The sequence below is a fragment of the Rattus rattus genome, chromosome 6 (assembly GCF_011064425.1).
Source record: "Rattus rattus isolate New Zealand chromosome 6, Rrattus_CSIRO_v1, whole genome shotgun sequence".
In the NCBI taxonomy this organism is placed as follows: Eukaryota; Metazoa; Chordata; class Mammalia; order Rodentia; family Muridae; genus Rattus; species Rattus rattus.
In genome coordinates, this window is record NC_046159.1 from 72,909,156 (window position 1) to 72,981,244 (window position 72,089).

At 40.6% G+C, this 72,089-nt stretch overlaps 1 protein-coding gene across 1 annotated transcript; it reads right to left on the minus strand.

Moving 5' to 3' along the window:
* Nucleotides 1-37,219: 37,219 nt before the first annotated feature.
* On the minus strand, nucleotides 37,220-39,001 carry LOC116902770 (polypyrimidine tract-binding protein 1-like). The gene is given in 2 exon segments (XM_032905112.1): nucleotides 37,220-38,533; nucleotides 38,536-39,001. Coding segments are annotated over 2 exon segments (1,671 nt in total). The 3' UTR covers nucleotides 37,220-37,328.
* Nucleotides 39,002-72,089: the final 33,088 nt, after the last annotated feature.

A 72,089-nucleotide genomic window follows, 5' to 3' on the forward strand; every position in this document is an offset into this window, starting at 1 on the left:
TGTATTTAAGGGTCATGTTCAGAATTAAAGGTGTGCAGGAATTATTCCACTGTCTGGGAGCTTTTGTCCTAAGAGCTGTAACACCAACGCTTGGGGAAGAAATTGGTTCTCCCCGAAATCACTGCCACAAGTCCCCCTGCACCCTTCACCAGCTAGTCAGTCTCCTGCTGGCTCAGCCCAGTAGGTTGATTGGCAGTGGCAGAAAGGAGGAGGACTGGTAGGCAGAGGTGGGGAAAGCTGTTCCCCTTCCCTGCCTGAGTTCTCTCCCCCTCACTGAACCCACACTCCTAGCCCAGCAAGAGATTGTTGTGAAGAACACCCCGGAGAGCCCTATACCACACCTTCTGCTGGAGGCCTATAGAAGGACTTTGGAAAAAAGACTCACTCTTCTTCACCTGATGCACTTAACTTGCCAGCACGTCTGTGGGAGCCTACTCCTTTATGATTCCAGCTTACCCAGAAGACCAGGTGAAACAACTAGCCTAGAGGTACGGAGAAACTACTAGATTCTTGGACTTCCCATTCACAGCCGCACATTGGGTTAGTTGGACCACAGACAATAAATTACGATCCTTACAATAAATTCCATTAATATATAGAGAGACATCCCATAAATTTTGTTACTCTAGAGAACCCTGAATAATACAAATGTTGAAGAGAATTTGGTGAGATGAAGAGGGGTATCCATTTTGATGATGTAGAAGATATAAGTGGTTGTTAATTATTACAGAAAAAAAATCTCTCACAGAATCAAAAAAAAAAAAACTAGTATGGATAATCTACTAAATCAGGCATCTTAACCCTTAACACAAAGACTAATTCTTTTGGTCATGGAACAATAGCAACTCAGGATCTAATAAAGATATCTGAAGTTTCATAGTACAATAGAGTGCAATAGATGATGAATCTACACATTGGAATTACAGGCTCCAGTTCTAACACTGTATCCAGTTAATAGGCTCACTAACAGTTCCCAGCACTTAATACCAGTTCATACCCTGTACCAAAAGTGATAGTTAAGACACAGGGCATCCCAAAGATGGGGCATTTCATACCCATGCTTCCTGAGGAAGAAAGATATCCTGCTTTAACAATTCAATTAATTTTTGTTTGCCGACATTAATATTCAGAATAGAAGCAGAGAGCACTAGCACTGGGCAGAAAAGAAAATATAGCAATTTCGATGTTTTGAAAAAGAGATGTCCCCCATAGGCTCATATATTTGAACACTTGATCTCTGGTGGGTGCTTCGGTTTTGGAAGGTTATTGAACCTTTGGGAAGATGACCTTTTGGTATTTATAGCCTCTCCCTGTTCTACTTTGCCTTCTCTGTTGACTATACAGAACTCTGAAATCTCTTCATCTCTTTCCTTAGTATCTTTGTGACAAGCTGACTCATAGTGCACTGTTTTTCTAGGTCTACAAAGACCCTCATATAATTTATATTGCATCTTTATATTTTGCATAGATGAGAAATTATGTATTTCGAACTCATGTTTCCAGTACTCTTTCCCACAGCCTTAAGGGCTATCCTGAAGGTCACAGTGTCCTAATATTTTGCTGAAATATTAGACTAACCCTCCCCTCTTGGACTCATGCTGTCTCTGATTATCATGGAGTTATTAACTTTAGCAGAGAGGACATTCCTCAAAGGAAGAATGTGAAAATATGTACATTATTGTACAAGTAAGTTTTATGCCCACAGCAACCATCAGTACTCATGGTCTATTCCTACTGGTATGTTCCAGGGGCAGGAACCATGCCATTCCTTCCCTACCATGGCCAGGCTGGAGACAAAAATGGGAGAGGAGGCAAGAGAGATAGTAAAGAAGAATTTAGGAGTATCAAACTCATGAGATAAAGACATGCAGAAGAGAGGAATAAATCTTTATACAAGTTTAATTAAACTGAGTTTATTTTGATGACTAGGGGAACAAATTTCTTGTCCTTGTATTTTATCACTCACATACAGAACTATTTTAATTTCCCTAAGCAGACTGTACATATTTTAAAAATTCGGAGTATGTGTTCATCTAGGGAGATAAACAGAAGAAATAAAATACCTGTTATTTTAATGTTAAAAAACCTTCAAAGGTACAAGTTATTACTCGTGGTTTCAAGCTTGGTGATGTGGAGGAGGTACTCTCGAGCCCTTGGAACCTCGCCCATTTCCATTCTTCTTTTGCATTCTAGTTTTTAGGAAAACAGTTTATCACATGATGCAGCGCAACTCATAAAATCAGTAATGAACCTGGCCAATCACAGACTGGAGCTGCCTCTATGAGACAAAGAAAACTTCTCTTTATAAATTGCCTCAGCTACCTCTGGGAGTTTAAGAAAATAAAAAATTCTAGCTGTTAAACCTTTCATAGGCAGGTTTCAATCCATGTAACCACAGAGGTTAGGTATAGGTATCTCTAGGAAAGGAAAATTTAGTTCTCTCCAACTGAGTCCCATTGGATATACAAATCATACTTACAGGCAGTTATGAACTATTGGTAATGGGTACAGGGACTGGAATGGGAGGATCAAATGGAGAGTGGAAATGAAAAGAGAGCTAAAGGAAAGAAATGTGGGGAGGGACAGCTAAAACTAAGGACCAGGTAAAGGGTTATACAGAAATCGATGACTATAGAAGCTTTTCCAAAATATATACATGTATAAAAATAGTAAAAATATATACATGTATAAAAATGAAAACACCAAACAATGGGAGAGATAAAGCCTCAAATAGACATCCCTTGACACCAAATCAAACTTGCAATGTAACTACTCAAATTTTTGGCCAAAGGGGCCCAATGGAAACACCCAAACAGTCCAAGATTTTGAGAAGGCTATTTGCTGCTCTCCAAAAACTGATGGGAAGGTTCTGTTGCTGACAATACCTACATAATTCACTGAGCTGGTGCCTACTTACAGCCTTCACTCCAGTACTTCACATGTTACTAGATAAGAAAGGTAACCACAAACTCAGCTACAATTCCTGTGATCCAAAGTGATGACCTGCCTGTGAGATACATTAGGGAAAGAGTGGCCTGAAAGTTGTGGGAGTAGCCAACCACTATATGATTAAAAGCATTATGATTATACCTGAATCTCATGGATGGAACCTAGTCCCAACATTGATAAGGTGGGCTAAAAATCTGGAACTAGATAGGCCATGGACCTTTGGAAACACCAAATACTATTGTTATGCTAAAGTAATGTAGCAATAAAATGACTCCTAAAAAGATTCAGATATAATCATAGTATCTTGTTTAGCCATCATCAAAGAAGCTTCCTCTTATAGTTGATGGTAACAAATACAGAGACCCACAACTGTAAAATGTACAAAGAATGAGAGATCCTGAAACACTCAATCATCAGTGAAATGTCTCCATTAAATACCTCCCCTTAGAGGTCAGGGGACCCTATGAAAGAGGAGATGAAGAGACTGTAAGATCCAGTGGGGATGAAGGACACCAAGGAAATAAAGCCTTCTAGAAACAATAGGACTAATGAACATACGAACTCAGAAAGACTAGCACTATGCACAAGGCCTGCACAGGTCTTAGCCAGATGAGCTTCAAGTGCAGAGAAGGGAAGTTGACATAAGCCAATATGCCTAATCCAGAAGCTCTCTCAAACTGATAACCACTCAAAAAGGAAAAAAGCATCTCTCTGATGGAGTTTCATTGAGTATACAAATCACACTTAAAGCTAGGCTCCATGCCCACAGTATATGGCCACAAAGCAAATTCAGTGGTATTTTTGGAGGGTTTTGTTTGTTTTATTTTGTTTTGTTTTTTAACCTAACAAATCTTTGCTTATGTATTACTTTATGGTTTCTTTTCTTTTTACAGGTTTTCTTAATGTGTGAACTTGTATGTCTCCAAATCTGTTTGTATTTCTTGTGCTTTTTCTTTGACTCTTTTTTTCTGTTTGTTTGTTTGTCCTATTTTGTTTGTTTGTTTTTATCTATTTTATTTTATTTTTTCTTTTATATGTATGTTTTATAAAGAAAAAGAAAGAGAAAGAAAGGTTATGGATTTTGGTGGGTGAAGATGGGAAAGTTGGGGAAGGGAAATCATAAACATTATATAAAACATATAAAATCTATTTTCAATTTCATAAATAAATATATAAATAAAATAAAAATAATTTTAAAACTTTATTTTAGAATAATTTTTTAAAATATTTTAGAATGGAAGCAAGAGGAGCTCCAAAGACTACATCCTGGCTCAGATGCTAATGGCAGCTGATGGCTGCTGAGGGAAGGAAGTCATCTTTCTTGAGAAGGAGAAGAAGACATTGATAAATTGCCAGAGGATGATGCCTACACGTGTATATATGAGCATCACTAATTGAACTTACTGGATTGCTAAACAAAAAGACACGGAAATATAGAAAATGCTAGTAGTGATCAGGAGAGCTGGAAGGATAGAGTGAAGAAAGAATATGACCCAATGTATGCATGACATTTTCAATAAATTAAAGAGAATCAATTTTAGCGACTTCCTAACTATTAATTAACTATTGATACTGAAACATGTATTAATGAAAAATGGTCTCAACTGTATTTTATTGTAACAGAAAACTAACAAACTCGTAAGTATGATTATTAAGGTAAGATGCCATTGACTGGCATACCTTTGTCATTGTAGGAAAGGATAATGCAGAACTGACTGGAGCCTTTTTTATATAATTATCTAAGACACGAGGGCCTACAACAGTAAATTAGGACTCTCACAAGAGCCCTCTCTGTTCAGTGAGATGCACTTGTTTTCTTCTATTTATCTCATTAAGAAGCAGTAAACTCCTAGGTACAGTCGAAGGTCGAGCTGGGCACACACCCCCTGACACTTGGCAAATAAGACAGCAGATTATTAGCTACACATGTGGGCAGCCTTGGAAAAGACTACACTTATATCATAGAGAGCCACAGAAGAACTCACAGCTCCCACAAGTAATCAAAACCTGCAGTTCCCACAAGAAGGCATCCGGCTAGTCTGAGATAGAGGCAACTCACTGTGGTGCTACAAGCAGGGTGTGGCTTGAAAAGATCTAATTGCTATGAATTAAGTGATAAAGGAAACGTGGAGCTGAGCCATTTGAAGCACTCCTGTCAAGCTATAATACAGGGTCATAATTTTAGGCATTATCTTACAGTCAAGGAACCACTGTACTAACAAGAAACAAAAAAACAAATCCAAATCGCAGCAGAGTAAGGACCGAATTCTGTTAAAAAGAGAAAGAACATAGCAAGCACAGAAGGGCTGCTTGAGACATTCAGTACTTACAGGAAGCAAATCCTGGGAAAGTTAGTCGGCCCCTCCCCCAGTTCATTGTCCTCTCTATGCTGGGAAGTCTGAGATGCACCTTGAGCTGCTGTGTTTCAATTACCTATAAAACGGTGAGGTGAGCAGTGTTTACACAAGGAAATAAACTCTCGGGGAAGATTTTTATTTGATATTAAGAGACACAGACTCCAAGAGAGACATTTACATTTAGTAATTACATTGTAGACTCATTGATGATGGCATAGGCTAGGAACACGTACATTACAATGAATAGAGTCCCAACAAAGACCTCAGATAAACACATAGGAAGGAAGCTAAGGGCTGGAATGGCCCTGGTGCAAAGCTTTGTAGTCCTACATCAACTAATCATTACAGACAAGCTGTCAGCATGGAGGAAATGCGACCTTGAGTAAAGGCAGCTCCCTTAAGCTGAGGCAATTCTCAGGGGAGGGACTCAAATCTGTCAGGCACAGAGGAACTCATTTACTGAAAGATTAGACATTGACATCCCAAAGGGAACGGTTGGAGTGAGACACAACAGAATCCATTGCAAAGGCTTTAACAACCTGTCTATGTTCACATAGTCATTACTCTTCGGTGCCACAACTTAAACCCAAGTCTATCTGTTCCAAACCCATGTTCATCTTAGTAGGATCCAGTTAAGTCTACTGCAGTGCAAGAGAGGGATGAGAACGCCCTCCTACAACACAGTCGCCTAGTTAAATCCAAGCAAAGGCCCACAAAGATATGATGTCCTCTTCTTGAGCTTCTTTTTAGTATTCTCTTCTCCCATGAGAGACCCCACATTCCAGTGACTTTCACCAAGCTTTATTCATACACTGATCTCAACCATCAACTCCCTAAAATAGTTTATGATGTATTCCTTTGCCTCGAATCACTGCACAACTTATTTAATATGCATGTGACTCACATATCATATACATGTAGCATGTTTTATATATGGAGTATATAAATGGATATATCAGCAAAATTTCTGTGTTAAATATATTTTACCTCAGCACTTTTGTAAACACCATCCACGGAAGGGACTCAAGGCAGTAGCCAGGAAGCAGGAACAGAAGCTAAGAGTATAAGGGACTGCTGCCTACTGGATTGCTAGCCATGGCTTGCTCAGCTACCTTTCTTATACAACTCAAGCCCACCTGCTCGGGAGTGGTACCACCCACAAGTGGCTGGACCTTCATCAATTATTAATGAAGAACATGCCCCCAAAACATACCCATAGGCCAATCTGATGGGAACAACTCCTCAATTGAGGTCTCCTCTTTCCATATAATTCTAGTTTCTATCATATTGATAAAAATTAAATAAATAAAACCATCATATACGTTCTCTCTCTCTCTCTCTCTCTCTCTCTCTCTCTTTGTGTATGTGTGTGTGTCTATCTGTCTCTATCTCTCTGTCTCTGTCTGTCTCTCTCTATGTGTATATGTGTATGTCTGTCTCTGTCTCTCTGTCTCTCTATCTCTGTGTGTGTATGTGTGTGTGTCTGTGTCTGTCTCTGTCTCTCTCTATCTCCTGTCTCTGTCTCTCTGTCTCTCTATCTCTGTGTGTGTGTATGTGTGTGTGTCTGTCTCTGTCTCTCTGTCTCTCTGTCTCTGTGTGTGTATGTGTGTGTGTCTGTGTCTGTCTCTGTCTCTCTCTGTCCTCTGTCTCTCTCTATCTCCTGTCTCTGTCTCTCTGTCTCCGTCTGTCTCTCTCTCTGTGTATATGTGTGTGTCTGTCTCTGTCTCTCTGTCTCTGTGTGTGTGTATGTGTGTGTGTGTCTGCCTCTGTCTCTCTCTGTCTCTCTCTATCTCCTGTCTCTGTCTCTCTGTCTCTGTCTGTCTCTCTCTCTCTGTGTATATGTGTGTGTCTGTATCTATCTCTCTATCTCTCTGTCTCTCTGTCTCTGTCTGTCTGTCTGTCTCTCTCTCTCTCTTTCTCTCTCCCTGTGTGTGTGTGTGTGTGTGTGTGTGTGTGTGTGTGTGTGTGTGTGTGTGTTGTGTATAGTCTATAGTCTATGGAAGCTACCATGTGCGGTTGCACCAGCTCATGCACATATGGAGAGCAGAGGAAGATATTGGGTATCTTCCTGTAAAAGTCTTCATCTTAAATGTTGTAGGAGGGGAGGAAAGATTTATTTGTTGTTGTTCTTTAATGTGTGTGTTTTATGTCTGTGTGACCACTATGTGTTTGTGGGTAGCAGACGGTGTACCCAATCTAGCAGAGCTGGTCTGACAGACGGTTGTGGGCAGCTCAACATGGATACTGGGAACCAAAGTCAGGTTCTCTAGAAGAGAAGTAAGCACTCTTCTTCTCTCCAGCCATCTCTCCAGCCCCTCATCTTGTTTACTGAGAAAGAATCTCTGATTAAATATGAAGCTTACCACTTCGGGTAGAATAGCTGATAGGCCATCTCTCAGAATCTGCCTGAAGTTAAAGGCATGTGTAGTCATAGGTGCCTTTTATGTGTGCACTGAAGATTTGAATACAGTTCTCACATGTACAGAAAGTACTGCCACCAATGGGCCATCTCCCAGCCATGAAGAAAGAATCTCTGATTAAATATGAAGCTTACCACTTCGGGTAGAATAGCTGATAGGCCATCTCTCAGAATCTGCCTGAAGTTAAATGCATGTGTAGTCATAGGTGCCTTTTATGTGTGCACTGAAGATTTGAATACAGTTCTCACATGTACAGAAAGTACTGCCACCAATGGGCCATCTCCCAGCCATGAAAAGCCTATCTATATGGGTCACATTTTGTTCATTAGGACATAAAATATAGTGATGAGAAAATATAAAGGACTAAACATAGATACTGTTGGATGAGTGTGTTTTTCTCTCACTCAAAATGAGAGGGAAAATTCAGTTTTAGCCCTTGATCCTTGGGTAGCACAGGAAGTTAGGAAACCTTGAGCATGTAATTAGGTCCAGTCCACATAAGGTTGATGGAAAAGTGTTCAGTCGGCCATTTTTATTGATTAAAATGGAAAATAATTGTTCTGGACAGTTATATAATGGATGGAAAGGTGTGTGTGTGTGAATGTGGTGTGCGTGTGTGTGTGTGTGTGTGTGTGTGTGTGTGTGTGTGTGTGTGTAAGAGAAAGAGAGAAATACATAGTGTTATAATTAGTGTTCTCGCATCGCCTGCCTGTGAGGTAGTCATATACCACTCATGTGAGTAATACGTGCAGTTTAGGAGGCAGGAGAGCCCAGTCTACTATTCAGCCCTACCTCCCCTTCAGTGCCAGCCTAGCAGGAAGAAACTCCAATTCAACTTCCCTACCTTAAAAAACGACACGGAAAGTTTTTTTTCTTTCTCAGAAGTTCAGATGATAACTAGAAAATCCAAAAAAAAAAAAAAAAAAAAAGTCTTAGGAACTGGAGTATGAAAATACTTGAACTTGTTAGAGCAACACTTTCTCCCGTGGCTCATTAACTTAGCACCTTGACCTCACAGGCACAGCTGCACCTTCAGTGCTCACCCAAAGTCCACTTGCGCAGATTATGAAACAAAGAGCCAAAAAAAAGTCAGTTTACTTTTCAAGATCAGACAAGCAGATCAAGGGGTTGTATACACATCTGTCACGTTTCCAGGAGCACAGCTCCACTGCGAGTCAGCCTATGCTGAAAATATTCTGTTTACATTCAGAGGCTGCGGGAAGGCCTCCCTCGCATAAAACAACTTTTACAAGATTGCCATAATGCCTTTGTTTATTAGTTTCTCTGTGAATTCATTATAGTAGCCACTTAATTTATATTAGTCTCTTGACTCTGGTTGCTGGGCTGTTAGTTACTTTTCTCATTGCTAGGAGAAAACACACAAATAAAGCAACCAGGATGGTACCTTTTTTGGCTCGTTGTTTCCGAGTACAGCCCACTGAGGTAGGTGTGGCAAAGTAACAGTTGTGTGAGGCAGCTGGTCCTGTTGTAGCTACAGTCAGAGAGAAGTGAGCACTGTGGTCAGTTCACTCTCTCCATTTCATCCATAATGGGAGACTGGCCCCCAGAACTGTTTCCTATGTTCAGGGTAGTTCCTCCCTTCTTAATTAACCCAATGTAGGAACTCCCTCACAAACCTATGAGACACCCTATGTCTACTTCCTAGATGAGTCTAGGAGCATTACAGATAGTCAGGCAGTGTTACACCCATCATCCTTATCTTCAAAACACAAAAGGACATAGCAAACCTTGACCCTTGTGAAATGACCACAATAAATCCTGTGCTGGAAGGTTCTTTGTGAACTAGCATTCTGGAAACATCCCTTGTACTTACAAAACTGTCCAAAGTTACTAATTACCAGGACATTTAGTCACAAGTCTACAGTTAAATGTACTCTATGGTGGTAAAATGTTGGATGATAAATTCTTAAATCTGACTGAGAATAGCCTAATTCCAATTAAATACCTAGAGGGTACAGCACTAACCTGACTAAAACCATTGAACTGATCATTACCTTAGTTCAGATTAATTGAAATCCTGATTTGACTGAAGGTTTGATACCACTTATCTACAGTTTCCCCTTTCACAAATTCAGTTATCTCTGGCCAATTACAGTCAGAAAATACCAAAAGGAAAATTATAGAAAGCAACAACTTGCAAATTTCAAATTGCACAGCAATTGTGAAGAATATAAAGAAATCTGATGCCAGTAAACTCCATACCACCCAGAACAAGAAACGTCTCTTTATGCGCTGCCTTAGTTACGGATTCTATTGCCGTGAAGAGACGCCATGACCATAGCAACTTTTATAAAGGAAAACTTGCTTATAGCTTCAGAGTTATCATCATGTGGAGAAGCATGGTGGTGTTCAGGCAAATACGGTGCTGGAGAAGGAGCTGAGAGTTCTATAGCTAGAACTGCAGTCAGCAGAAGGGGATTGACTCACTAGGGCTGGCCTGAGTATCTATGAGACATCAAAGCCTTCCTCCACAGTGACGCAGTTCCTCCAACAAGGCTACAACTGCTCCAGCAAGGCCACACCTCCTGATAGTGCCGTTATGGGCTAAGCACTCAAATGTATAGGAATATGGGTGGTAACATTCCTATTCAAACCACCACACACTGTACCCAACTCTGTGTATTGTCATGGCTAGTCAGTCACCAGCCATCCATTCTATAAGATTGATGGCAGAGTTTATAGTCAAGTGACCCTTGTTATACTTAATAACTCTCCAAAGAAGCTGACAATTCAAATATGTCAAAGAAAAACTGCAAAATGCTAACTTTAAATGGAATGATTCAAATTCTATACTTATGAAGGAAAGAAAACAATCCTGTGGTAAGGTCTTGATAGCTACGGTGGGAACAAATCTTCTGTCAATGAGATTGTGAAGAAGGTAAAGAAACTTGTGAAATGTTGTTGTCATGCATCAAGTTGTCAACGTTGTAGCTGCAGAGCCTGACAAATGCTCAGCAGAGATGGAAAATGCACTAACTGTGTGAGTAGAAGACACATGCAGAAAACATGGTCTGATCACTGACATGTTGCACCAGAGGAGCCTAAGCTATGAGAAGAACTCAGCCATAGATCCAGAAATAAATGATGCCAGGCCATTCATCGCAAGCAAGGAATGGTTCAAAATACTCTGGATAGATTTCACAAAAAGCATAAAAGTCACTCTAGAGCATGTGTCTGTCAACAGTTAGTAACAGAATAGAAGAATTCGATTGGAGAGAAAGAATATCACAGAAAACAAGTCTTCGGTTATACTCAAACTGGGTTCTTCTGGATGGATCTATATATACCATGGGCCCAGGAGATTCCAAGGCATAAAACATGGAAGGACAAGTTAATCCTGGTGGCATCATGATCAGAGGCTTTATCTGTGAATGTTTGTGGAGGGAGGCGATCCCATATCACTGTGGGATATGAAGTAATTCCAGGTAAGTGATAAAGGTCAAAGAACCCACACACTCTGGAAAAATAAAACAAAATTAAAATACCATGTTCTGGCAGCACAGAGACACAGTAACATCTTATTTATATAATGGTTCTACGAGACATGAAAAGTATAGTTACAAGAGAGGTAGATACTAGATGCTGCCTCTGGCTATCCTGAAGTGTTTGTACTATGAAAATACCAAAGTCGTTTATTTACATCAAAATCCAACCTCTTTACTTCAGCCCTTTGACTGTGGCATTGTTTAGTTTACCAAGGTAGCATAAATCCACCCGTCATGTAGTATTACAATGAGGACTCAGAAGACCATGTTGAGTCATTTACCAAGAAAAAGGACCACGTTGAAGAAGAAGGTGAGGCAGGTATATCAGCATGGGCACTTCTGAACTCTGCAAAAATACTTCAAATCACAAAGACAAGGCTCTGGACGGTAATTCTCAGTTGAAACACAGTAATAAGGTGATCAAACAGTCTATGTAGAATTTAAGATTGTGCAACAAGTTTTGATGAGTTAGAGACAAACGTCAAGTGGGGGAAACTACGATCAGTGTTCTCTCACACTGTTAAAAATATGAAAAGTATCAATGGAAAGGGAGCCTCTTGGTCCTGTAAAGACTCGATGACCCAGCATGGGGAATGCTGGAGGACTGAGGCAGGAATGAGTAAGCACCCTCATGGAAGCATGGGGAACAGGGGAAAGGATAGGGAGTTTGTGAAGGGGAAACTGGAAAGAGGGATAACATTTGAAATGTAAATAAAATAACCAATAGAAAATACAAAAGGTATCTTTTAACTATCAAAGATCGCCAACCGATAACCTCAAATGTTCCTACAATCCAACCATGGTCACTGATCCACAGTTACTTAAATCCAACAACACTCCCCCACCCACCCTCCAATTCATCAGAGTAGCATAATGCCAAGTCACAATGCCTGTGTAACTGAGCTCAATTTATCTTACCTGGTAGATATTTCATTATCCCAAATCACAGAGAGAAGTATAAACATAGTACAAAAATATATTTCTGAGAGAAGGATGTATTAGTTAAGGAAGTCTTAGTTAAGGCTTTCATTCCTATAAAAGGACACCATGACCACAGCAATTCTTATAAAAGAAAGCATTTAATTAGAGCTGGCTTACCAGTTCAGATGTTTAGTCCATTATCATCATGGCAGGAAACATGGCAACATGCAGACAGACATGGTGCTGGAGAAGGAGCCAAGAGTTCTACATCTGGATCTGCAGGCAGCAGGAAAAGAGAGTGACCCAATGGCCCTAGCTTGAGACACCTCAAAGCCCACCTCCAATGATACACTTCCTCCAACAAGGCTGCACCTCCTAATAGGGCCACTTCCTATGGGACTATAGGGGTCATTTTCATTCAAATCACCACATAGTACATTATTAGACTCGTTCTGCTTTATCATTAGTTTTTTGCTAATTTATTACTGGGCATAATTTACATATTTTCTTGGTGTAATCATGAGGAAAATCACGGTATATTGGGTGAGTACTAGCTGCAGCTGCAGGCATCCACTAGAGGCCCTAATATATGTCAAGCACCCAAGTGAGTCTACTATAATCCCAACTTGGTGTTCGAAGGTTGTAATAATAATAGGTAACAGAGCCTAATTCAGTGGCAGGAAGTCTCCATTGTAACCAACAATCTCGTTCTCGCTGAACGCCCTGAAACCTTTCATGGGTCTTGAAATCTGACTGATGCACAGGCAGAAAGTTTCCACCAACTGTACATCTTCTCCAGTGCACACCCAAAGGTAGACGAATCCTGGCCATTTATCTACTTCCTAGATCTCAGCTAGCATCCTCCTCTCTCTTCACTGTTTGTTTTTATCTTCCAAGTTCCTCAGTTAAATAATGCCCCTTCTCCTCAAGGCAACAGCTAGACAATTCTATTTTGAGAAACTCAACGTCTTACAGAAAAGATTGGGAGTCACCCTGAATTCTAAGAACTTGCTTCAGTATTTTCTGTAAAAAATCTCAGTAACAGGGCAGGGAGATTCTGGCTAGGCAATGTGCTTTTGCCTAGGCTGCTTTGTTACATGGCAAGCCCTTCAATGGCTTCCAGCAACATTCCTGACGTGGTTCATCTAATGATGCCCGATTGTGACGTATGCCTGCCCTTACTGGCTTCAGGTATATCCTCTTGCCTTTTGGATAATAGCTTTAGTTTTAGAATAAATCTTGTGAAGTGGTCTGTTTCTCCTGGGCCAAAATTGGAGACACTCTTGCACAGAGGAGACATGTGATGGCCAGGACTTCCTGGGTAGTTGAAAGTCTTTTTTATATCCCTTTTGGAAAAGACTGGAAGAGCAGGATAGAGCTGGACTTTTCATCAGGTGAAGAGAAAAAGATTTCAGCCACTAAGAGGATGAAGGGCATAGCTTTTCAAGGGCAAACAAAAGCTTGGAAACAGCAGTCTACTATTGCAGCCGAGTGATTCCAACTTTGTGCATATCCCTACGCAGAATGGCCTGAGGACACAGATCATAGTTTGAATAAAATATAGTTTATTCATTTATTCATTGCTTTCTTATTCATTCAAAGTGGTGGTCAAAAAATCTCCAGGAAAAAAATCTCCAGGAGTTCCTTAAAATAAATCAAGAGGCATTAGCCTTGCCATAGGATACAAAAGATGGCCTCTAGCTGTAGGCTTGTATGTCCCCAGTACCTGTGTTAAGCAGCCATGACTTTACCAGACCTCTCTGTCAGGTAGTGGATGGAATAGTAGATAGTATTTTTAGCTTACCGACATGTTATCCGATCCAAAGGAGATCCAAGACTTGTTTCTTATGCCAGAGTTCTGAAAGACAAGCACATTCAAAATAGTCCATCTCAGCATCACACACAGTGATCATCATGGATAACTGAGGGGCCCGAGACACAGCAGCAGCTGTGGTCCTTGTAGGATGAGAATGAAGCCCAGGTGCTGTATGGGATAAAGAAGCCCTCTGTCTTCTTCCCAGTGAAATGGTGGAAAAAATCTTGGTGCCTGCAATGCTACCCTCACTTTTTAACCCAGAACTATGGATCTGCCAACATATTATACATCTCAATTGTTATAACGGATTCATTGCACATTGATGTACAGAGTGACATCACAATCCATGCGCACAATGTACACTGATCAAGCAGGAAAATTAACATTCCCGTTTGCTTCTTATTACTGCTTTTGGAGTCTTCAAGCTTATCACCTATTACTGTAAGTGACAGTGACCACACTGTGCTGCACACGGAATTCATACTTGTGCATCTGAATGCCTCCCACCACACCCCCTGTGAGGATTAATCTTCATTGTCACCTTGGCTAGATTTAAAGCTAATTTTGAGTAGCATACTTCTGGAAGTATCTGTGAGGTCGGTGCCTGAGAGGGCCAACTGTGGGGAGATTTAGCCTGAATATGGGAAGTAGCACCCCAAGTAGGCTCAGGCACATGAAATAACATGGAAGGGGGAAAATCGAAGTGACTCCTGGCGTTTTCTATGGTTTTGTGTTCCTCCGTCATGATGTGAACTACTCGCCATGCCCTCCTACTGTGATGGACTAAATACCCTGAAACCATGGATAGTAAATAGCCCCTCCATTTAAGTCATGCATACCAGTTACACATGGTATTGAGATAAGTATCTAATAGATCCTCTCTCCTGGGAGTCTACATGCCCAGACTTAATGCCTCTCTAAGCCACTGCTTACGAGGAAATGGGGTCTACACGGACACTATGAAAATGGTGACCATCTCTTTACTATAAAAATCCTGTGGTAGACTCACAGTGTGAGAAGAGACTACAGCTGTGGTCCAGTCAGGAGCTTCAGTCCCACAGCCCCGCATCTGTGGACTGGGAGTGGAGAGGACTCAGAGGTCTGCTGCACTACTCTGCCTATCTCTGCATTCCTACCACATCACTGAGTCACACTCGTTGTTTTGCTCATTTAACCCCCAAGATCTAACACAACAGAGAAAAATTTCTCATTGGCCAGAGGAAAAAATGGGAGCCCCAAAGGTCATTTGATGCACATGGTGTCAGGAATACATTACACTCTCTTTCCACTGCCCCATCTCTCTCTGGTTTTATATCGATTTTCCCTTTCTTTTCTTCTCCTGCCCCAAAGAAATAAATCACTTTCTAGGGAAAAGAACACACATAATTAACTTTATATGAATAATTTTAACCATACGATCCATAATCCCTACCTTATTGTTCAAGTGTATATGCAAGAATGTTTACTTTCACTTTCTATTGACTTTTCTATCCTTCCTTGTTGTTTGCAAAACACCAGTTTTTTAAAAATCAGAACATTTTAACTCCTTATTTCTGATTAAATCTACTTTACATTCTAAAACTCAACTGTTTTCTATCTTCTTGAGCAAATGTACATATCGTGAAAGGGGTGACATGCAGTAATGTTCCACTTTAATAAATTGTCTAGAATAACAATTCAAAAATATTTTTCATATCTTATCTGCCTTAAGTAATATTCTAAATCATTTCAGGAGTCTGTGAGAGGTTTTAAAATGAGAAATAACTCTAATTTACTTTCTCCCAGTTGTTGTGTACACTGCTCCCTTTAACTGTTGAGAAAACAGAACAATAGCTGACTATCCCCATCTAGAGCCTGTTTGGGAAAAATGTGATTGTGCCTAAGAAGTCATTTAGTATTCTGAGGATGGGCCGCAGTGCAGCCCTCATCAATATGTCAGGAAGAAAATCATCAATAGGACTAACCTTGCGTTGGGATGGACACTGTGTTACCCGGTTTATATCCCCAGGATGCTGGTTTAGTTTCTATTAATGTGTCCGAAGATTGCTGTGCACAAAGTAACTCAGTGCTTTATGGCTAAAATGAACCAAATGGAGCTCTAACTTTCCTCTATGCCCGATTCCACCCCTGCATAAGCAGCAAATAAATAATTTAGAGTCTATCTGTTAAGCTCTATCATAAAAAAAAAAAATGAACAAAAGGTGCATTTAAAGAGTCAGGGCCTGGAAGCCGATCTCACTATTTCAAGGAGAGTCTCCTGATAAGATGATATATGAGTTGGGTCATAAACAGTATTTTAATGGGATTTCACTTTATTGCATACGTTTTATTTATGTTGACCCCACACATCCATCTTATTCCCTTCCTGAATCTTATTTGATCACTTATCTACTTTTCTGCTTCTCTCTTTTCTGTTTGTGGTAGTAGTTTTATCCCAGAGAAAGAATTCTTAGGCTGTCCTTTATTCTCTAGGTTGTCAGCCCCTGAGTGTTGATATTACTGCTTTCTCCTCCAGAAATTCTCTTTTCTTGTGGTTCTCACAGAACTCAATATGGTAGAACTGAAAATGATTCATCCAGGCAATATTGCCATGCATGACAGCCTTAACACTTTCCTGAAAAGTCTCTCAAATCACTGAACCCTGCTTGTGAGATAGGCCAACAGTGCCATGAACTTGATCCTTCTGAAACTATTCCCTGACCAATGACTCCCGGTGACTGGTGTGCTAATCCTTAAGATCTCAGGTTTCTTCCTGAAGGTAAGCATTAGTAGCTCATGCCTGTGAGTTATGTGATACATTCTTCCAACTATCCATCACCTCTTCTCTCCCACTTCATCACTCCTTCTACAGTACTTCCTAGGATCATCCATCAGATAAATTCCTGACATTTGAATTTGGTCTAAATTAATAAGTCTGTAAAAGAGAAGCTGGCAAAAAATTACCTTTCAGAATGAATTTTATTAGATGAGAAAGTCTCATAGCTTCAAGTAGCTGTGATCAGATCTTGAACTAGAAGGGGGGAAGTGGAAACTTCTGGTTCTTTGGAAAGTTGGTTACGTCAAATGATGGTTTGCTGGGGCACACAGGTGAAAGGTTGTCTTGCTAAAGCAAACATATGGAAGACTGTTTTCTTGAGGCAGACACAGGTGAAAGGATGTTTTGATATAGCAAACATGTGAAAGGACACTTGATGAAGGAGTATAAATATGACCCCACAGACAATGGGAGAGGTAAGCTCAGAGGGAGCACTGAGCTTTGGTTTGGTTTACTCTGCCTCACTATTCTTCTCTAAAGACAAGCACATATTGGTTCACCTTACATAGCATTGTTGAACTCAATTTGTGATAACTCGGATATTGAGAGAAAGTTTCCCCAAAACTGCTTGTGAGGTTCTGTGACTTCACTTCAGGCTGGTTGGCAAGCCTGGTGGTTTCTTTAAGACTGAACTATAGTTGCCTGGTGTCTGTTTGCTAAAAGGACTGGATTGTAGCTGCTGGTTCGTTCCTCGTGTCTGCCTGTATATAGCACTGGTCTGCAGCTGCTAAGTTGTACTTGGTGTTTGCTACAGGACTTAACTGCTGAGGAAGAAGATCAAGCTTGCCCCCAAAGAACTATTGCTAACAGGTCCACTTCCCCCACATCCTAATAACTTTTCTTTTCCACTACCTCTGCTGGATGGTGGATTAGAAGAGAGGTTTAACCCTTATTAAAAGTAGGTTGCAAAAAATATATGTCAACAGATTAAAACAAAAGAGATGGCGCATCATTGACATTGGTCCCAAAAGGAGCTGCATGGAGAGAAACAATCACCATGGATAAGATGATCAGGATCAGAAATGGAGAGAAAGACCCAGAGAACTGGCATGTAATGGCCATACTGTACGACCTACCTATCCTAGTCCACAAGTCAAGAGGAAGGGAGGCACCAACTAGTTATGACCATAATGTTACCTTGCAACTATGAGTGCAGCATAGCATGCTTTCTAATCAACCCCTCTATCTCAGAGGGGGCAAGAAGCAAGCTGCAGGGAAGGGGAGGAGCCTGATTTCTGAGAAAAGGAAACAGATGGCAGAAGTGTGATCTAAAAAACAATCTTGTCTTCGGTCTGTTTTTTAGAGAATCCAAACCTTTAATTCTATAGTTGAGTCTCTGTCCTTTCTTTTTTCTTTTTCAGTTGTCTTTTCTCTCACCCGACCTTCTGAGAACTGTTTAAGTGTTGGTAATTCTTCAATCTCCATGGTTCTTAGAACACATTCATATTTCTGCCTTCCCTTACCTATCATAAATATGCAATAACTTCCTAGTCTGTTTCTCTAGGTGTAGCGAAACTTGCCAAGACTCATCTTCACCAAGATGCTTCTGTCCCATACCAGATGGTTAACTCATTTAGAAGTGGTGTCTGTCTATTTATTTCCTTATGACCAGATTCTAAATAGTACCTGATGCTCATAGACATTTAGTTAATAGAATTCTAATTGATTTTAAAGATAAAAGAACTTTACAATGTTAATTTGCTGTTTAGAAAATACCAGTCATTTCTATTAAAGAAAATCGATCTAATTAATTTATACAATGTATTTAAATATATAAAAGAAAAGGTGGAAGAGGGCAGCCCAATAGCATGTATACCTGATTGAACCTTTTGCTTTCCAGTTAAAGCTATTGGTCAATGAATCAATTTACATATTTAGATCTAAAAATGAGTATTTAATCAATTTATTTTTCATTATCTTTTCAGTAAATCAGTTATTTGGAAACTATATTGCCTGTAACTTAAACAAATCTGCCAAGTGTCCAAGTATGTCAGCAATCAGAAACCACACTTCTGCTTGAAACAGGAGGAAACACAAGTTGAGAGTGGATGCTGGCTACACAGTGCCTTGCTAATAGCTGACATTCAAATGACTATTTCCTCAAGGCCAATAAAATATTTCATGTGTAAGCACTAAGGGTGCAGGCAATAAATTAGGTACTTTTTGCTATATCTATTAAAATAGCAGACTATCGGCTTTTGTTGCCGTGTAAATTAGCCACCTAATTGCATAGGTGAAGAAGCCAAGATTCAGGCCTACTAGGTAGCTTATTTTAGACCACAGCGCAAATGGTAAGCTCAGACCAAGATAATTGCTTTCTGGTTGGGGGAAGGGTTATTTCTTTGGCCTTTTTTTGTCTTTTTTTTAAATGTAGATGGCCATGTTGAGTGAGTATATGTGCATTCATGTGTGTGTGTGTGTGTGTGTGTGTGTGTGTGTGTGTGTGTGTGTGTGTGTGTGCTCATGTGTGAGGAGGGCACATCTACACATGCGTATGTATGTGTGGAGGCCAATGTGATGGCGTGTCTTCCCTCTTGTATATTGAGACAACATATCTCACTCAAACCCAGAGCTTACTAATTCATCGAGTCAAGCTATCCAGCTTGCCCTGGGGGATCCCTGTCTCTGCTTCCCAAAGGCCAAAATTACAGCAGACTACTATACTTAGATTTACTTAGGTCCTGGGAATCAACTCTGGCACTCATGTTTACGCAGCTAGCATTTCACTACTGAACTACCTCGCTGGTTTTTACTTTTATTTTTTCTATCCCACTTGGATAGTGTTCCAAAAATGTAGCACCCAAGACTCATAACTGTGGATTTGTCCCTTAAATTTATAGGGAGAGATTTTATGAAATCAGAAAAATTCCAACATAAAATCAATCTTAAAATCTTAAAAATCACTAAAAACAATAATTTTCCTTATGAAATAGCAATTCTTCTCTCTCTCTCTCTCTCTCTCTCTCTCTCTCTCTCTCTCTCTCTCTCTGTGTGTGTGTGTGTGTGTGTGTGTGTGTGTGTGTGTGTGTGTGTGTGTGTGTGTGTGTGATATACAATTATATTATTCCTGCTTAGGGCCATTACTAACATTGCTAACTTCCTTATGACAAGCAATATAAAAGATAAGCAAATGGAAAACCAGAAGCTCCTTGTCTGGCCATCTATTGCAGAATGAACAAGGAACATATTGCTCTAGAAACTGAAGAAATATAATACCAAGATCCAAGCTTTCCATTGCATATATGTGCATATGAAGAAACCACTGTCGGTCAAGGCAGTTTAAGTAGCTCCAAAAAAAAAAAAAAAAAATCCATAAACGATACAGGCCATTCCTATTGCCCTTCGTTACCTCTCAGAGGTTAAAGACAAGTCCCTGTGTCTGAAGCCACACAAATCAGAAAATTCGAGCTGGATCTAACTTGAAAGCCCCCTGTCTGCAGTCTAACTTTTATAGTAAGAGGAGACACTTGTGATATGCTGAGGGAAGGAAGTAACTATGTCTTAGGGTTCCATTGGTATACAGAGACACCATGACCAAGGCAACTCTTATAAAGTTACATTTAATTGGGGCCTGATTTATAGGTTCAGAGTTCAGTCTATTCAGTTCCACCATTGTAACAGGAGCATGGCAGTGTCCAGACAGGCATGGTGCTGGAGGAGCTGATATTTCTACCTCTTGTTCTGAAGGCAGCTAGAAGACTCCAATCTTTAGGCAGCTGGTAGGAAGCTCTCTCAAAGCCCAACCTGACAGTTACACACTTCCTCCAAGGCCACACCTACTCCAACAAGGCCACACCTCTTAAGAGTGCTACTCCCTGGGCCAAGCATATTTAAACCACCACAAACTGATAATCTCAACAAGCTGTGATGCTTATAAATCACAACAAAATAGAAAAAGTAGCTAATAATGACACTCATATCTTGGTGGCAACCAACAACTGTATAATTTCGCTCAAGGCCCATTCAAAAGGAGGAGAAAACATGCCTGGAACTAGAAGTGTAGCTAACTGCCAAGGAGTAGTGGAGTAGTGGGGTTATGAATCATAGAGGAGAAACTGCTACCTCCATTTTGTTAGACTAGCATAATTCCTAACGATATGCTAAAACTTACCTTTGTATCCACAGATAAATGTAACTCTCATCCTTTCTCAAAGGATCTCTCTTTGTAGCCAACAGACACCATCACGGAAAACTAAGCTGGCCATAACACGGAGATAACGAATATGAAGGAGCCCCAGCCCTTGTGGATACAGATACAGTGCAACTGCATCTACAGCTCAGGGAACATTACAGAGGACGGCGCAGAAATGAGAGGCTCATGAAGTCTTCTGAGAGATAAGAAATGATTGGGAAGCTGCACACACCGTACCACAGTAGAAAACCTGGCTAAACAAGACCTAATAATAACAACTGCAAGCCAGGCTAATGTGGAAGGCTGAGAAAGCCCATGGAGCCCCACACATAGACAAAGGACTACGGACAAATAATGACTGCTGAGCAAGGAAGAATCACTCTCTCCCATGAGTGAGGCCCCTAATTAATTATCCAGTATATAGTGACCAGCCCTAAAATCATATACACACGAACTTCAAAATGGATTCAATGGGCTTTCCTTATAGATTTATAACAGTAATCAAGGGAAAGAGGACATCAATTTGAGAAAGAGTGAAGGGGAAAACAGCAGAAGACAAAAGGGAGAGGGAAGGAGAAGAGTGATGGGAAGACATTTTAATTTAAACAAACAAAAAAAAATGTGAGGGCCAGTTAAAAGAGAGAAGCCAGAAAAATAAGATGCCTGAAAAAGAGACAAGAACAGTGGGTAGAAAATTACTACAGATAGGTATAATCTTAGTCCAACAGTAATCACTTTAACATCAGTAGTCAGTTGAGATTGTCAGCATTGGTGAGAAGTAATAATGTGAGACTCAATTATATACTGCCAATAAAAAAAAATACAGATTGAAAGTAAAGAAATGGGAGGAGTAGGAAGAGGTAGAGTGGGGAGAGGGAAGGTAATGGAGAGAAAGAATATGGTCATAGCAGGATGTATTCATGTGCACAAATGATGAACAACGCAAGGCATTGTCTGTACAAGTGATATGAGCTGATACATACAGTAAAGAAAAAGCAGGGCATGGAGAGAGAACTGTCCAGGAAACAGAGGCATCATTAACATACCAAGGATACTCTGAATCCTCACACAAATCCCAAGCAATTGATACCTGTTAGATCTTGCAATTCAAAATGTCTCCTCTGTGGTGGTCCCAGCAGTCGCCTGTTTCAAAATACATACTACAAACAGCATGCAGTACCTGTTGTACTGCACACCATGATATTTGCTTTTGAGCCTGGTGCAACTTTTCAAAGAAATTCTAAAACTTTCCTGAGAAAGAAGAATGCTATGTATTTTAATAAAACTGAATGGGACAGAATTTTACAAAGAAGTTTTCTAAAGCCTTATGTTTTTAACTTTTGTGTTTGGGTCCTTGGTCTATCTATCTTTGAATATTTTGTGTCTGGTATGAAGTAGGTATTAGGTTCAGATTACCCATACTTTAGCCATTTATTTCCCTTTCCCCCACTGAATGTTCTTGGCACAAATCGTCAAAAGTTACTAGGCCTTTGAAAGTGTATCCGTGTTTCAGGGGCTTCGTTTCTGTGCCATTGCCAGGTTTGTTAACAGTTAAATCAGCCCAGTTCCATACAGTGTTAAAGCCATATGTAAGAATGATGGGAAAGGGACAGTAAATAAGTGCAGACTGTAAGCTGTGCTGGCATTCATTGAGAGAAGATGGAGTAGATGCATTAATTTCAGAAACAGCCAGTTTCTCAGCAAGGAAAACAAAGAAAAAGGACCCATCATCTAATGATAAAAGAACTGTTCCACGAAAAGACACCGCAATCTTTAATGTTGTCTCAGTTGGGTTTCTATTACTATAATAGAGGACCAAGAGCAATGTGGGAAGGAAACTTCCTGTCATCTTACAATTGTAGCCCATCACGAAGATAAGTCAGGATAGGACTTTAGGACTAAAACCTTGAAGCAGGAGCTGATTTCAGGGACCATGGAGGGGTGCTGCTTACTGGCTTTCTCCCCATGTCATGCTCAGCTTGCTTTTGTTATACTATCCATGACCTCCTATCCACGGGTGACACCTCTCACAGGGAACTGCTCCTCACCTCACTTCTCAGTCAAGAAGCAAGAAAATGTTCTACAGACTGGTCCACAGGCCAATCTGATGGAGGAATTTTCTCAGCTAAAAGTTCTCTTCCTAAATGATGCTAGCTTGTATACTATTGACAAAAGAAAAATAAAAGCTAGTATAATATATATAATATAAATTCATGTATGTGAGACATATATACATGTATATATTATGTGTATATGTATATGCAATATATGTTGTTTACATTTTGATACTCTATTGTTAAACATACACAATAGAACACAGTAGAATACTCACTTTCATGAAACTCATGTGGAATAAGTATCATGAGGCCTCATTCTGAGCCCCATGACACATCTCAAGAGTAGAAATCACTGTGCCCTCAGAGCACAAATGATATCCATTAGAAAGCAATCAATGAAAGATGGCTGGGAAAAAAGAATCTCAAGTATTTGAAGAATAAACTTGAGTTCTAACTAACACAGTGAGTGTTCTCCGTGAGAAGCCACGGGGAATTTATGTCAACCTCAATGTGTCTTGAAGTCTAACACTGAGAGAGGCACTGAGAGCGGCACTCACAAGGAGTTTATAGCACTGAATGTATCCATTAGAAAAGAAATGTGATCAGGAAGCTTAGACAGGACTGAAGACAAGGGTCAGTGGGGGAAGGCACTAGCTTCCAAGGCTAGGGATCTGAGTTCACCTCCAGGTCCCTCATGGAGGAAAGAGAGTTCCACACACATGTGACACACATGCACACACACACGCACACACACACACACACACAGAATACATGCATGTAGTGAATGCTATCATCTAAGCTCATCTTGGTGAATTTTTAAAAAGGAAACATAAATTATTTCCAATGTGATCAAACAAAGAGAAGTGATAAATTTGAGATGAACTTGAGAATACTATCACTAACATGTTTGTCTTTTCAACAGAGGAAAATGGAGAACATAAATGAAGACAGCCCATTGGAAAGAAGGTGGTTTCAGAGTCTGGCTCCTGGCAGATGCTATGGAGAGAGAGGCAAAGGAACATTCGCTTCCCACTGGAAGACCAGCACATCCTTGTCAATGCCTTGATTTTGGAAATGTGAGTGGACTGTGACTAGAACTGTGAGGAAACAAGTTTCTGTTGTTTCAAGACACCATAATTGTGATTATTTGTACAGCAGCAGTGAGGAAGCTAATACAGCATTCAAGAACTAAGTTTGTGGGGACAATGTTCAGAAAATATAGTTTTTCAGATTCTCACTCAGGACATCAAGATACTGAAATCATTCAAACTGAACTGTCAGCTGACATCACAAATGTCAGCCTTGCCAGAACATTCTGGAATTCCTGAACATTTTTCTTATAATGAGTTGTTTTCGTGTTGAACTTTTTTTAAAAAATGTATTTAAATGCCTTCCTGCCTGTGTGTATGTGTACCATATATGTGCCTGGTATTCATAGAAGCCGAAAAGGGCATTGGATTCACTGAACCCCTTTTTTAAAATATTGATGTCGATTATACTGAATTGACTCTTAGAAATACCACCGAGTTGCTCATGTTTGGTCCAGCTGCACATCCTGTTGTCTGAAGACTTCATAAGAACAAAAGAAAGGAGGGGGGTTGACAGAGCAACATCACCTGTGAAAAGCATTGTCAGCCAGCGCTGGTGAATTGACTTGCAGAGTCCTTTGTCTGAAGCTAAGCATTTTTGTTATATTTGGACCTGACTACTACACTACATATTTCCCTAATTGGACACCCTCTTTATGCCAGGAGAAAACACAGTTTCCACTCCTTTCTGTCATCCAAATTTCTCTACTCAAGCTTTCAAGTTTTTTTTTTAAATTAAATTCTTAAATTTCCCCAAGTTTCAAGGTCCAATTCAAAGTAGCCAATACCATGTCATTCAAACAGGTTTCTCTGCCTGCCCTGCATATTAATAAGAAATCCTTGGAGCATATACTCCAGACTGCCTGAATCATGTTTAATGCTTAGCTATGCAAACGCGCCCAGCAAAGCAGTGATTTTTCAACATTGGCTGCATCATGGGCGCCAGGTTTGGGGCATATGGAGACATCCTCAAGAGCCTGTTGAAGATCTTTCCACTATGTTTAACACTCTCCCTGAAATCTTTATTTCATGAATGCCAAGCAGGTATCAGCCTCCATGTTGCTGAGGATCTCCCCTCTCAACCTTGCTATCTACTCATTGTGCTAGAAGACCCAGAGAAAGAAAAGTCAAGGGCAGTGACCTTACAGAATGCTGCTTTACAAGGAGTCTCTCTGTTGGTATGTCATTGATCCCTCTAGAAAGTCTGTCAAAGCTAAGGACCCATACTTTCAAATTAATACATATATAAAAGATTTTATAAAACCTCAGAAGGTCCATAATGAACTTATGAAAATCATCCTTGCATCTTAAAAGGATCCTAGAGCGGAAAGGGAGAAACTATTTGTTAAATCATCACGTATTAGACATTGAACACGCTTACCTGATCAATATGTTAAATGGCCTTATGATACTATTAGGGCCTAGCAGACTCTGTAGACTTCATAATAGCAAAGATATTTGTATTTTCCTGTAAACAGCAGCGTAATACCTCTGCTTGTGATGAGTTACAGAGTATGTTATTAAAGACAAAACAAAGAAACGTTTAAAAAATCTAATCAGCCTGAGTCAAGGTCATCCTTTTAGGAAAAAACATAATCATTCTTACTTTCTGAAATCACAAGTCCTTAACTATCTTAAAACCACTGCTCCTGCATTCCCTGAGGAAGTAAAAAGACGAGGTAAAATTACTTCATTTACTTAAATGAGATTTCTTTTTAAGTAATATTGGACTTTCCTGGTCAATTGGGCAAGGCCTCATAGGAAAATAAAGAAGCCTTTGGTCTCAAGTCTTCTTAGAAGTTAAACACCAACCCCCATTGGTTTTGTCTGCTCTTTCTTCCCTAATTCTCAATACTTTAATCTATAGCTTAGAAACCCAAAGATGAAAAACCTTCCAGGGCAAAAGATCAATGCCAGGGTGTTGAGGTGGGAGTGGTGGGTAGGAGCATGGGGAGGGAGCATGAAAGAGGGGGGAACCTGGAAAGGGGATAACATTTGAAATGTAAATACATAAACTACCTAATTTACAAAAAAAAGATCAAGGGCAGAGGTGATTCTGGTAAAGGCCCAAGCCTGTGTCTATAAGAAAGTTTTCAAGCACTTTGTAGTGGTTAAGTCTCTCAATGCACCACCAGACAAACACCAGACAAAAGCAACTTAAGAAAGGTTTTGATGTTGTTGTTTTTTATTTTGTTTTGTTGTTTTGTTTTTATTTATTTTAGCTCACTGTCTGTGGTGACAGCCCCTCATGGTTTGAATTCATGATTGCTGGCATGAGAGACAGCTCATCATGTACACCCACTGACAGGAAGCAGATAGGTGAATGCTGGCACTCATTTTATTAGGCGTGGAATTCATTTTATTAGCCCATGGAATGTTGCTGCCCACATCTCAAGTACATCTTCCAGTCTCCATGATGCTACCTATATCTAGACATGACCAGAGTATTGTCTCCTAGATTACATTGGTTATGTGGAGTTACCAATGATAACTATCACAACTATAAAAGGTTCCCAAGTGGAAAACTCAATCTAAGCGTTCAAATTATTAACCATCACTTCATTGATTGACATATTCTCCCATAACTCAATAACCTAGCACTGGTGTTTGGACTTTTACCACCAATGTTCCAAGAAGAAGAATATGGAGTATGGAAAGAAGGTAGAATGCAAAGAAACCTGTAATCTAATAATTAGAAAAATCCTGCCAAATAGCATTGTGATTGTTTGGTTGAAAAATATCCTCCAAAGTTTGATGTATTGAAACACTTGGTCCCCTGTTGATGGTACTGTTTGGGAAGTTATGGGACTCTTAGCAAGTAAAGCTTTGCTGGAGAAATGCCACTAGGTTAGGATGGGAGTATGGATAGCCTAACCTCACTTTCTGTTCTTTCTCTGCTTCCTGTGTATAGGTGAAAATGTGATCAGACAATGTATTGATCCCGGCACTATGCTTTCCTTGATTTTTCCATTCCTTCCCAAATATCATGGACTCTGATTCTCCAACTCTAGGCCAAAATAAACCCTTTCTTCCCTAAATTGCTTTTGGGCATGGTTTTTACCATAGCAACAGAAACGTAGCTAATATAACCATTGACTCACTGAATAAATGAGATGTAAGTCCAGATACTTGAATAAATACTTGAGTGCCTTTGCTAATCTACCACTAATTTTAGACTTAATCATCTTTTCACTGTTAGGGCCAAGGAACATTATGCTGTAGAAATGTTAGCCATCTCAGGAAAAAGACAGTCTCATCTACTATTTCATATTCTAGAGCGAAGATAAAACCTGCTTTTCGCACCAGAGTAACACCCAACTTTGATTATCCGAAGAAATATTTAAGAAGAGCATTCAAATTGAACCATATGAATAGATATTTTCATCTTAAAGTACTTTTTGTATTCTAGAAACAGAGTAAAGGTGTCTTCAGTGGGAGTGGCCACAGAATAGGAAAACTTTCCAGACACATTATTCATTGGCTTAACTAATTTTTCTTTAATTGGATATATTTTTACTTATACATCTTTATGTATTACATATTATTTCAGATATTTGCATTTATATATATGTATGCATTTTAAGCCATATAAAACTTGAAAAGCTTTTTTCCTATGAGAGTATACACATAGCTCAAATATTAAATATTTGCCATTTAGATTTTAGAGTAAAATCTCTAGGTTTCCCATAAGAATATTTGAAGGAATATATAATATCCTCAAGGTAAAGAGAGAAAAGAGATGAGAAACAAAGAACAAAAGCCAGCCTCTGTTCCTACAAAGAACATCTGAGCTAGAACGCCGAGCTCACCCACATCCTGGGGTTCTTCATGTTTTGATGCATGCATGCCCTTGGCAAAGAAAAAAGAAATCAAACAAGACAAAAGCACAGCAAGTAACAGTGAGAAGCTTCTCACATTTCCCTCTGGAGGAATAGCATTTCCTAGAGGAAGGTACACATGAGACTGGCTGCTTGTAACCTCCTCTAGCTCTCTGTGGGAATTACTCATACCTAATGCACAAACACAACGTGGTAGGTGATTCACATATCCCTGCCCCAGATTCCATTAAAGACTAGATTTCCCTGAAGGTCTCTAACCTCCTATTGGCCAGAACCTAACCTTATGTATAAACCAAAAGTCAACCAGAGTAGAGCATCTCGCAATGAACAAATCACTACTGTTTATGACGTTAGTCACAATGCTAAGGAAACGTCTATCTGCCATTGTTCAAATCAATATTCAGTGAGTGTGGTGTGAAAGAAAACATCTCCTAACCTTCCAGGCATGTGAGCATTTAGTTCCTGTTGATAGCACTGTTTTGGGAAGTTGGGGAAGTATGTCCTGCTAGAGAAAGTAGGAAAGTAGGCCACTGGGGCAGGCTTTGAGAGTGCACGCCCCTGTCCTACTTCTAGTTTGTTCTGCTTTGTGTTTCCCGTGAGTGAGTTCTCACCTTTGTGCCCCAGCTCCCAATGAAGCCATCCTTCCCTTAGGACCCACTCTTGCTCATGGTGTTCTATCACAGCAACAGGAAAGCAGCTCACTAGAATGCGCCCTAAGCAAAGCAAACCTTTTTACTATCCACAGAGAAATGCACAAGATAAAATTAATACAAGGAGGGTTTCTGATTTTCTAGCTATCTGATGTGGACCTTCTGCAATCCTACCATCACAAACCTCTATAAAAAGAACCCTTTCCCAGCCCTGTGTGCCCAAGTTGTACCAAATGGTTCTGCTTCTGGAACAATTCTCAGAAAGTAATTTGAGTGTGCAGAATGGTGCTTGATGCTCTTGCTTGTAAATGCAATGTTTGTGGAAAGGATCTATAACCAGAAGCTGGTCAGCTGGTCATCATCTTCTGAGTCTGTTCTCTGCCAGGCAGCTCTGCCAAGCTGCCTTTTGTGTCTCAGCAGTGGGCTTACTCTTACAGTGTCTGCTGCTTCTGGTTTTCCCCTTGGAAAGAACAAGGAACTGGCAGGAATTATGTGTGATCTCCTTTCAGCAGCCACAAATGACCACAAGCACATCACAGGAAACAGTCCATGACACACTCTTTTTTAATGGTGGGGTTATTTTTTAACTCCAATATCTCTCTGAGTGAGCGTGTTCTCCAGTCCTAGCTTTTTAGCCAACTCCAGAGCTAGAAAACATACAATGCTTGCAATGGCCATGGATTATTTCTATGACTTTTGTTGTTATTGTTGCAACTACATAAACAAGGTAATGTGACTTCTTTCCCTAGCTACTAAAACATTTCCTTATACAGTGGCCAAGTGATACTGCCCATTTGAAAACCACTTCTGTGCTGAGAATGACGGCCTTAAAAGCTAGAGTTGTTAATCTCACTACTAGTGGCCTGTGTAGGAACATCACCAAGGAAAACATCTGCTCATTGGAGGGAAAGCCAACAGCAGTCTCTGGAATCCCACAGACTTGGGCATCTCCTCCTCCTCTGCCCCAATTTAAAATTTAAATGACTCCAAGTCAGAGAAAGCAAACTCACATCACCAGATGCCACTTGCCACATTCCAAGAGCCCATCTGCTCCATTAAATGCCTCCATTGGCCACTTCATACAAGGCTCCAGAAAGAGCTTCTAAATTGATTTGGGTTCCCTCCAGTTTGTTAAGCTGATTTTCACAGGCAAGCAGCCTTATGAACATGGCAGTAATTGATACGTCATAGTCATTCAGTAATCTTCTGGGGCCAACGTGTGAGCATCCTCCCCACCCCAGCCCCCATGTCATTTCGCTTGAGAAGGATCTATCCAATCCCAGCTCTCATTACAATGTGAAGTCATCTTGGAGCCAGAGCAAATGTGGAAGGAAACATCTGTTGTAGTTTAAATGTGAAAGGTCCTGGGAGGCTCCTTGTTGAACACTTGATCCCCAACTAGCAGGGCTGTTTTGAAAGATTATAGAAGTTTTAGGAGGAGGAACCCCTCTGAAGAAGGTGAGTATTGTTTGATACCCTAGGCCCCTTTCTATTTTTATTGATTACAAAATGACTAATTGTCTCATTCACTGACACCATGACTTCTTAAGTATGCTGGGCTGTATCCTTTATTAAGCTCTAAGCAAAAACATATCCTGCCTCCCTCAGATTGTTACTTCCTGGGTATTTGGGGCTGGAGAGAGATGGCTTAGTAGTTAAACATACTTGCTGCTCTTACAGAAGACCCAGATTCAATTCTCAGCACCAACATGCACTCGCAACCATTTGCAACTCCAGTTCCAGGAGGATCCAAGCCCTCGTCTGACCGCCACAGGCCCTGCATGTATGTTATGCACTAACATACCTACAACAAAACACTTATACGCATAAAAGAAAGATAAATAAATACTTTTATAATGTATTTTTTAAGAATCTATTTGACTTGAAGTGATAAAATTTCAAAACACTGCTGATTTTAGACCCCACGTTTTGATACTTAGATGACTGCAGTGAGGAGAGTGGGAATTTGTCTTTGTGAATATGTTGTGATCTTTCTTTCCTTCACTTTCTGGAATCTAAAGAGAAACAATAAAATAATACCGATACAATTGCAATTGTATATGGGGTTTATTTGTTTGTTTGGTGTTTGTTGTAGTCTTGTTTGTGGTTTTTGGTGGGGTTTGTTTGTTTTGAGTTGGGGGCGTATCTTTCTCTCCTCATGTGAATCTCATAGGGAGGTCTCCTGGGTTTCTCAAAGAGACTTCTGCCAGAGCACACCCACAAAGGCTGAGCACCAACAAGAATTTACCACCAACCCCATCCCATCAATGGAGCCCCTTGACCTCTCTAGTTAGACTCTTAGGGAAGATCCTTTTAAGATAAAGTTCAGGTTAGTGGGCCATACATGCAATTCCATCACTTGAGAAATGAAAGCAAGAAGATAGGAGGATGAAGTGGTCTACATAGTAGTTCACGCCACTCCTTCTGGAATAACAACCAGACCCCATTCCTTAAGTTCTGTCCTTTTTCCTGGGCTCTAAAATGTAAAAATGTCCACTCTTGGTTCCCCTTATGTCTGAGATCGCGTCTCAGTATCTTTAGCCTAGCGTTCTACTTCTACCTATCTTACAGTGTCTTTTGCTCCCCTGCCTTATCTACATTAACCCTATAACCTCTCTGGTCTAACTTATACTTATGGCCTCTGTATCTGTCTTTCTAGCCCCAACCCTTCTGATTCCACATCATCTGTCTAGCTACTCACAGAGAGATATGCATGTATTCAGAGCTGGACTCTGTATTTTTGACAAAGAGCTTAAAAGAAACCTCTCTTGACTAAGAACACTGCCATCCCAGCAGCAGAACTTTAGGAAGGAGGGAGGAAGGGACAAAGGAATGAAGGAACAAAGGAACAAAGGGAAGAAAAAAGGAAAGATTGCCAGGGAACGTGTGTAGTTAATACTTCCAGGTTAGCTCTACTGAACCCTGTGTTTGAGCATCTTAAAATTCTATAAATTTTAGAAGGCAGTCATTGATGCCAATAATGCTATGTACACACATGGCGTGCTATGTCTGGTAAATACAACAAATCACCATCCTATAGATATTACCCAGTTTGCCAGTTTTTAATTTATTTATAAATTTAGTCCACATAACTGTGCAGTAGTTTGAATTGTCCTTTGGTTAAAGTTGTCATACTTAACATATAAAATACAAGGTAGTCAGATAGACTGCTGAGAATACAATGATTGGGAGGAACACTCTTATTCAAAAACTATATTTTGTTTTTCTGAAGGTCAAGTTTAACTAGAGATCCTCTACTATAGCAATCATAGATTTGACATCTTACTAGTTGCCTTGTTAGTAAGTAAAGTGAGAAGTTTAATATATATTCACTTTATATTATATCAAAGTCTGGGTTCTTCCTTAAGATAATTCTTAATTTTATGTTTATAATTTCTCTGAGGATCAGAGGAACAGGAAAGTGAGATAGGGAAGGGGAGTCAGCTACTACATCATTAGTGTGGCCAGCGGGACTTATTCTCTGGGGAGCTCCCACCAGTGAGGTAAACTTCCTCAGTGGGAGACAGGTGAGAGTTGTAGCCTTTGTCCACAGCTCCTCAATCTGTCCCAGCCTTGATTCTTCCTGGCTATAGGCTATGCATCCATGAATGAAGGCTAAACAGAAAGGGATAACGTTAAGTATGTTCCATCTCTGTGGAGTGTCCAAGGAGCCAGCTTCAGAGGTAACTGAAGCATTTTTGTCAATGCTTTTGTTGCACTAACAATAAAAGAAAATGATAGGCAAGCCGCCAACACCTCGGTCTCAGTCTCCTCATTGCCTTTGCTTCCTGTCACCACAGGTAAATGATTTGAACCATCACATGTTCCTACCATGAGTGCTGCCTCACCACAAACGGGAATCATGGAACTCACACTGAAACTTGTGAAACCAGAGACAAAATATTTACTCCATTAAGTCAATTTTCAGATCCTTTGTCATGGATATGAAAGGTAACCACCAGAAAAGGCAGACTGTAGGCATCCAGTATCATTTCCTGGGAACCTCATGAAAGCATGGATGCAGTGTACATTTATTCCCTTTAATTTTAATAATAATAATTATTATAATAATAATAATTAACAAATGCACTATACACTTTCTTTTTAAGTGTGTGTGTCTGCGTGTGAGTATGTGAGTGTCTGTGTCTGTGTCTGTGTCTGTGTCTGTGTCTGTGTCTGTGTCTGTGTCTGTGTCTGTGTCTGGGTCTGGGTCTGGGTCTGGGTCTGGGTCTGTGTCTGTGTGTGTGTACATATGCTGACATGCATTTAGGTGCCTGTAGAAGCCAGAAAAGGTTATCAAGTTTCCTGAGCTGTAGTTACAGGTAATTGTGAACACTCAAAGTGGATGGTTGAAATCAAATGGAGGTCCTCTGCAAGAGCAACAAGCTCCCCTAACTGCTGAGCCTTCTCTCCAGCCCCAATATACAATTCACTACCTCTAAGTATGACAGCCTTGCTAATTCGTGGGGGCAATGATGGTCCACTGTTTTATAAGTACGTTACCTTTCATAAAACTCCTCCAATAGGAACTTTGAGAAATAGTACATTTAATTTAACTTGCTTGGCACATCTATCTCCTCCAACAAAATATGAACTTCTGAAGGACAGGACAGGAAGGACGGGGAAGCCCAATGAGGGACAGAATCAGAACAAGCCAATGAATGAAGAGAGATGATTTTTAAGACAAGTTTTGTCTCATTTTCAATAGGAAATGTTTCTCCTCTCCTCTATGCTTGTCCACTCTTGATTCTGAAGCATCTTAAAAGTACTTCTGAGAAAGATTGGTTGACTGTGCTGTGGTACTATTTACCTGAGGTTCTCACATTTCCCAGGAGCAGCAGCAAATGCTCCATCTGAAGCAATCAGCACTAAAAGGTACCCGCCACGCTGTCATTTTTCTCCAACGAGGCCACAATCGATCGATCACATTGTAGCTCCTACACAATTAAGATTTTCACTCCCTCACCAAGGTTGGTGGTATAGAAAGTACATAATTAAAGCCATTCCCTTTTGAGTTGCTTACCATGAAAGCCTCAAAAGAATGAAATAAAAACTAATGTAAAACCATCCTTGTATCCTGGCACAGCATCAGATTGCCAACATATGAAATGGCTTATTTTGTCAACCTGATAATATTGTCCTGAATGCCACTGTCACTCTTTCCTGGGGTTTAGTGATTTTTTTATTTAAATGCTGAGAAATGGAAAGCAGGAACCATTGTAGGCTAGGCACTAAAGAAATGCTCAAATCTGTAAGGAATTAAGAAAGCATCATGACTAAAATTAGCAAAACTAAATACCTTAGTATTAATCCAGCATTTTTAAAAATGAGAAATTTAAGAGTTTGGAGGATGAGAGAGAAGAGAGGAAGGCAAAAAGAGGAGGGAGAAGGAGAAAGGGTGAATTAAGGAAATGGAAAGAAATAACAAACGTCAGAGATAAGAAACTCTGAAGCGCTCCTCAGAAACTTAAAAGCAGATGGTATAACGAACTGCTTCTGCATCCTACTCTGAGCATCCTAGCACTTTTCAATGACTTTTCCCCAAAGTAAGCTCAGACTTCATCCAATATTAAGGAATACAAACAATGAGTGAGAAAGGGTAAAAGAAGGTACATAAATATTTTATAACTATCAAATTAGGAGCATCATAAGTATTATTTATTTTAAATACCATACCATGAATATATTTAAGTTGTTGAATATTGATTAAAAGAATACATGTCATCTATTTGAAAATACAGATGATAGAAACTTTGATATGATAGAGTCTAGAGTCTTAAAATAATAAGATCATCTATGTTTAGTAAAAAAAAAGAATGCATTTTAGTAATTTGAAATCTCTGTGCACATATGTTGGCATATTATAAGTCAGTATTGTTAAAAGTAAAATGGCTTGCTTGCTTTTTTGCTACTGAGTTTGTCTCATATGGGCCCTGTACTACTGGGTATGGAAATGAAGCTATAAGCTCAAGTGGTTTGTATTTCCAATGAGAGTCTGCTGGAGGGAACAAATTTTTCATTTGCAAGTGGTTAACAACTGGAGATAGATTTTGGGTAAGGGATAGGTTTGTTGGTCCTGCTTTGTTTAGAAGGCCATGATATTTGCTCTCTTTTGTTTTGGTTGGTTGGTTGGTTGGTTGGTTGGTTGGTTGGTTGGTTGGTTGGTGGTGGGTGGGTGGGTGGGTGGGTCAGTCGGTTGGTTGGTTGGTTGGTTGGTTGGTTGGTTGGTTGGTTGGTTGGTCGGTTGATTGGTTGGTTGGTTTGCTTTGGTTTGGTGTCCTTCATCCTTCCTAGATCTTACAGTCCTTTTGCATCTTCCTCCACTCACATGGTTCCCTGGACCTTAAGAGGAAGGATTTGATAGAGACATCCTAATTAGGACTAAACATTCCATGTTCTCTCATTCTCTGCACATTGTCACAGTGCCTGACTATGGGTTTCTGTACCTGTACCCATCTCTGATGATAAGAGAGCAAAGCAATAATCTATGAATATACAAGAATGTCATTAGGAGTCATTTTATGGATGCAATCCTTTAGCAGAAGAGTAGTATATTGTTTTCCTCTAGGTCATTTGCCCATCTGTTCTCTGGTTCTTGGCCACCTGAGCCATGTCAGGCATGGGTTTCATCTCATGAAGTGGGGCAAAGTCCAATCAGATATTTCTTGTTTCCTCCCACAAGCTTTGTGTGACTATTACACTGTCACATCCTGCACGCAGGTCATCATTGCAGTCCAAAGAGTTTGTAGCTGGATGAAGCTTTACCTTTCTCTTTTGGTAACATGGGAAGTACCTTCCAGAAACCATGAACACCAGTCAGTAGTGGTAAAGGCTCTAGATAGGAACCTGCTCAACTTCTCCCTGTTCAATGAGTTATGTAGGCATTGTCTTCCGCAACAGGTCCTTCCTGTCAGTTTGTGAAGAGCAACTACCAGCCTTAGCAATATCCTGGCTTGTCTGGGGGTCCCGATGGGGGGGACTTTGGCCAAGAATTTGATTATATGTAGCCCATCCCTTGCAATGAGACATCCAGTTGGAGCTCTGTCTGCTCTGTTATTTGGTAATTTCATTTAGATTACCTTTATACATGTATATATTTTAAGAAGCTTCTACTGTATTAGGTTTCCGTATGGCCTCTCATAGTTTTAGCTGTCCCTTTCCATACTCCCTTCCTTTTCCTCCTCTTTCCCACTCCTCCACATTTCATCTCTTCATTCCAGTGCCCTTCTGCCATGCACCCATAACTATTTACTTTGTTTCCCCTTCCTAGGGAGCTCCTTCTTTCCCCTTGCTATACCTAATGTCACTGGTTAAATGGATTGTAGTTTACTTTAAAAAATTAACAGCTAATATCCAAATAGAAGCAAATATATATTGTATTTGTCTTTTGGAGTCTGGGTTACCTCACTCAGGATAAATTTTTCTTTTTCCATCTATTTATCTAAGAATTTCATTATTTCATTTTGTAATAGCCAAGATTCCATTGTATAAATGTACCACATTTTCTTTATCTACTCATCAACTGATGGATATCTAGGCCTTTCACAATCTATAGCTATTATGAATAGAGCAGCAACATACATGGTTGGGCAAGTGTCTCCATAGTAGGATGTGAGCCCTTTGGGTGTACGTCTAAGAGTGGCATATCTGGATTTTGAGGTCAATCTCTTTTGGTTTTTTTTTCCCCGCCCCCCTCTCTTTTGTTTTTAAGGTTATAAAACTGCTTTCATGGAAAGTCCCCACTCCCCCCAATACACCACCTGGGCTGGGGTAGATGTGGCCAGGGCTGGCCCCAGACAATACTGAGCCTGAAGTCGTTACCAAAATATACATCTGTCACCATAAAAAATGCTGCACCGCCTCATCCCCACAGGTATAAAATCATAAATATTTACACTCTTCCATGACTTTCACAGAACTGAGGTGCAGGGAACCCCTCCCATAGAAACAGGCTAGGATGGAAGTGGGCATCCGGGAGGAACATTAAAGCTTAGAGGTTAGTTAGCCCCTCAACTGGGCATAGTCAGAGGCGGGCAGAAAACAAAACTTTGGTCCAAAATTTGAAGGTAGAAACCCTCAAGTCTCAGAGCTTTTTCTCCAGCCCTGGCCTGGGCCCACCTTCACTGGAAGGAAGAAGTGCAGGGGACACAGAAGCTTAGAGTGCACACATACAATTGTACCACTGCTATACAAAGTTACTTTAAAACTATATCTCTTGCATATAAATGGAAAAGACTCGGGTGTATGGTCAGGTGGAAATATTGCTAGGCACAGGTGTCTGTGACCACACAGAATAGAATACGAAGGTCCACAAGGCTTGGCAGAACGGCCTGGGCCCTCTGGGCTGGCCAGGGACAAGGGAGAATCATGTCACTTGATTATAAGGGTGTAGGGGAGTGGCCCCAGCTCTTACACGGTATTGGGGAGCATACATATAGGCTACTTGGCTCACTGCAGGTCTAGAGACAACTGGAGGCCTTAGAGAGTAGGTGTGAGGCCGTGAGACAAGCTGGTTTTGTAAGGCACAGAAAGCGGCTGTGCTCAGGGCACCGCTGTGGCCTCATGGTTGAGCCCACCAAGGCATGGTGCTGGGACTGGTCCTCTGTGGCCCAAGCCATTTCCCACCACGGAAAAGTGGGCTAGATTTAATTTTTTAAAAAAACAGGTAAACTGATCTCTCTTTAAAAAACATAAAATCTCTGGTCTGTAAGGTCACTTCAGCTGCTTTTTAAAGTGGCTTTTCTGGAATGGCAGAAGCTTTCGCAGGCCCACAGGCACTTAGATGGTGGACTTGGAAAAGAACACTCGCGGGTGGTGGTTCTCGCCCAGGTCATGGCTGTGCAGCTCAATTGGTGCCTGCACTGCCTCCTCCACAGAGCCCATCTGGATCAGTGCCATCTTGTGGTCCTTCTTGAAGAACTTGAAGCCTTTTGCCATCCCACCATTGCTGGAGAAGAGGCTCTTGAGGTCATCCTCTGACACAGAGGGCGGGATGTTGGAGAGGTGCAGGGTAACTGAGGGTGGAAAGATGTTCTGGAAGTTCTTGGAGCCTGGTTTCTTGAAGCGATGCAGTGGTGAGCTGTCATAATTCTTGGTCAGTCCCTGGTCCTCCTGTCCCTCACGAGGCAGCTGCACACTCTGATGCTTTGACGGTGTGATGCTCACTGACTTCCCATCCAGCTTGTGCCCGTTCAGGTGGCTTATGGCCAGCTGGACCTGGCTGCCATCTGCCATCTGCAGGAGCGCATTCTCCTTCTTATAGAACAGGATCTTCATCTGCTCCACATCACCATAGACGCTGAAGAGAATAAAGAGGCTTTGGGGTGTGACTCTCTTAGGGTTCAGGTTGCTGACCAAAAGGATGGAATTCCCAGCTCCTGCCAAACCTGGGATGGCAATGCGGCCGGCTGCAGCAGCAGCAGCAGCTGCTGCAGAGGTTATGGCCAGGGGGGCCAGGGCTCCATGGACATTAGGAACAGAGAAGCCTGCGGCCTGACGGGTGGCAAAGGTGGAAGGGAACCCGGCTCCTGCATACGGAGAATCTGACGTTATGCTGGGCACAAAGAAGACTGCTGCCATGGCCTGGTCCAGTGATGGCTGGCTGTCTCCAGAGGGCAGGGCAGGTCGAGTGTAATCTCTGCTCTTGTCGTTGTTGTATTTTACGTTGAGACTGGTGAGCTTGGAGAAGTTGATGCGCAGCGTGCAACAAGCATTGTAGATGTTCTGGCCATCCGGGGACAACTTGGCATGCCGGGCGCTCACAGGGTCAGCATGTTGCAGCAGCACCTGGAACTGGTTGTTCTTGGTGAACGTGATGATCTTCAGGACTGTGCCAAACTTAGAGAAGATCTGGTGCAGCGCGTCCAGGGTCACTGGGTAGAAAAGGTTCTCCACGATGATCCTGAGCACTGGCCTCTGGCCTGCCTTTGCCATTCCTGCATCCACCGCAGCAGCCGAGGCTGCCAAGGCCAGGTTTCCTGACTTACAGAGTTCACAGCCTGCAGGGCTGCCTGAGCACCTGCCTGGTTGGGTGAGCTGTGGGTTTTGAGCTCCTTGTGGTTGGAGAACTGGATGTAGATGGGCTGTCCATGAAGCACTGGCGCCACCCATGTGTAGTAGTTAACCATTGTGTTGGCAGCCTCCTCTGTGCTCATTTCAATGGAGGCCTGGTTCTTCCCCTTCAGCATAAGGAGGTTGGTAACGTTTTCAAAGGGCAGCTCCAGGGAGATGACCTCGCCCTCAGGGACATTACTAGGTAGCTTTTGGACATGGATGACTCTGGAAGGAACTCCTGTGCTCCTGTTGTCACCTTTGAACTTCTTGCTATCATTTCCATTGGCTACTGAGGCCAAGCTGCTCATGGTGAAGGGGCCGTTGCTGACACGTGTGGAAAAGAGCTCATCGGATCCCCACTTTGTACCGACTGCTATGTCTGGGACGATGCGGTCCATGGCACACAGAGGAGACCGGCGGGGGACGGAGCAGAGGCACAGGAATAGCAGAAACCAATCCCCAATCTTTCTAATATTCTGAGGAAATGCCAAACACATTTTCATAGTTTCTGTACTAGCAATGAATGAGTATCTACTTACTCCACATCCTCACCAGTATGGGTTTTATTGGCTTTGGCCATTCTGACTTATATAAGATAAAGTCTGAAGGTAGTTTTGATTTGCATTTCCCTGATTTTTCTTGAATCTGTGAATCCTCTTTTGAGATCCCTCTGTTTGTATCTGTACCATACTTTGAAATTTGTTTTTCTGATGTCCAGTTTTTTTAGTTCTTTATATATTTTAGATATTATCCCTCTAGTGGATGTATAGTGGTAAAAATCTTTTCCCATTCTGTTTTCTGCTACTTTCTCCAAATGATGCTGTCCTTTGCCGTACAGAAGGCATGAGGCTTCATTTATTAATTGTTGATTTTAGTGACTGTTCTAACGGTGGTCTGCCTGAAAGACTTCTTCTGTGCTGATGAGTTTATGACTACTCCCCAATTTCTCTTCTATCTCAGATGAAGTTATCTAGCCTTACATTGAAATCTCTGATAATGTCTCTATTTCAATCAAAGTTGAAAAACTATTAACTCCTTCCTGTTATAAAAGAAAGAATAACCAGTAACTTAAGTATATTCCCCACTCTTCCATTTATAAGTGTGAAATATCAAATTTTTAATTTCTTTATTTGTTATTAATGTGCGTATTCCTGTATGTGGGATAAGAGGGGGTGCATTTGCCCCAGTGTATATGTAAGGTTCAGAGAACAACTCTGTACAGTCACTTTCCTCTTTCTGCCTTTACATTGGTTGCAGGAATCAAACTGAGGTAAATAGAATTAGATAATAGTTCAGCACTGCCTTTCCTACAGAGCCATTTGCTGAACATGTGTTGCCAAGTTTTAAACATTCTCAACAAAACGAAGTTTTAATAATCTCCATCAATTTTCATCAGCTCTGCTGTGACATGATAGGAACAGGGTACTTTAGCAATATATAAGCCTATTTCCTTATAGGTAACGCAAGTTGATCTAATGTGGGAATGACCAAATTTCAGATAGCATAGTATATTAATAACAGAAACTTTAAAATGCATGAAATATTGTCATGCAGATCAGAGAGAAAATGTAGGTTTCAACTAACAAATAAATTAAGCTGAGATCATTAGACCAGATGACACTCAAATCTAAAAATTCAAATATTTCTTTTATTTTGCTAATATAATCTGCCATGTTACTGAACTAATATAATTTCTAATTACATTCCAAATATTTGTCCTTATACTCACTCCTTGCCCCTCACTAAGGAAACTTCTCTGCAACACACAAAGATCATTCCAGAAAAATCACCATGAATCAAATCTAATTTTTAAATACAGTATAAGATCAATAAAACACTACCTCACTGGCCTCCAATGGTAAATCAAACCTAAAATATGTATTCTGAGCCATATAAAATATCAAGGAAATGTTACAGAGGTTTATAAAAGTTCTCTTATAATCGAAAAAACTATGGCATGGATTAACTGAAAAGCGGTTAATAATTTTAAGTTGATTTTTCAATTTTTGCATCTGGCATAAGCACTCATACGTTACAAGAGAAGAAGCATACTCTTAAAATTGACTCTCATGTGACTCTGCCCACTTCTTTTCATAATTACACATGTCCCCAAGACTACCAGAAGAGAAGGAGGAGGAGAAGGAAAATGGATAAAAAAATAAAAGGAAGAAGATAAAATAACAAAAATCAATGAGGTTTCCTTTTTAAAAAGAAGGAAAGAACTTTAGGAGGAATAATGAAGGAATAAAAACAAGTGTAGAGGAGGGGAGTTCTGGCCCCCTGGTCGGGCGGGCACTCCTGAGGCAGCAGAGCGGAGGAGACCACCAACGCTGCCCACCTCTGCCCACATCCCTGGCCCAGGAGGAAACTGTATACGGCCTCTGGGTACCCGTAGAGGAGGGCCCAGGAGCAGCAGATCCACTGCGTCTGAGACACCGCACCTGAAGGGACCGACCGGATAAACAGTTCTCTGCACCCAAATCCCGTGGGAGGGAGAGCTAAACCTTCAGAGAGGCGGACACACCTGGGAAACCAGAAGAGACTGCACGCTGCACACAGTACTGACCCCAGAGGAAAACAAAAGCTATCTGGAACCCTGGTGCACGGAACCTCCCGGAAGGGGCGGCGCAGATCTTCCTGGCTGCTGAGGCCGTGGAGAGCTCATAGGCAACACCCCGAGAGCAAACTTGAGCCTGGGGACCACAGGTAAGACAAACTTTTCTGCTACAAACGACTTGCCTGGTGAACTCAAGACACAGGAAGAGCCACGTCTGGACTCGGAACTCCGATGTCTCGCCAGACTATCCAGACCAGCGGAGGATCCCTGCCTTCAGCAGCTCTCTGCTCCCAGGCCCCCCGGAGGGGAGTTCTGGCCCCCTGGTCGGGCGGGCACTCCTGAGGCAGCAGAGCGGAGGAGACCACCAACGCTGCCCACCCCTGCCCACATCCCTGGCCCAGGAGGAAACTGTATACGGCCTCTGGGTACCCGTAGAGGAGGGCCCAGGAGCAGCAGATCCACTGCGTCTGAGACACCGCACCTGAAGGGACCGACCGGATAAACAGTTCTCTGCACCCAAATCCCGTGGGAGGGAGAGCTAAACCTTCAGAGAGGCGGACACGCCTGGGAAACCAGAAGAGACTGCACGCTGCACACAGTACTGACCCCAGAGGAAAACAAAAGCTATCTGGAACCCTGGTGCACGGAACCTCCCGGAAAGGGCGGCGCAGATCTTCCTGGCTGCTGAGGCCGTGGAGAGCTCATAGGCAACACCCCACTAGCAAACTTGAGCCTGGGGACCACAGGTAAGACAAACTTTTCTGGTACAAACGACTTGCCTGGTGAACTCAAGACACAGGCTCACAGGAACAGCTGAAGACCTGTAGAGAAGAAAAACTACGCGCCCGAAAGCAGAACACTCTGTCCCCATAACTGGCTGAAAGAAAACAGGAAAACAGGTCTACAGCACTCCTGAAACACAGGCTTATAAGACTGTCTAGCCACTGTCAGAAATAGCAGAACAAAGTAACACTAGAGATAATCTGATGGCGAGAGGCAAGCGCAGGAACCCAAGCAACAGAAACCAAGACTACATGGCATCATCGGAGCCCAATTCTCCCACCAAAGCAAACACGGAATATCCAAACACACCAGAAAAGCAAGATCTAGTTTCAAAATCATATTTGATCATGATGTTGGAGGACTTCAAGAAAGACATGAAGAACTCCCTTAGAGGAACACAGGAAAACATAAATAAACAAGTAGAAGCCTACAGAGAGGAATCGGAAAAATTCCTAAAAGAATTACAGGAAAATATAAATAAACAAGTAGAAGCCCATAGAGAGGAGTCACAAAAATCCCTAAAAGAATTCCAGGAAAACATAAATAAACAAGTAGAAGCCCATAGAGAGGAGTCACAAAAATCCCTGAAAGAATTCCAGGAAAACACAATCAAACAGTTGAAGGAATTAAAAATGGAAATAGAAGCAATCAAGAAAGAACACATGGAAACAACCCTGGATATAGAAAACCAAAAGAAGAGACAAGGAGCTGTAGATACAAGCATCACCAACAGAATACAAGAGATGGAAGAGAGAATCTCAGGAGCAGAAGATTCCATAGAAATCATTGACTCAACTATCAAAGATAATGTAAAGTGGAAAAAACTACTGGTCCAAAACATACAGGAAATCCAGGACTCAATGAGAAGATCAAACCTAAGGATAATAGGTATAGAAGAGAGTGAAGACTCCCAGCTCAAAGGACCAGTAAATATCTTCAACAAAATCATAGAAGAAAACTTCCCTAACCTAAAAAAGAGATACCCATAGGCATACAAGAAGCCTACAGAACTCCAAATAGATTGGACCAGAAAAGAAACACCTCCCGTCACATAATAGTCAAAACACCAAACGCACAAAATAAAAGAAAGAATATTAAAAGCAGTAAGGGAAAAAGGTCAAGTAACATATAAAGGCAGACCTATCAGAATCACACCAGACTTTTCGCCAGAAACTATGAAGGCCAGAAGATCCTGGACTGATGTCATACAGACCCTAAGAGAACACAAATGCCAGCCCAGGTTACTGTATCCTGCAAAACTCTCAATCAACATAGATGGAGAAACCAAGATATTCCATGACAAAACCAAATTTACACAATATCTTTCTACAAATCCAGCACTACAAAGGATAATAAATGGTAAAGCCCAACATAAGGAGGCAAGCTATACCCTAGAAGAAGCAAGAAACTAATCGTCTTGGCAACAAAACAAAGAGAAGAAAAGCACACAAACATAACCTCACATCCAAATATGAATACAACCGGAAGCAATAATCACTATTCCTTAATATCTCTCAACATCAATGGCCTCAACTCCCCAATAAAAAGACATAGATTAACAAACTGGATACGCAACGAGGACCCTGCATTCTGCTGCCTACAGGAAACACACCTCAGAGACAAAGACAGACACTACCTCAGAGTGAAAGGCTGGAAAACGACTTTCCAAGCAAATGGTCAGAAGAAGCAAGCTGGAGTAGCCATTCTAATATCAGATAAAATCAATTTTCAACTAAAAGTCATCAAAAAAGATAAGGAAGGACACTTCATATTCATCAAAGGAAAAATCCACCAAGATGAACTCTCAATCCTAAATATCTATGCCCCAAATACAAGGGCACCTACATACGTAAAAGAAACCTTACTAAAGCTCAAAACACACATTGCACCTCACACAATAATAGTAGGAGATTTCAACACCCCACTCTCATCAATGGACAGATCATGGAAACAGAAATTAAACAGAGACGTAGACAGACTAAGAGAACTCATGAGCCAAATGGACTTAACGGATATTTATAGAACGTTCTACCCTAAAGCAAAAGGATATACCTTCTTCTCAGCTCCTCATGGTACTTTCTCCAAAATTGACCATATAATTGGTCAAAAAACGGGCCTCAACAGGTACAGAAAGATAGAAATAATCCCATGCGTGCTATCGGACCACCACGGCCTAAAACTGGTCTTCAATAACAATAAGGGAAGAATGCCCACATATACATGGAAATTGAACAATGCTCTACTCAATGATAACCTGGTCAAGGAAGAAATAAAGAAAGAAATTAAAGACTTTTTAGAATTTAATGAAAATGAAGATACAACATACCCAAACTTATGGGACACAATGAAAGCTGTGCTAAGAGGAAAACTCATAGCGCTGAGTGCCTGCAGAAGGAAACAGGAAAGAGCATATGTCAGCAGCTTGACAGCACACCCAAAAAAAGCTCTAGAACAAAAAGAAGCAAATACACCCAGGAGGGAGAAGGCAGGAAATAATCAAACTCAGAGCCAAATCAACCAAGTAGAAACAAAAAAGGACCATAGAAAGAATCAACAGAACCAAAAGTTGGTTCTTTGAGAAAATCAACAAGATAGATAAACCCTGGCCAGATTAACGAGAGGACACAGAGAGTGTGTCCAAATTAACAAAATCAGAAATGAAAAGGAGACATAACTACAGATTCAGAGGAAATTCAAAAAAATCATCAGATCTTACTATAAAACCCTATATTCAACAAAACTTGACAATCTGCAGGAAATGGACAATTTCCTAGACAGATACCAGGTACCGAAGTTAAATCAGGAACAGATAAACCAGTTAAACAACCCCATAACTCCTAAGGAAATAGAAGAAGTCATTAAAGGTCTACCAACCAAAAAGAGCCCAGGTCCAGACGGGTTTAGTGCAGAATTTATCAGACCTTCATAGAAGACCTGCACCAATATTATCCAAACTATTCCACAAAATTGAAACAGATGGAGCACTACCAATTCCTTCTATGAAGCCACAATTTCTTATACCTAAACCACACAAAGACCCAACAAAGAAAGAGAACTTCAGACCAATTTCCTTATGAATATCGATGCAAAAAATACTCAATAAAATTCTGGCAAACTGAATCCAAGAGCACATCAAAACAATCATCCACCATGATCAAGTAGGCTTCATCCCAGGCATGCAGGGATGGTTCAATATACGGAAAACCATCAACGTGATCCATTATATAAACAAACTGAAAGAGCAAAACCACATGATCATTTCATTAGATGCTGAGAAAGCATTTGACAAAATTCAACACCCCTTCATGATAAAAGTCCTGGAAAGAATAGGAATTCAAGGCCCATACCTAAACATAGTAAAAGCTATATACAGCAAACCAGTGGCTAACATTAAACTAAATGGAGAGAAACTTGAAGCAATCCCACTAAAATCAGGGACTAGACAAGGCTGCCCACTCTCTCTCTACTTATTCAATATAGTTCTTGAAGTTCTAGCCAGAGCAATAAGACAACAAAAGGAGGTCAAGGGGATACAGATCGGAAAAGAAGAAGTCAAAATATCACTATTTGCAGATGATATGATAGTATATTTAAGTGATCCCAAAAATTCCACCAGAGAACTACTAAAGCTGATAAACAACTTCAGCAAAGTGGCTGGGTATAAAATTAACTCAAATAAATCAGTAGCCTTCCTCTACACAAAAGAGAAACAGGTCGAGAAAGAAATTAGGGAAATGACACCCTTCATAATAGATCCAAATAATATAAAGTACCTCAGTGTGACTTTAACCAAGCAAGGGAAAGATCTGTACAATAAGAACTTCAAGACTCTGAAGAAAGAAATTGAAGAAGACCTCAGAAGATGGAAAGGTCTCCCATGCTCATGGATTGGCAGGATTAATATAGTAAAAATGGCCATTTTACCAAAAGCGACCTACAGATTCAATGCAATCCCCATCAAAATACCAATCCAATTCTTCAAAGAGTTAGACAGAACAATTTGCAAATTCATCTGGAATAACAAAAAACCCAGGATAGCTAAAACTATCCTCAACAATAAAAGGACTTCAGGGGGAATCACTATCCCAGATCTCAAGCAGTATTACAGAGCAATAGTGATAAAAACTGCATGGTATTGGTACAGAGACAGACAGATAGACCAATGGAACAGAATTGAAGACCCAGAAATGAACCCACACACCTATGGGCACTTGATTTTTGACAAAGGAGCCAAAACCATCCAATGGAAAAAAAAGATAGCATTTTCAGCAAATGGTGCTGGTTCAACTGGAGGTCAACATGTAGAAGAATGCAGATCGATCCATGCTTATCACCCTGTACAAAGCTTAAGTCCAAGTGGATCAAGGACCTCCACATCAAACCAGACACACTCAAACTAATAGAAGAAAAACTAGGGAAGCATTTGGAACACATGGGCACTGGAAAAAATTTCCTGAACAAAACACCCATGGCTTATGCTCTAAGATCAAGAATCGACAAATGGGATCTCATAAAACTGCAAAGCTTCTGTAAGGCAAAGGACACTGTGGTTAGGACAAAACGGCAACCAACAGATTGGGAAAAGATCTTTACCAATCCTACAACAGATAGAGGGCTTATATCCAAAATATACAAAGAACTGAAGAAGTTAGACAGCAGGGAGGCAAATAACCCTATTAAAAAATGGGGTTCAGAGCTAAACAGAGAATTCACAGCTGAGGAATGCCGAATGGCTGAGAAACACCTAAAGAAATGTTCAACATCGTTAGTCATAAGGGAAATGCAAATCAAAAAACCCTGAGATTTCACCTCACACCAGTGAGAATGGCTAAGATCAAAACTCAGGTGACAGCAAATGGCGAGGATGTGGAGAAAGGGAACACTCCTCCATTGTTGGTGGGGTTGCAGACTGCTGCAACCATTCTGGAAATCAGTCTGAGGTTCCTCAGAAAATTGGACATTGAACTGCCTGAGGATCCAGCTATACCTCTCCTGGGCATATACCCAAAAGATGCCCCAACATATAAAAAAAGACACGTGCTCCACTATGTTCATCGCAGCCTTATTTATAATAGCCAGAAGCTGGAAAGAACCCAGATGCCCTTCAACAGAGGAATGGATACAGAAAATGTGGTACATCTACACAATGGAATATTACTCAGCTATCAAAAACAATGACTTTGTGAAATTAAGTAGGCAAATGGTTGAACTGGAAACTATCATCCTGAGTGAGCTAACCCAATCACAGAAAGACATACATGGTATGTACTCATTGATAAGTGGCTATTAGCCCAAATGCTTGAATTACCCTAGATGCCTAGAACAAATGAAACTCAAGACGGATGATCAAAATGTGAATGCAGATCGCTCATGAGAGACACAGCCAGAATACAGCAAATACAGAGGCGTATGCCAGCAGGAAACCACTGAACTGAGAACAGGACCCCTGTTGAACAATCAGAGAAAGAACTGGAAGAGCTTGAAGGAGCTCGAGACCCCATATGTACAGCAATGCCAACCAACCAGAGTTTCCAGGGACTAAGCCACTACCCAAAGACTATACATGGACTGACCCTGGACTCTGACCTCGTAGGTTGCAATGAATATCCTAGTAAGAGCACCAGTGGAAGGGGAAGCCCTGGGTCCTGCTAAGACTGAACCCTAGTGAACTAGACTGTTGGGGAGAGGGCAGCAATGGGGGAGGGGTGGGAGGAACACCCATAAGGAAGGGGAGGGGGAGGGATGTTTGCCGGAAACCGGGAAAGGGAATAACATTCGAAATGTATATAAGAAATATTCAAGTTAATAAAAAAAAAATTAAATTGACAGCAAAAAAAAAAAAAAAAAAAAAACAAGTGTAGAAATAGAGAAGTTAGAGTATGGCCACTTTTGAGACTAAGAGCATGGAATTTCAGTGAATAATTGTGTGTGTGTGTGTGTGTGTGTGTGTGTGTGTGTGTGTGTGTGTGTGTGTGTGTGTGTGTAAGTCAGGGAACAGCTTCTGGAAATAGGCTCTCTCCTCCTACCACCTTGGCTCCAGGGATGGAATGCAAGTCATTAAGTTTGGATGCAATTAACTTTACCTGCCGAGCCATCTCGCCATCCTGGGTTCTTTTAAATCATCACCAATCAAAATGCAGAATTGTGGAGCCCAGTCCTAATGGATAAATCTGCAAATGACTCCCCTAGCTAAGGCCCCAGGAACACTCCAGAAGAAGGGATAGAAAGATTAAGAAACAAAAATCGGGGAGATCGCTATGAGACTGCGTTGTAGTTATATTATGATCTCAAAAATAAAAGAAATATTTTTAAAAGCCAAGAAAATGGTGATTCTAAATAAAAACGTGTTTAGACTATTTTCAAAAATGTGATTTTTATGCTAAACTGAACTTAATTAGTATTTTTTTTTTTTTTGGTAATCTCAGAAGAAGCTTGATTCTCCTTTGCTCTCTGGTGCAGATGCACAGTAATTAAATCATCCTCCATTGCTCGGGAACCAGCCCACTGAGCAATTTCACTGAACATTTGTCTGCCTCGCCTAAGGATGCAGCAACCTTAACAGAGCAGCTCCTGTTGCAGGGGTGCCTAAGCCCACGTTAACTGCAGGGGACAGAGCATCAGAGTCGATGCACATAGCTATGGCCGACAAGACATAACACAGGGTTGCACTCCCTGTGTGGACCCTTGTCCTCAGGTGCAGCCCCTAACCAGTCACATCCACCCATGGACAGTTGGAATCTTGGGGGACCGAACAGGCTGGTTGAAGCAGTGATCCTGTGAGATGGATGGTGGCAGAAAGAGACTAGTCTTAGTAACTAAGAAAGAGAGAAAACTTTGGAGAGCAGGTGAGTCCAGAATACTTTCTGAAGTACTGAGTCATGACTGAGGACTGTGCTTTCCTGTAAATAATGGTGTGACTGCAGAGAACTGGAACCACAGCCAAGACAGACCCAGAAGACATTTTATTGTCCTTATAGCAGCTTAGCACATCTACCTACCTATCCTCTAGATATCTATCATCTTTCTATCTAATATATATGTATGTATGTATGTATGTATGTATAACTATCATTTGTCTACCACCGTGTGTGTGTGTGTGTGTGTGTGTATGAGTGTGTGTGTGATTTGTAAGCGTGGGCTTTACAGAACCATTTAAGACTGGTTCCTGCTGCCTTCTTCCTTGTTGGGACAGGCTCTCTTATTTATGCTGTGTTGCCTACTCCAAGCTAGCTGGCCTAAAAACTTCTAGATCATTCTCCTTTCTTTCTTATATGTCTGTCTACTGCATGGGTGTCATCCATACATAGAACAAATCTACAAAGATTTTGAGACAGAGGTCAATCACAAGAGCCTGTGAAAAGCTAAACAATATCAATAGACAGGCTAGAAAGAAGTAGATATGCTAATAAACCAGGGAGACTGCAAGCACAGATGTGATCTGGGTGCAGAGGTTAAAGAAATGAACTCTCTGTTGGCCCTAACCTGCAAACATACACTTCTAGAATGCAACAACAATGATTCCACTGGAATTTTGAAACTGGCCATTCCTTCCTCCTAATCTCCCCATCCAGGTATCCTCCTCTAGAACCTGTGTACATCATTTCTTGCCCACTTAAGTATGATGGGAAAAAAACACAGTGTGTCTTACTAACTCTCCAAATACTTTACTTCCATGACTTCCCACACCATGTCCAAAGAAAGCACAGAAGTAAGATCTAGAATCTCAGCCCTTCCCTCAGGAAGTTTATTCCCTAAGAACCAATTACCCTGACTATAGAAAAGGTAACAGTGTTCAAAAGATTCATTCACTGAAATAGCATTATAGAGGCTTGGAAGATGGTCTTGTAGACAATTGCTGACCAAGCATAAGGACCTGAGTTCAAATCCCTAACATCACAAATAGCCAGCATGGCCCATCACTATGTGCCTATAATGCTAACACTGTGTGTGCACAGATAAGGCATGTTTTAAAACTTCTCAATTGCCAACCTAGCTTCAGGTTCAGTGAAAGACCCTGCTTAGAGGAATGAAGGAGACCCTGACAACTTCCTCTGGCCTCCAGAAGTACACACACATTCACACACACACACACACACACACACACACACACACACACACACACTCCCTTAAATATTTAACACAAAAAGTAAAGAGTGTAATCATTGAAAATTTATTTATAATCCTATATTCTAACAGACATATTCAATCTTGAAACTTCTTCCCTATCAATTTTCTACTAACTAAAATCCTGAGCAGTATTTTGCTCCTGCCTCTGGAATATGAAGAACCCATATTTTTCCCCTATGGAATGATACAGGAATCTAGAAAATGATACATCCCCATCCTAGCTGTGGTAAATACTTAGTCTGCATCTATCTACCCCATTATTGCTGATAACATTAATGCTAATCCAACATGTGAGCAAACTAAAAATATTGTTTGGTAAACATAATTTTGAATCATGGCCTCAATTTGAATAGTTCACAATTTATACCTGTTTACTATGCCCCACAATAAGGGTTATGTGTTCTATAAAATGCCAGATAAACTGTGTGTTAAGGTTTATTTTATCACAACTATAAACTATGCTTATATATTTACTATTGCTAAGAAAATCATAAATCATTCCCACTAACAGGATCATAATGGTGATGTTCAGCACGTGGTTAATAAAATTGTTCATCGTGGTCTTAAACTAACTATGACCCCACTGACAATCATAAACCCCTGCTCTTTTATTCAATTAAATAAAAGTTATAGCATTTTTCTCTGTAAACATAAACTATCCCTTGCACTGTAAAAGTTTAATTTATAAAGTTAACAGAAAAACATATCAGAGAAAAATGAACAATATATTCAAAACTTAAGTTGGTGGACTTTACAGAGACCTGTATTGCAAGTGAGTACCCTATCTTGAATCAATGAAAATATGTGCTAAACGAACTAAGAAGTGAGTTCTCAAAAACAAATTAAAAGAGGATGTAAATAAGTTATAACCGAACACAATGAAGCATTATCCACAAATTACATTACTTTTGAGTGACCAGAAGACCTCTCTGCTCTACTCAGTCTACGATATAATTTCTTGGGATTAAATTAAATAAAGATGGAGCCATCAGACCAAGGAAGGTAATAGACAATTACATAACTCCTGCAAATATGAATTTCCCAAACTGAAAAAGATCTAGTCATTACCTAGGCTCATTTTGATGGCTGATCCTACAGATAGCATTCTTTTGAACTCTGTGTGCTTGGAATAGCTGAGTGATGGGTGGAATACAATGAGGATGGTGTCCAGTGGAGTATGAAATTGGTAGCATCGAGTCCAGCCTTCTCACTGACTACACTCATGAAGTCAGACCCAGGGAGAGCAGACATCTGTCTGGACAACTCTGTAAGTGTGGCTTTGACAGTAAGTTTGGGAACTAGTTGAATGGCAAGTCCCCATATCACTGTCCCTGTAATTCTGCACAAGTGACCGTGTACCTGTAGTCTAGCCTGAATCTTTGGGGGTCCAGTACCCATCTACATCCTCCCAGTATTCGATAGGTAAAGAAGACAGTGGGTTTTGATTAATGGACCTTGTGGGCTCTCTGAGACTTTGATGTCAGGCAGGTAAGCTTATCTAGGTGACACAATGGTGGGAGGAATCTGACAGAAACTGAACAGCATGTGTGTAACACAAAGGAAACATGGAGGACACGGGCTACGGCTGGGCCTCTGTCAACCTCTCTCTCCTGGCCTGCTCTTTCACTGGTCCATATCTACCCCTGTAGCTTCAGAACCTAGCTCTGTTTTTATGCTGTGTGAAGTCTGAAATACATAGTTTGAGTTAAATTTCAGTCTGCTCTACTAGTTAACTGTTTAATTGCTTTGTATAGACATGAGCTAACATACCATCAAATTGTCAGTGTAAACATGTAGAGTCCTGACGAATGTAATGCCAGATCGTACTGGAATCCCTGTGAAAGGAGAAAACACAGTCTACAGGGAGTAGTAAGAGAGGACAGAAAAACAAAACACCAAGTTAACAGATTCCTGAAGCAGGAGGCTTTATCAGCCTTCCTTTTTAGGTTCCGTTTTGCTACTGGTATCATGAACAAAACTCTCAGTTTTTATCTCTATCCACAGGCCATGACCAGAAAGGATTTTTTAGCTTCCACTGAGACAGGTGTGATCTGAGGACTCAATCCCAGCCACATGGGGGGGGCTGACATGGGGACTCAGTCCCATGACATGGGGGGCAGGAAGATTTCATTACTAGCTAAGGAATGTGATTTGGTTTGGTTTGGTTGGTCAGTTAGTTTTCCACACTTTATGTTTTCCCATTCTGCTTTCTTCCACCCCACTGGCTGGGATACAGAAGTATGACCTGACAATATTTCAGAGCATTGAGTAAAATTGACCCAAAGCTCTGGCACCTTCATAAAGATACAAAACCATCCTTCTGTTAATATCTCTAATTTATAGTCTCCTCTGTTAAAATGTTTTCAGTTCTCTCCTCCTTTAAGCTATATCATTTCTGATGGTAGAAACTGAAAAGGGTCCCAATTTACATTATGTCGATGTGTAGATGTGAAAGTAAGGAAATGCCCATCCAACAGCAAGAACAATGGAAGAGTATTTGCACCAAGGTCATTAATGACTATAAAACTCTGTATTGTTTGCTTTAGAATGCACAATACTCTGGTCATCATAGAGAGGAACTAATAATAGAAAAAAGGCTCAAAGACAAATGGGGACAAATTAGAGTCCTCAAGGTCTGAAGCAATCACTCAAATCTGTTCCACTCAATACCAACCTCGGCAAAATTACTTTCAATCCTGTGATAGGCAAGAAACAAATTAGGAAATAATCTAGAGAGACTGAGTCCCAGGTTTAAATCTTGACCAATAAAGTGAAAGACAGGCTAAGAGAGTTATGATAGATTTGAAACCAGCATATTGGTCAAGTCTCAATCTGGGAGCCCTCTGTTTCCTCAACCCTAAGATAACGTCACTAATACACCAGAATAGGGTTTTGTCCTTTATAGTCTGAGTACATTTTACATTTAGCCCTTTTGAAATGCTACATTGTATTTTATTGGAAAGGTTGCATCTACCCAAATAGATAACAAGCTTCTAAAATAGTTTTTACAATTCAATATTCTGCAAAACGTAGGATGACCAAATAAAATCTTATATCTACACCAATAAGTGATCAGAGATGAATGTGTAGGAACAGAATGGATGGCAGGGGTTAGACAATGGCTAGCATGTTTTTCAGATTAATGTGTTTGAGTTGATCTTACTCATTACGTGTTACATTTGCTTATGTGCGTTTTCTTCTTGATTTTACTTTGTGTATGGTGGAGGTGTATGTATCAAGTGTGTATGTGGGGGTCAGAGGACTATTTGCAGAAGTCAGTATTCGCCTTCAATCATGGAGGTCCTGGGGATTAAACTAGGGTCATCAGACTTGGCTGCAAGTACCGTTACAGCTAAGCCATCTTATCTGCTCCAGTTGACATTTTTCTTGCATATTAGGGCCCTTTGAAGCAGGATATTTTATCAAAGCAGGAATCTTGAGATCCAAATCAATCACATTGCATCCTACAGATGGACGATCCCCAATGACATAGCCACCCTCCCCTGGACAAACAAATAACAATATCTGCTCGGCATGAATACGAAGAGAAGTGTCATCAATCATAACATCTGAAGCTCTACTGATTTTGCTTCCTAAGCATGAAATTAAAGAACACTTTCTACATAATTTATGGAATAATACCACCCAGGAATCCTGACAGACAGCATACGAGAAAAGTTAGAGAACAAAAGGCTGAATGCTTAACCCTACATGAAACACCTTTATTAACCCTCCGCCACTTTCTATGACAACAAGGCTCAGGGAACATCCTAGAAGAGGAGGCAGAACAAATTTAAAAGCTGGAGAATGGGGAGGGGTGCAGGGAAGTGCTGTCTCCTGGACGTGACTTGTCTATGTCACTCATGGACTCACAGTAGCCGTATAAGCTACTCAAAAGTCATACCAGCTGGTTGTGAGTGACCTGCCAGGTGACACTGCTGATGAAAAGCAGCTAAAAATCACCAATACCTTCTAGGAGTTGACTTGGTACCATCTTCCCCCATCTTCATCCTGGAATGTTATCTGGGCTTGAGACTGCATATGTCTTATGCATTGCTATCATAACCACTGTCTTACACATGCACACGCACATGCACACGCACACTCGCACACACCTTCCCTGTTAGGTAAATATACTGTCCAATTCTAGACAGTAACCAAGAGCAATGACAAGAGCCTATAATGCTTAGTTGTCTGTAAGAATCTACTAGCCAAGCACTCCAAAATAGTAACCAATTTCTGTCACTAGACTTTTTATTTGTTAGTCTGAGGTATCTAGTAGGAACATCGTTACCCCATTGAAGGTAATTGAATTTGAATTTTTATTTTTGTAGGTGTACAACATTAGGAAGCACCTGTAATAATAGGTTTCTCTATGACTTTTTTCAAAAGATCTTTGATGTCAGTAATTCATCCCCATATATCCTCCTATACTCTGCCTTCCTGTCCTTGTCCTATTAAGCCCTTCATAAACCATTATTCCCCCTTCCCCTTCATGCCTGTGTTCTATTTCCTATCCCTTGAAAGCACCTTCCACATCTTGTTGCTGCTTTCCTGACTTCTATGAATATTGCAAATAAAAATAGCATGAAAAGAATCTAAGACAAAAATAGGGACTAGATCCAATGCTTTAATGATACATACTTTCTCATGGCCTCCCAATCATCTTGCCTGGGTAATCTTCTCTGAAGAATTAACTGAACACAAATTTGATTTAGGCAAACTACCTTGGATCATTATATTATCTTAGCTCTTACTGTCAATTTTAGGCAAAATTTTCTGAATGGATATCTTTAAAAGAATGCTTCTTTTCATAATTTTTCTAAGCAAACCACATTAGTAATAGCAATAATAATAATTAAAGTAATAACCCGCTTCCTCTTCTCTGTTCATTTGGTGACTTTGTTGCCTTCATATCAGTTTTATTTTCTCTCTATAGTAGGTAGACAGTCCTCAATGGAAGCCCATGTTCATAACCAGTCTTGTGGCCCTCAGAGTGAAAATGATGTCAGCACAGGAGAGGCAGTGCCTACATAAAAGATATCCTAGGGCACTACCTAATTGTTTCTGTTTTCTAGACTACATTGCCTGTGGCTTGAGATGTTGTTTGGTCAGGCAAGTAATGTGAGATTAGCCCTCTGGACTCAAAACACCTAGTGTATTCAGTCAGACAAAGTCATTTCAGGGAAGCAATTAGTTCAACTAGCTGCTTGGCTGCTCTAATAAAATCAGCCTGTTGTCTGACCTTCTTTAGAAGCTGGGAAGGAAATTTCTTTCCCCCATGACTCTCTTGGGGACATTGTTCTGACTTCTCTTGATCAAAAAAGAGTATTGGAGTCCCAGCGTTTCAGTGACCAACAGCCATTGCATTAACAGATTCAAGGAAAACTAATCCTGAGCTATGTGAGAAGAACGCTGACTTAAGGATTTAGGGAAGGCCCATTTGCAGAGCTTTAAGAAAGCTTTTTGAATTGTAATAAAGGACACTTCAAAGTGGAGTTCCTTGTCTTATAAAAAAATTCAGTAACAATATTTTACCTGTCAATAAATTTTCCAGGAGCTTAAGACATGGCTCTTCCAGAGGACCTAGACTTGATTCCCAGCTCACAATGTCTAATTCTAGTTTGGGGAGTAAGGGGTCAGTTTTTCTCTTTTGGCTTCTAGGCACAATGCATGCACATAGCACACATACATATGTATATACATACATACATACATACATACATACATACATACATACATACACACACACATACTTACATATACACACATACATACATACATATATATACATACATACATACATACATACATACATACATACATACAGGTGAACAGCCCTGTTGTCTAAGAAGACATAATAAATTCCTACCAAAAAGGGATTATTTACTCCCTACCAAAACAAAAAACAAACAAACAAACAAAAGAACTAATGATACAGGGAAGTCTGTATATAAATATGCATACAGATTTTAAATGAACTTTCTTCATCTGACTTAATCCTTCAAGAGCCAAAGATGATCTAATAAACACCACAGCACTAAGCCTGAGAAATTGTATCTTGAGTTGTTGGTCTTAGTTGTCCAAGTGACTCATAAAACAATACAGTTATTACCTTTGATTGCCTCTCAGAAGTGGAAGGTAAGACCCTATTGCTGAAGAAATTGTGCATTTCACATGCAGATAAAAAATTAAAACATAAAATAAATCTTAACAAATAAAACTATATATACATATATACAGACAGTGGTGTGTGTGTGTGTGTGTGTGTGTGTGTGTGTGTGTGTGTTTCAGGAAAAAATAAGAAAATGTAACCTACATCATTTAGCAAGCACATAGTGAATCTTCTATTTATCCAGATTTGATGTTGGCTGCTGGGGGTGGGGGCAGATAAAAGCAGAGATTTCCAAAAGGAATTAGTTAATAGGGCATGTATAACAGTAGTTAGAGTGTGTTTGAAGCAGAGTTTTCCACACAGCATTCACCCTGAGTGGAGCCATTTTGTCAGAAGCTCGGCTTCACTCCACTGACTTAATCTCCTTCTATAAAGTCCAAGGTACACCCACCTTCACAAAATCTCCTTGTAGAGCAAATCGGGCTTTTGCAAAAGCCAAGTGTGGCCATTCAGTGGGACACCAGGAAACTAGGGAAGCGTGTCTTGAAAGGAGTTGGTTCAAACCAGCAGGGACAAGGTGACAGGTAGCTATAAGGAGAAATAGTTGAAAAATAATAGAAAAAAAGTAGGTCAGGACCTAGCGGATCCACAATCTGTCAACAGTGCCCTTCGCCTTCATGGCTCTGTACAAATCCTGATAGCCTCAGGCTGCATTTAAGGATTAACCAGTGCCTTGAAGTAAAGTGTAGCCCCATTTTCTGAGGAAGGCAGGGCATATCAATCTGACAGGCAAAGATCTCAGAACTACCCAGTGGCTGTTGCCCTGAAGTTTGACATCCTGTCTTCCCCAGTGTTCTGTAAGTTGCAACTTCATGCATGAACCTTCTATCAAGGTCTGCAGACTGCTGCTGGTCCCTGGTTGTGTGCAAGTGAGCTAAGGGGCATATTTGTAATTTTTTTAAGTTTAAAAAGAAGATAACCTAAAATTCAAATCCTAGGAATATTACTGTGATGCGCTCATGCCCATTCACTTAAACATGTTATATCCTTGCTTTTCCATAAATGACAAAGTTGAGTCAATGTCAAAGAAATACATAAATTCCACCAACTTAAAATATATATTATTTAGTTCATTGCAGTTTTCTAGCCTCTGCTCTAGATTCACTATTTTCCTTGAGGTTCTCATACCTGGTGTAGTGGCTTGAATATGCTTGGCCCATGGGAAGTGGCACTATTAAGAGGCGTGGCCTTGTTAGAGGAAGTATGTCACTATGAGGGAGGGCTTTGACGTTCTATGCTCAAGTTCTGCCCATTGCAGAAGAGACCCAACTTCAGGCTGCCCGAGGAAGGCAGTTTCTCCTGGTTGCCTTCTGATCAAAATGTGAAAATCTCAGCTCCTTCAGCACCATGTCTGTCTGCAGGCTGTCATGCTTCCTGCTGTGATGATAATAGACTGAACCTAGAGAACTGTAAGCCAGCCTCAATTAAATCTTTCCTTTATAAGAGTTGCTTTAGCCCTGGTGTTCCTTCATAGCAACGGAAACCCTAGCTAAGATGTATGGAACTTCTATCTTCATTTTTCAATTTACTTTAGATACCCTCTCTCCCACCCACAACACACATAACTTGCTCTCCAGGCTGACTTTGTAAACACAAGGTTTGTAAGTTTTATTGGACTCACACTCATTTTACAGCAGGAAAATAAAATGACCGCTCTCTGTGTAAGGTCTCCTCTCAGCTTAACGCACAAAGTAGCAGGGAGTGGAGATTCAGAAGTTACTATCACCTGACATGGGGTGTGCGTGCCCATGTTTGTTACAGTTGTGTTCGACCATGAGTAGTGAGGTGAAGCAATCCTGCACAGGATAGATGAGGAGCAAAGCAAACATGAGAATAGATAGAGTGAAACTGGAAATACTTTGCAAAGGAGTATTCTTCATGCCGAGACTTGTCTGGGGAGGACCAAAAGATTAAGAAATCAATTGTTTCTGAAGACTTACTATGTTCCAATTAACACATTTTGAATCTGATTGGCATCATCACCCAAGATCATCAATATTTCCCCCATTGAAGCCAGCACAATGTTTATTTTACTGATGAGTTGACTAAGCCGTGGTATAGCCACATAGATAATGACAAGCCAAGACTCTCAGCCCCCTGACACCAGAGCTAGAGATGATGACCACTACACGGAACATTAACCCTCAACAGCACTGTGCAAAATGCTTAAAATAAGGAGGAATGCCTTCTGCACATAAAAAACAAAAAACAAAAAACAAAAGCAGAGGTGAATGAGCACTGGTTACAGTAGAGCAACAGGGAGAAGAAAATGGCAGATTCCTTTTTGCTGGGTCTCACAAAAAGAAAATATCACTAATATGATTCACTCCATAGTAAAATTTTATTCAAAATAAACCCATATTTAGTCTAATCCAAGAAAGGATTGTCCGGATGCCTCTAAGCACAAGCACCTATCAGCAGTCCTGCAAAGACAATGACTTTCTGGTGTAGACATCACAGCCCGTAGGATAAAAACAACAAGAGAGCACGCCAGGACCCCTCTTGCTTTTACAGGTGTGTAATTAGAGCTCCACATGGAAGATGACTGTCCTGGAGTCATACAACTGTTAGTGGCAGGTGCCAGACTGGCTTTTCCATCACACTGCAGTCCATGCCACAGTGGCAGGAGCATGGACTGTGAACAAAGGCAGACCAGGTGGTGTAACACCTGTGAGGTTGGCCTGGTGTCTGCAAGTCAGAGTTCTTCCCTTCCCGAGGCACTTCTGAATCTCCAGAAAAAAAAAGCTCACCCTTTCTCTAGACAACATGGCTCGGAGCAGTTCATTCTATTTCACTAAAGATAATTTGGAGCTGTGTGTCCTATTAAATGCCACAAAAATGACCATTGTTCCAAGGAGAGTCTTGGTAAAGAGACCTAAAGGAATGGGATTTGTGGTCAAAATGCCAGCTCCCTCCTTCCCTGCTGGGCCAAATACCCAATAAAGAATAAAAACAGCATTCTTGGTCTTCCTGAGTCTTTATGGAAGACTGTTTCTCTCTTTCTTCAGGTCCTTACCTACAGTGAGTAGTATTTCTGGAGGTTAACATTACTGATAGTTCAAAGAACATTTTCTTTTACTTAGAAATAAGTGTTATTCTGCTTTTCCAAATCTGTGGTAGTGTTGGTGTTCACCAAAGGAACAGAACTAATAGAATGAATGTGGTGGGAAGAGTGACAATTACATTGGCTTGTAGAATGTGATCCAGGTAGTTCATCAATGGTTCTCTGATTACAAAATAAAACCTAAGACTCTGGTAATAGTTCAGTTCACAAGACTAGAAGTCTCTGCAGTCCCATCTGGAGCTAGAGCCTGGGAGGATCTCTGGAGAACTGCTGGTCTTCAGTCTACATCCTGAAGTAGTTGTTCTAACAACTATAGATAGATGTATCAGCAGTAGGGTAGATGAACTGGCCAATGAGAGTGAGGGCAAGCACACAAAAGGCAAAGTTTCCTTTGCACGTATCCTTATGTAGGTTGCTACCACAAAGCATGGTCCAGACTAGCAAGGATCTTGATTCAAATAATCTGATTAAGGAAATTCTTCACAACTGTGCCCAGAAGCTTGGGTTTTAGTTGACTTCAGATGTAATCAAGTTAACAACCAAGATTAGAAGAGATTATATTTGTTCTTAAAAACAGAAAGGTCTCGCTGGATTTATTCATTCCAATAAACATACTTACATTCCTAAAATGTCCAAGAGGTTTTACTCAGAACAGGGAAGCTCTTCAGAGGAACCCTGTAAGATGGGTATCATCTCTATGTTGTGTTAGTAAATGAGGCCCTTTAAAGAAGCTCATATGTCACCGAAAGTGTTTAAAACTCAAATAGTTGCCCTAATATCATAGTACTTTACTTTGCAATTCATCAGCAACACCCATGGCAACCAAGATAAATTACTGGCCAGGTAGATGTTCCCTCATTTTGCCAACGAGAAAGCAAAGCACAGGGATTTAAAACCACCTTCTCATAGCTGTTAACCTGGAAAGTCAGGATTTAGATTTGTGTTTTCTGACTCAATTCTGCAGTTTTAACAAATGCCCCACAGGTTTCTCCCTGCCTACTCCTGTTACCCAGTCAACTTTCTTTAGGAAATGATTGACAGAAATACAGAGGTGTGGATCTGAATTCTCATTGTTTTCCTTTTCTTTTTAATTGTTTTTGTTTTTCCTCTTTGAAATTATTACTATATTTCTCGTTTCCATTTCCTCCCTCCAAGTCCTCCAATATACCTCCCTTGCTCCCTTTCAAGTTAATGAACTCCGTTTTTTATTACTGTATGCATGTATGTATCTGTATATGCATATATATTCCTATATCATAAATACAACCTGTTTACTTTGTATACATTAATGCTTGTGTCTTTTCAGCAATGACCATCCTTTTTCTTCTGAATTATGAACATATTGTCCATGATCTTCATGATCAGGGTAGGTATAGGCATGGGATATCTGTTGTAAGAAACAGAACAATACTCTGTATTGGGTTTTTGAATTCTGAGGTTACTCTGGTGATTTTGTTGGTATTTAGGGGCATAAAAGCCATTCTGGCTTCTCCCACAACAATTCCCAATATGTTTGTCATAATATTTCTCTTTCATTTCCCTGTAAATGGGATAAACTGCTAAAACAAAGCAATTTGGCTTTATGTTGTGAATCACACATGAGAAAGATACAAATTAAACGCATTCCCATCAGCTCCTCTCAGAGAGGGGATTGAGTTACATAGTCAGACTTTCAGGCAACTGAGACACCGAAGGTCTGGGGACACTCCAGATCCCACTTTGGGAAGTCGACTGCAGTGGAAGATTGCAAACAAGCTATTATTTTGTCAATAGGAACAAAAGCCCTGATTTAAAATTAAAATACATTCTGTACTGATAAACAGACAGCTGCCTAATTACTCACAAGATTTATATTTTGCTGCGCTAATTCTCTCGTGATGGTTATTTCCTACTCCCTGTAAACCTGGACACAATGAGTTTGACAGTGATAAGCTTTCATAAACACTTGGCTGTGCCTTTTATTAGATAGATGAGTTCCTGGTTATTAATATCTTCAAAACCCCATTTAAAAACTTCACCAGAAGAGTACTGGGCCCCTTTCACCACATGGCGTTCAACTTAAGAAGAAAATGCATATTTAGAGACACCTAATTATGGCTGATTTAAAATTCCTTATCTTCGAAATGGACCCTCTAATTTGCTATGATCCAACTGTCAGCAATGTTGAAATACATACACATAGTATAATATAAAGTAGCAAAAACACCAAACTACAAAAAATAGAACAAAAAACAAACAGCTTCCAGACACTTAGAGAAATATTTGAAAGAGGAAAGACCAAGAGCAGAGGGAGACGATGAAGCTAAATGGAGGAGGAGGGAGGGAGCTCCAAGAGCCAATGCCTCCCCAGAAACCTTTCAAACACAATCAAAAATTGTCGGTGTCAGTTGTGTCAGATCTCAGCAGAACAGTTACAAGTTTGTAACAACTTAGTGCTGAATCAAAACAAGCAAACAAACAAGAAAGCCATTTGAGCTGGAGAGATGATTCAGCAGTTAAGAGTATTTGTTGCTCTTATAAAAAAGACTGGGGCTCCATCTCAGCACCCACACTGGGACTCACAATCTTCTGTAATTCAGGACCAGGTGATCCGACCCCATCTTCTGATATTCTGCCAACACCAGGCACAGACGTGCATGTCAGTAAAACACTGCATGTAAAATAAAAATAAGAATCTAAAAGAAACACTAAAAAGAAAATGTTGTCTTTACAATAGCAGGAAATGGTTGGTTGCACTTGTGTTCAGTCACTGTCCTGGAGATTGCAACAGGCTCAAGGAAGACTGCGGGACCTGGCTCTGGAAGGAGCAGAGTGAACAAGATCTGCAATGATTTGTATGCTCTGTTGAAAAAATAAAACTAAATCCCATTGTTTGCAGACCACACAGGGTATTGACTTAATAATCTCCAAAATATGTAAGGAGCCTACCTAACTCGGTAGCAAGAAAGTAATTCAATTTATTTAAAAAATGGGCAAATACTCTAGACAGATAGTTCTCATAGGACACTGAAGCAGCTGACCACTACCCCCATCCCCAAAAGAGTTGTTAAGCAGCACTGAAAAAAATGAGGAAATGAAAATCAGGACCACAATGGACTATAAGCTTGGGATGGATTTTACAACCCAGAAAGTGTTGGGTAGGCTGTAGAGGAAAAAGGCACCCCAAGTTAGTGATGATACAAGTTATGACAGCTATGGTTAAAAACAGTGTAAATGTCCCTCAAAAGCTTAAAACTAAAACTACTGGGCTGAAGAGATGGCTCAAGGGAAAGGTGCTTTTCTCTGAAGCCTGGCAACTTTTCAATTCCTAGAGCACCAAGATAAAGAGCCCACAGAAGCCAGAAATCCCAACTCTATGTCTAAAGCCAAAGGAAAGAGAACAATCTGATGAAAAGATTATCAGACACCAATGGTCACACAATGTTATTCACAGTAACCAAGGTAGACAGATAACCTAAGAATCCATGGATAGATGCATGCATGCATGGATGGATGGATGGATGGATGGATGGATGGATGGATGGATGGAACGTATTATGATATGTGTGCTATGTATAGATAGAAAGACATACAGTTCAACATTTTATACTGCTTTGCACACAACTTTATTTGTTGAACAAATGAATAATTTTAATGTGTATATAACTACAACAAGTGAATACTAGATTGAAAGCAAAATATTTGGGTTCTAGTATGCAAAGCTGTTTACAAAATAAGAAGGCTCAGAAAAGGAACTGAACCTGAGCTCAGCTTTGTCAACTGTAAGAACAGGTTGTACAGACCCCTGTGTTCTCTTCAATGGCTCATGGCAGGGTTCAAATACAGGAAAATGTGCAAGCGTCGTGTCAAAGCTGTGAGCCGCACAAACAAACAACAGTCACTGAAGTTCAAGTCGAGGAACAGTTGCATACCCTTCTGTGGTACTGATACAGTCAGCAGAAAGCGGCAGAGAGGCTATGTAGTCATTGATGAGAATGAATAAGCCATTCTTCAGAATGGAAAGCATACATACTGCACTATTATGTAGCCTGTCACAGTTAAACAGTCACTTTGCAAACTTCATGAAGCCACAGGCCCACAATAACTGTAGAGAGAATCTCGTGTACTGTGTGGAAGCTGATGGCCGATGAACTAAGGCAGGGTTAGAAGGTTGGACACCTGGCACACAGAGATAGGAACTCTGAGAAAGAGTCAGGCATGGGGAGATTTTTCACCTGGACTGGAGAGGGACTCGTGAACCTGAGGAGAAGAAACCAGCCATATTACTGAATGCAGTTAGAATAAATGGGTTATGTAAGTTATGGGTTAGTGGGGAAACAAGCCCAAGCTTATGGCCTAGGCATTTATTCGTAAATAATTAAATCTCCGAGTTGTTGTTAGGGAGCTGGGGTAACAGTGAAAAACCCAAGGTTGCAAATAGCTCTCTACAAACAACTCTTTCACAGAAGCATAGGAGACAGATGTTCCTCATTTATTTATCTGTGAAATGGGTTGGATACAGTCACAATGGATACAGTGAGCACATATGAGAGCAGTAAGAGAGCAGTGGGACATAGCTCAGGGCTTAGAGCACCAGCTTTTTTATTATGAAAGAGAAAAAGAAAGGGACTAAAAACAAGAAGAGAGAATTTGGTTCCCATGTGGGGCAGTTTGAGGGGACATGAACCAATATGCTAACTGAAATAATGCAAACATAGGAGGAAAAGTAGCATATGATCTCGGGTGCAAAGTATACACAAAAGAAAGTTATTGACAGGGAGTAGAATAATAGTAAACATTGGCTGGATAGTAGTATGATGAAAAGACGATCAAAGAATACAAAATTTCACTTGAAAGAAATTAAAGGCCCAACAATAGGGTATGGACCTGAAAGTTGGTAAGAAAATAGATATATAAAGGGAGTTATGTGAATGTTGAGTAGCTTGCCTTACCTATTCTACAATGCACATATATTTCAATTTTCATTTGCCCATTAGAAACAGATACATAACTGGTTGATAAATTGGATAAATATATAAAGATAGACAAATGATAGATTCGATAGACAATAGATAGATAGATAGATAGATAGATAGATAGATAGATAGATAGATAGATAGATAGATAGATAGATAGATTGTATGGACTGAGCAGGATAGATTCAAGACTCCCAGAAGTCAATATAATTTTTTCTTCTTTTCAGATGTCTCAGACTTCGCAGAAGCTCAACATATGGCCTGATCAATGAGTCAATGACTATGGGACTTTCCATAATTCTCATCTTGTCCTCAGCATGGACTTCATCCTGTAGCTGTTCTCAAAGCCGAAGAAGAGCACCGCTGATGGATGGAGGTGCATGCTGGTTTGTCCACATGTAGCTGAAGGCACACTTCACTAGACGTATGTTCTCCCCCTCTTCAGTCTGATTATATCTAATTAGGAAATAAATATACACGAGTAGCCAAAAGCACCTAAGAGTTGCCATTCAATGATTGGTTACACCATAGTCTGAAGCAAAATAGACATGGGGAAATCAGTCTTAGGTCCCACAATAAATATGCATTATTTGTTCTAGAAAGGAGAAATGTCAAATGACATAGTAATTAAAGGCACAGAAATTATCATATATACTATAATGATTCGTATATGTCCTTACACACTCATCAAAATCCAAAGAAAATACAGCACTAATAGTGACTTTAGTGAGTTGGATAATGGTACCTGAAAGCATGTTCCCTGGTTACACCAGATGTACTATTAAAGTTGGGACATAGATGGTAAGGATATCTGTTTGTGGAGTGGAGAGACTGACTGAGTGAAAACATTTCTAGGGATTGAAAAATCTGGTACCCTATGTAAAACAGGTAAGAAGGAGCCACCTAGGACACTGGGCAGGTGCTCAGTACTTTTAAAGTACTTTTAAAATCTGTTGGAGCCACCATCAGTACTAATGATGGGAGCTTTAAGTTCTTATTGAAAGTGCTCCTTCTGGGATTCACTGTTCTAATAAACAAAGACATTGTGGGATGGGCAAGCTGATTCTTAATTGACAGCTATTGAACTCTCCTTTGCTGTTTTCACTGCCTTGAACATAAGGGCTGTCAGTCAAACAGCCAGCAAGACTACCTTTACAGCTACCTGAAGCATTTGGTATCTTGAGAAGGTCTTTCAATGATCAAAACTGACTCCCCTGGCTCCTGAAGCCCAGGCCCAGCTGACGTGCTGTTTGGAGGAGTATGTGCTCAACTTTCTTCTATCACAGCCCTCAGTAAGCTCTAGATGACCTCACAACCATTTATTCCTAGGGAGGGTGAAAATCACTCCCCCTAGCAGAATAGCAGAGGGACTGTTTCAGCTGATGCTAAAGAGGCCACCTGTACCCAACCCAACATACAACCTTCAGTGGTTATGACTGGTGCTCATGCAAGGCTATGATGGATCCAACGCTACACTTCTGTGCTTGCACCGTGAAGCTCGGCAGCATGCAGGGGGTTGACAATGGATGAGTCAACGGCCAAAGTGTAACAGCAGCAGGACAGCCAGCGGCTACTCAGATAACGCACTTAACTCAAAGGTGGCCATGGCAGGAAGAGGGGAAGCAGGAGAAGAGAGAAAGCAATAGAGGACTAATAATGAAGAAAAGTAGAAGGCTGTGTCTAAGCAGCCAGAGAAGAGATACAGAAAGCTCTGGTCACAGGAAGAGCACCAGAGTGTTGCTAAGTACTTACAGCCAAAAGCTATAATCCTAGCTAGCCTTAAGGACTACAAAATCCTGACCTTCTGAGCTTACATGAGAGTTGCTATGTGGGGTTGGGGAACTACAAATTCTTAGGTTCACACAAGAGCTGTAAAACTTGTAGAGCTAAGAATCCCCTTACAGAAACCCTGCCAGCAGGCCACAGGGTACCAATGCTTCCACTGCTATGTGTCTCACTGTAAGAAAAATGAAAACAGCCAGAGAACAGCATTTGAAGAACTTTGCCCTGCCTACCTAGGATGCTTACCTACACGGAAACAAAGCTTCCCAGGCAATGGGTTGGTAGCACAAAGACCTTTTGCAGAGATCCCCATCACATTCCCTCTTTTCTCTCTACCATCTGCATGGCTCAAGTTTGCCGTTGGGCTGACTGTCCTCACAGAGCAAGACAGCTTCTGGAATCCAGAACATTACACTCGTACAATAACTTGAGCTGGTCAAGAAATAGTTTTCTGTGATCGCTTGCCTAACAGACATCTCTAAGGAAAACTTTTTTTTTTTTTTTGGCTTGGGTATAGAATTCGATCACAAGATACTCATGAGCCATTGGATGAAAGAATGAGATCACCGTGTTTTAATCAGACTGTACCTGGAGTCATGTCAGGAAGTAGTAGATATTTAAATGTGAGTTTTGATGAGGATAAAATACATAACAAACATCTTCATAACATTTTGTAATTCACATGATAAACAGAAAATTCTAGTGTTTTCTAGCTGAGAAAAGAACCTAGAGAGGAGAAGGGTGAGCAGACACATGACTGGGCACTTCAGATACTAGATGTCAAAATGCCGTTATCTTGGAAGTTGGGAGGGAGTTTTTTAACCTAGAATCCCTTGTCCAAGCTCACATCAAATGTTAAGAGTTAAGTCATGGTATTCTTTTTAATATTGAAGAATTTCAGAAGTCTATTTCCTCTATGCTCTTTTTGAAGGAATTGTTGGACAATTTTTTTTGTTTGTTTCTGGGGTTGTTTTTCAATATTTGGGAATGAGGTGAAGACAATGTTACAACATAAACGTTGGTTAAGTTAAAGACTATACTTAATATTGTAACTACTGGGAGACAAAGGGAGATGCGTCTGATCGTGTCCAAGGTAAGTACTACAAGTGCATACAAGCAAAGCATGAGGGTGACCAAACAAGTCCAAGTGGGACACCTTCGCGGTTGCCTGAATCAAAAGAGAAAACACCATCTTTTACAATGGTAGGATTTTTTTAGATTAAAGCTCAAATATTAATACTTAAAAATTAAATAAACAAGATTAGAGAATAAACATTAGAAAAGAAATCAATAATCTCTTCGACTAAGGAAGGTTACCTCCTCGAAGGCAGGGCCACTCCTTCTTTGTCTTTTCCTCTCATGGCCACAAGAAAGCCCACGGGGGGTGGCTTTCCCATAAAGACGTAAGGGGAACCATGTTTCTGTGGTCTATCAACCGAGCCACTATCCTAAACCTTTTAAAGAAGTTAATTTGGAAAGGGCCCACTTTCTTTACAATAGATTAGCCTGTGCTAGAAGCTACAACTTTGTCAATGTTTCTTCCAACACCCAGCACCTCACTGTAAGAACTGTAATAGAAGGCTTCAGAATACTGTTCTGTTTTTTCTTTATGTCTGCAACCTTTAAAAGACTCAGCACCTTTAGGGAATATAGTTCAGTCTTGGGGGTTCAGTGCATATTCTCTGATTGGAGTTGTTCACTTGGAGGTCAAGAGGACTTTAACGTCAGATGGAAATGAAGATACATTGTGTATGCTTGGGTGTTCAGTTTGGCCATATCAGAAACATTTGTACAGGTCTACAAGAAAAATGTACAGAAGTCTGCATCTCTAAGATTTTAGAATCTCGTCTTGAATTACAGTAGGTCATACAACTGACAAGGTACAGTGAGTTGTACTTACTTGTTGAAGCAATCGTGGCTATATCACAGAGTGTAGTATAAAGTCGCATACACTTAAAACTGCATACATGCACTCACATGAATGCACAGATACATGTGTTCATGTGTAGGCTGCATATGTGTAAAGATGATCTTTAAGTAACTTAAAGGTGATTTAAAGGACAACCTAAGTTATCTCTCTTCAAGCACAGCCCAATTTGGATTTTAAAAATTAGGAACTCACAGGTCTGGACCTCATCAAATAGGCTAGGCTGCCAGTGAGCTCCTCTGTCCTCTGGCTCAACCTCAGCAGCGCTGCCATTAGAAGTGTACACAACCATAGCTAGATTAGTTCTTACACACACTCTAGGCATTACTACCCAAAGACTACACATGGACTGACCCTGGGCTCCAACTGCATAGGCAGCAATGAATAGCCTAGTAAGAGCACCAGTGGAAGGAGAAGCCCTTGGTCCTGCCAAGGCTGGACCCCCAGTGAATGTGATTGTTGTGGGGAGGGCAGTAATGGGGGGAGGATGGGGAGGGGAACACCCATCTAGAAGGGGAGGGGGAGGGGTTGGGTGATGTTGGCCTGGAAACCAGGAAAGGGAATAACAATCGAAATGTAAATAAGAAATACCCAAGTTAATAAAGATGGAGAAAAATAATGCTAGGCATTGAACTGAAGACCTCATACTTACATAGTAAGCAGTTACTCTCATAAATCCATATATACATATACATATATATGTATGTATGTATGTATGTATGTATAATTTAATCATTCAAAAAATGTGAAGAACTGGAGCAATTGCCCTAGTGATTCAGAGCATTTGCTGCTCCTGAGAACCAGAGGCAGCATGCACACATGGTGGCTCACCATAACTCCTGTTCCAGGAGAACCACTGGTTTCTGATCTCCACTGGGTACCAGATGTGCATGTGGCACACAGACATACATGCAGGTAAAACATTCACGTAAAGTAAAGATCTGTAAAGGTAAGTTTCTTTCGTATTTTATAAGAATTTTCTATATCACTTCAAGATAGGATCCAACTTAGAGAATTTGAGTTTTGTTAATCACTACAGGAAGTACAGGGGACGTTTAAACCACTTCCAGGTAAGGAATACAATAAATAACTCCTCAGGGAGCCATGTCAGGCAAAAGAGTTTAATGGGGACTGTATGCAGAATTTATTATGCAGCCAGTGTCTAATGCCCCTGAAGTTTCAGTCTTAAAATGATACAGATGTTCTTTATGGTTTAATAAAAACTCCTGCTCAGGGTCTGCACTGTGAAATGGTAATAGCTCATTCTGCAGTCTTCTTGACCTTTTGTGCAGCTGGTTCACTGTTTGTCCTTACAAGTCCTCACTCCACTTACCCTGGGTAAGTCAGCATGCTGTGTCATAATCCGCAATCAATCCACATAAATAAAACAATTCAGTGCAGATGTGACCTGAATACACTTTTAGACTCTACTAATTATACAAAGCCATGGCACAAAGGTTTCAAGGTCAGAGATGCCAACAGTGGATTTGCTCTGCGGAAAAACACAGAAGGGACTATGCTGCTGCCACTTATTACTGTAATTGCTCATTTACAGCATTTCAGAGTGCTCGCCACTCTGAAGGCATTCCATCACCCACACCAATTACTTTCTCCTTGGGTCACATAAGGAAAAGATTTGGCTTCTATGAAACTATAGAAATAGAGATTTGGGTCTAAGAGAGTGAAGGAGAACAAAGAAAGAACAAAGAGGTATACATTCAGGAAAGAAGATTCTGAAATCTGGCAAAGGATTCTTCTTGTTTAATATGTAGTCTGCCACCCACATTGTTGTACTGAGGCTCAACAACCAGCATTAGATTCTGATTTCTAACAAGAAGACATGACATGGGCTGTGAGCGCCTCCTAGGATAAATGGTGGGCTGGAGAATCTAGCCAGACAAATCTCCACAGACCTGGGAAGTCGTAAGGACAACTCTGGAAAATGCTCAGAAGGTGGAGAATTGCTTGAGTTATTCAGATGGTTGAAAGTGTAAGCTCCAGCAGATATCAGGGCCTATCAATATATCAAGGGATCAAAAGCAGAGAGAAAAATTAAGCCAGAAATGGGGTTGGACTACTACCCAAAGGTCAGCACTCAACAATTCACTTCAACCAAAACTCCACTTCCTAAAGGTTCCACAGTCTTCTAAAATTCTAAGACTGGATCACCAGTGGAAGCAAGTGTCAGAACATGTGAGCCCATGTGAGGCGCGTCACACACAAACCATAGCATTGCACTTCTGGGCTCCATGAGCTCACCACCACCGGATAGTGAAAAAACACATGTGTTCCAATTTCTAACATGCTCTGCACTCTTACAGTTCCAACATTGTTAAATTTTTAAAAAATTAAGAAGTCTGTTGTCTCTTCTGAAACTCTAAACAAACTCTTAACTGAAGGTACCTGTAAAACAATGTTTAAAGTCACATACTTTTGAGATAGACTCATGCAGAGAAAACCATTTCAAAAGGGAGGCCATGAAGGATCGTTGCTGGTAAGATACCAGGCGTTAGAAAGTTCCAGTTGTTCTCGAGTTCTCCAGTTCTCAACCAATAACCACTTATCCAAAGGCCAAGTAAAAAAAAAAACCCTATCTGCTCCATTTTTATAGACTTGTATCATGTGACTATTTAGTACACACTAACTTTATTTTATTAGATATATTTCTTTTTCTTGTTCATTTTTTAAAACTTTTTATTAGATGTATTTCTTTACTTGCATTTCAAACTTTATTCCCCTTCCCGGTTTCCTGTCCATAAGCCCCCATTCCATCCTCTTCCCCTCCCCCACATGGGTATTCCCCCTATACATCCCCCTTATTGCCCACCCCATATTCCCCTGCACTGGGGTCCAACTAACCAGGACCAAGGGCTTCCTTTTTCCACTGGTGCCCCAACAAGGCTATTCTCTGCTACATATGCAGTTGGAGCCCCTGGGTCAGTCCATGCATAGTCTTTGCAGTGGTTTAGTCCCTCGGAAGCTCTGATTGTCGGCATTGTTGTTTTTATGGGGTTGCAAGCTCCTTCAACTCTTTTCAATCCTTTTCCTCTAATTCTCCAAGGGGGGGGTCCTATTCTCAGTTCAGTGGTTTGTTGCCAGCATTGACCCCTGTATTGACATGCTTGAATGCCTTTCAGGAGAGATCCATATCCAGTTCCTTTCAGCATGCATGTATATATATGGGCCACATGTGGGTCATACTCTGGATGGCCATTCCTTGAGTCGCTGCTCTAAACTTTGCTTCCATATCCCCTCCTATGGATATTTTCCCCCTTTTAAGAAGGTGTGGGAGCATCCACATTTTGGTCATCCTTCTTCTTGAGCTTCCTGTGGTCTGTGGATTGCATCTTGGGTAATTCGAGCTTTTTAGCTAATATCCACTTATCAATGAGTGCATTTTTCTGTGATTGAGTAAATTTACTTGGATGATATTTTCCATACAATGCTCTTTCTTTGGTTCCAAAAATTTTGTTTATCTTAACTTTAAATGCTGGGGTTGGGATTTAGCTCAGTGGTAGAGCACTTGTTTAGCAAGGGCAAGGCCCTGTTCGGTCCTTAGCTAGTGAAAGAAAACAAAAACAAAACGACTACAAAAAACTTTAAATGCTTATTTATGTTACAGCATGCCTTAGTATTTTTTGGCTTTCATTGTTCAACAATATTCTACTGCATTGACCTGATGCATTTTCTAGATCCATTCAACACTTGATGGATATTCAAACTATTTTTTCTAATAAATTTCTTCTATAAATACCTTCATATAAGTTTTTATTTTGGCCTCTATTTTCTTTACTCTTCACAGGATTCCTAGTGATGGAATTACTAGATTGCTGAATAGATTTCTGTGGAATTTTGTAAGAACTACAAAACTTTCCTAAATTGTGATTGTATTGTGCTACGCTGGCTTTTGTCAACTTGACACAAACTCAAGTAACTTGAGAAGAGGAAATCTCAACTGTAAAAAGTCATCCATCAGATTAGGCTGAGGCTAGTTTATAGGGTGTTTCTTGATTAATGATTGATGTAAAGGGCTCAGCCCACTGAAGGCAATGCCACCCTTGAGGGAGGAGTCCTGGGAGGTCTAAATAAAAATATAGATGACTGTGAGCTTGGAGA